We start from the raw sequence: 64,791 nt of genomic DNA, 5'->3' as shown, positions 1-64,791 counted from the left end.
GAGGCATAGTGCTACTTTATGGATATCTTCCAAGCAGGTCTAAAGTTATCTGGATAACCTAGTTGGATATATGCGATATTCAGCTAAGTTAGCTGGATCATTGAACTACTTTCCGGAAATCCCCAGTAATGCCACCTTTATATCCAGACATTTGTGCCATTTAGATAGATAACTTTTGAGATATGTCTAGATGGCTTTGGAATATTGACCCCTAATAACCCTGTATGTAAATAAATGTACTTTCACTTCATGGTGGATGTTACATATCCCCTCCTGGATCTGTCATCTCTGCAGAGAGACCAAGGTGTCCAGCAGCTCATCCACTGTTTTCTGCATGTATCCAAGACTATACCCTTCTCCTGGCAGCCAAGTCAAGGAGAACGTCAGTTGCCTGACATGCGCATCTTCCTCTGGCTCTTGCAACTCATCATTTTAGTGCATGTGGCTACCATTTTTGCTGCCTCACTGGAGATTGGGGTGGCTGCCTTTTTTGTTTTCAGCTGTGCTGAGGTCCTCCCTTCTGCTGCAGGGCAGAGGATTGGAACCTTGTTTGGAACATGAGGCATACCCCACACACTAAACTACTCCCCACTCCATGCCCCCCATTTGGCAGTAGAGAGTGGGGAGGGCATGCCTAGTCCAGTCAGAGCCACAGCTACCTGGTTGATCTTGCAGTAGCATATGCTTCTCTAAAAGATTAAGCCATTCATGTATAAGTATACACTGCCAATACAGTGAAACTGTGGATGGTTTGTAAATCAGTTACAGTTCCTTGGATCACGCCATCTTTGCTTGGATAACTGTGCTAATTCTAGAGCAATACATGCTGATGAACACTGACCTTCTGGCATGCATGCATTTATCAGACCAAAACCAATACAGGCTTGCCCAATTGCTTTGGTGACTCTAGATAACCTTGGGCCTGCTCACATGTCTCAGTGATGGCGATTATATACATTTTGAGATGTCTGCCCTAATCAACATTTGCACACTGGTTACTACTTCTGGACCTACTATGGTGACCACTGGTAAACTGGGGTATCATGTTTTGATTTTGATTACAAAAAGGAAGCCTAAAAAATAGCTACCACAGCCAAAGAGGCAACTGCCATACAAATTATCCACTCCTGACTCGGAAAAAGTGGGGCCCTGTAATTGGAATGACTTTAGCAAGGATTATTAAAGAGCAAGTCTGGTGCGAACGCAGTGGTAATTCCAGCTCCAATAGTATATATTAAAGTGTTGGCGTTAAAAAGCTCATAGTTGGATCTTGGGATCAAGCTGGAGGTCCAGCATAAGACAAGCTATAACCTGTCCCAACCCTGCTTCTCTGTGCCTCCTTGATGCTCTTGACAAAGTATCCGGAGGGTTTGAAGTGTGTTAATATGAAAAAATTAGGGTATTCAAAGCACATCAGTCACCTCAATATTTTAACTAGGAATAATTGAATACGACTCCGGTTCTATTTTGTTGGTTTTTAGAACTAGGGTCATTATTAAGAAGGGGCGGCCGAGAACATTCATACTTTGCTGCTGTTAGGATTTGTGGACCCTTGGCCCAAGGTTGGATTGGCGCTACCTGCGGGGTTGGGCCCCGCAGATCCCACCGTTGGGAGGCGAGTCTGGCCAGAACAGAGGCAAACAGGAACGTTCGCCAGTACCGGCCCTCATTCCCCGCAGGTTGAGCCCTTGGGTGCCGGGGCCGGCTGGTCTTAGGTGCGCACCTGTGTGGGCTGATCCCGGAGAGAGTAGGAGGCTGGAAGAAGAGAGTGTCAGAGAGGTTAGGTTTAGTCCAAGACCGAGGTACTCTCGGATGGAGAGAGAGAGAAAGCCTCAAGGGTGTGAGATGCTACCCGCAGTTCCGAAGACAGTAGAGCAGGACCACGTGGAACTGGCCCTGAGGAGAGGACGTGCAGGAGCAGAGGCTTGTATAGTGGTATGCTGAAGCAGGGCTAGAGCGGGTGATCCGCTGTAGCAGGTTCGAGTAGAGAAGAAGCGCCAGAGGGACTGCCTGAGTGACAGCAGTACAGTAAACAGGATCCTTTAATGTAGAAGCGCTGAGAGATGCCCCGAGGAGTGGGGATGTAGAGACACAGTTTCAGTAATGTTGAAGCCGCTGAGACAGGTCCAGAGCAGAAGTATAGAGTCAGCGTCTTGTGACGTAGATGCTCTGACCCAGACCCTGAGGGGCAGAAGCGTGATGTAGCAGCAGACAATCTACATATGTCTCTCCTATCTATGCTTTAGAAATGTATCCCTGTGAGGTCATATGAAGAAGTATACAGGAGAAAACCCCAAAACACCTTAAAAGACTATCTAGAGATATATCCTGGTCACCTTAACCTAAGACAGCACGGAGACCTAGTCCAGGTGGAGGACCCTGGGAAGGTGTATAACTAGCCAGGCCCAGAAGGGAACAGGAGTCCCAGAGAACAGAAGAAAGTCTAGAGAAAGGAATACTGCTGAACTGTAAGTTGAAATACTACATTTATGTTTAACTGTTACGAGCTGCTTTTGTTTGCTTTTTTGTCACTAATAAAGAAATTTATACAAAATGTCTGCCCAAGTCCAGCCTGAATCTGTACTCTGGTTACCCTAAGACTGCTCATGGTGCCAAAGGTCAATTTGCATTTTTAAAAATTTATTTTTCAGGGATGTGAATCGTATTTCTGACGATTGAAAATATCGTACGATATTTTCAAAGTCGTCAGAAATCGGGGGGCTCCCCGAAACCGATAGGAAAACCCCATGAAATTGTTCGTGGGGTTCTCTTATCATTTTGGGGGAGGGCGGGAAAACGGCACACAAAAATAACCCCTAAACCCAACCCGACCCTTTAAAAAACTAATCCCTTAGCTTCCCCCACCCTCCTGACCCCCCTGTAAACCTTTACAGGTACCTGGTGGTCCAGTGAGGGTCCCGGGAGCGATCTCCCGCTCTCGGGCCGGCGGCTGCCACTAATCAAATGGCGCCGATGACCCTTTGCCCTACCATGTGACAGGGTATCCGTGCCATTGGCAGGCCCCTGTCACTTGGAGGGAGCACTGGATGGCAGGCGCCATCTTTAAAAAATGGCGCCGGCCATTCACATCTCTATTATTTTTAAGTTTTTGCATTTGCTTTAGCATTACAGTCAGGGAACTAACAGTATCACTAATGTGTATACAAATATTGTGCTTTCCATTTGGGCCTTAGATGCTTTTAAAGCAGGTATTAATATATTTGCAACTGGCTTTTGAACGATACCCAATGCATTGACTCAGTGAAGGGGATCTAATCTTTGAAAGCTAGTTAGAAATATATTAAGTTAGTCAAATTCAACTTATTTGTTGACCATTATTTTTATAAAACTTTCTGCAAATTACACATCACAAATCTACAAACACACACTGTTGCACTTGGAGGTGGACCCTTGTCCTGGAGCAGTGGAGAACGGCTCCCTGGTAGGGACCAGGGAGCACCTGCCCCCAGGGGGCGGAGCACAGGAAGAGACAGAGGATGAGATGAGCTTCACCACTGGAAGCCCGAGGTTCCCCCGGGTGGAGCCCATAGGGTCCCTGGCAGCTTGGACTTAGGTGGGCCTCTCAGGATCTCCCAGAGAGGTAGTAGAGCGGCATGCCCACGATCAGCAAGGGAGCACAGTCAAACTTCATGCTGTTGGCCTGGAGAGGCAAGGAAGGCCCAAACAGCATAGGCGTTGACAAGGCAAGGGACAGAGCCAGAATCAGGAGACGTAGTCAATGGTAGCCGAGGTCAGAATCTGAGGATCAATCCAAGGAGTAGTCAACGAGGCAGAGGTCAGGTTCCAGAGGTCAGATGAGGTCACAAGGCAGGCAGGGGTCAGGATGCAGGCAGCAGACAGGAAGGAGAAGGAACAGGCCAATGTCAGTACCAGAGAGACAGTCCGAGGGTACTACCTGGGAAGACGAACAGACAGATGCAGGAACAGGAGGATGCTGGAACAGTAGGACACTAGAACAAGGCTGGAACAGTAGGATCCTGGAACAAGACTGTGAACGTGGAGGCAACCTAGCACACAATACAATGCCAAGGCAAGGAAATGCAGGCAGGGACTTCCTTATATTGTTCCATCAATCAGGGCGCGCCACGGAGCTAGGACCCGCCCCTGGCCCTACAAGAGGCCAGGCGGTCCACGCATGCACGCGCGTAGGGACGTGGCCAACGCCATTGGAGACACCGTTCTCCGGCGTGAGGCCTGGTGCACAGTGGAAGACCCGGCGACCACCGCCACGGGACGCCGAGGCCTAGCGGAGCTCGCGGCTGCTGCTGGGGAGACCGACCCGGGACCTGCAGAGGAGCTAGCAAGGTGAGCAGGCCCATGCGCAGGCCGGACGTGGAAGAGGCGCGCAACACACACATTCACACATACATTGTAGAGTTGATTCATTTTCCTACATACTCTCAATAAATGGCAATTAGATCATAATGTTACCAGTTATATAATTTATTTTTCGGGCAGGCACTGATAAAATTATAATTCTTGGGAATATCTTTCCCTAATTCCATATACAACCCACCCTCGTAAGAACATTACCTTTTCCCAACAGAGTAGGATCCCACTCATTATATCTTTGTCAAAACAATGGTCACAATAAGCAACAAATGAATAAAAGGAGACACCATACTCAAATATAATTAATGTAATATTCTTGTGAGAGGCAACGATAGATTGTCATTGCTTACACCTTGTCTTTTAACTCAAATATAAGATATGTTTAGAGGATGTGCACAGTTAATGAACTGTAATGAAATCCATATGACAGAAAGTACAATATGTTCCCATAATCAATTTAGTAATAAAAATTCACCAAATACTAGGGATGTGAATCGTTTTAGGACGATTAAAATTATCGTCCGATAATTTTAATATCGTCTTAAACCGTTATGGAACACAATACAATAGAGATTCTAACGATTTATCGTTATAAATCGTTAGAATCGTGAGCTGGCACACTAAAACCCGCTAAAACCCATCCCCGACCCTTTAAATTAAATCCCCCACCCTCCCGAACCCCCCCCAAATAACTTAAACATTTCCTTGCCAAATCCTACCTCCTTCAATCCCCCACCCTCCCGAACCCCCCCCCCCCAAATGACTTAAATTACCTGGGGGTCCGGAACGGGCAGCGGTCTGGAACGGGCTCCTGCTACTGAATCTTGTTGTCTTCGGCCGGCGCCATTTTCCAAAATGGCGCCAAAAAATGGCGGCGGCCATAGACCAACAGGATTCTACGGCAGGAGGTCCTTCCGGACCCCCGCTGGAGGCGCCGGAACCCTCGCTGAACGACCTCCTGCAGTCGATCTCCTGCCGGTGCCATTTTCCGTACGGAAAACGATTCGCGGCGGGAAATCGCTCCCTGACCCCCGCTGGACCTCCAGGAACTTTTGGCCAGCTTGGGGGGGCCTCCTGACCCCCACAAGACTTGCCAAAAGTCCAGCGGGGGTCCGGAAGGACCTCCTGCCGTCGAATCCTGTTGGTCTATGGCCGCCGCCATTTTTCGGCGCCATTTTGGAAAATGGCGCCGGCCGAAGACAACAAGATTCAGTAGCAGGAGCCTGTTCCGGATCGCTGCCGTTCCGGACCGCCGCTGGACCACCAGGTAATTTAAGTTATTTGGGGGGGGGGTTCGGGGGGGTGGGGGTTTTAATTTAAGGGGTCGGGGGTGGGTTTTAGGGGGTTTTAACGATTTTAATGATATATCAAGATATTTTACCCCCCCCAAACGGCAACAATACGATTCCCTCCCCCTCCCAGCCGAAATCGATCGTTAAGACGATCGAGGACACGATTCACATCTCTACCAAATACATATATTAATTCAACTTATAACATGGCAGATAGTGAATGTTGGCACATGGAGACCATTGAGATTTGTGCAATTTGAGTAGATGCACATATGAATTCCCACACATAATATAACAACTCCCTCTCCCCACATCTTTTACCTCCTTTCTCAACTCATTTCTCAACTTAACTCTTTCTCCTCCCCAACATAGCAAAATTTGTCACAGTGATGGCCTACACCAACTCTGCTAGTAGCAAATTCCAGGCATAGCCATCTTCATCTTTGCTTACCAGCTAACACCAAGCTCATTGAAGTTTGGGTTTACCCATGGTCCCTCCATGCATGCCCTCAGTCTTCTTGGAGTCTTAATGCGTTTGTACCATTTCTGTTTAGGATTACAACTGCAGCTCTGTGCAGAATACCCCAATGCCTTCTTGAAAGCACAATGCAGTGCCATGCTGTTACTGGACTATAATCATCATTCCATGCAGATTACTAGAATGGTTTCTTGGAAGCACATTGCTGTTGTGGATTGTACCTGCCATACTGTACAGATTGCCCAGTGTTCCATTACAATTTTCTTGCCACCAGGGATCTTCTGGATATATCCCACACTTTTTTTTTAATTCCATTCCCGTGTTTTTTCTCCCCGGTGTGGTCTATCCTGTTCTTCCAATCAGGAAACTCATACAGGAGGAGATGAAGAGCTGATATGGGCCTGTGAGCATCTTCTGACCCACAGTCCTTGTGTACTGAGACAAAGTGCTGCTGCTGTTCCCAGTTACAGCCAGGTTCAGGTTTCCCTTTACAGTTCTGCTACTTTTGGTGGGATGGGAAAGGATGTGTGAGAGAATAATGTGAACCTGCTGAGGGCAAGCTACACTACTCCCTGTCCCTCCCATAGGTTGTCTAATGTCACTGTGACTCCATGGGGCTTCTGATGTTATTGCATGAAATTTTGCTTCCTTCCCAGGGATTTACATGAAGAGGGGTTCCTACCTGACCCCTACAATCTCACCTTGCCTCCAAACTATTCAGTCATCAGCCTCTTTCACCCTTACACGTCTCTTGTAAAAATCCTGTTGTGATTATTTTCTGGGCAGTAATTTCTAATCCATTTTAAATTTTTCCATGTCTCTCTGACTTTTGTTTGTCTGTGACTTGCTTTGCCTTGCATGACATCACACAGCCATCGATCTTGTGTTGCGATCTAAAAGTACTCTCTTTGGTAACCTTTTAAGCTTTGATTGTTTTAGGTTCGCTTTTGATGGGATCTGGATAGCCAGAGCTCCAGATCATGCGGCCATCTTGCTCAAAGGCCACGCCTCCCCCCCCTCCCGAAATATAGAAATAACTGCAGAGAAGGACCAAATGGTCCATCCAGTCTGCGCAGCAAGCTTATGGTAGTATCTGTTGCACCATGCCAGTTACCCCCATGCTTATCAATAACACAAACTCAAGGAAAGAAGCAGTCTTTAATAAGATTGGCCTGTCATTTCTAGCTATACTAGGCAGACCAATATTTATTGCAAGTTTCCTTTCTCCATCCCCTACTCCCCAGTCTCCACATATGATCTCCACCTCTCTCTAAACCATACTTATTCTCCATCATTCCTCACTATAATCCTTTCTCCTGTACCTATTCTCTCAAAATCCAGTCCCATCCCCATACCATTCGAAGCAGCAAAGTTGTGCAGGGAACATTGGACCTGGTACAAGTACTATAAATCAGCATGTGCTCACAGCCCCCATATTCATCATTTCACCTCCTCCTGTACGACTTTCCCGTCTGGAAGAGGAAGGGGGACCACTTTTGGGACTGTGAGCATGTACAGAGACAGAGTACTACTGCTGTTTCTAATACCAACTAGGTCTAGGACTGCCTCACTTTAAAAAAGACTAGCTAAGTAAGGAGGAAATGAGAATACAGAGGGAAGGAGAAAGGGAATGAAGTCAAATAGAAGAGACAAAAGAGAGGGAAAGAGGAAGGGAGAGTGGGCACAGGTGCATCAGGGGAGGTAGCAGTGGTACAGAGTACGGAAGGGAGCAGGAGTAAGGGGGAAAGTATGGAATGTGCATGAAGTGGAAGGGTACAGAAGGATGCAGAGGCACACAGAAGGAGCAGGGCTACAGAGAAAGGGAGTGGTTGAATGGGCACAGAGAAAAGATGTTGTGGGAAAGAGAATAGACCCACATGCAGACAGAATGCATATAGGGCAGTGGTGAGTAGAGGGGGGAGGGGGAAGGGAGCACATTTAGAAAGGAAATGAAGGCACTGGGGGAAGAATAGAGGCACAGGGAAAAGGAGCTAGAGACATTTTATGATTATATATGTTTCCTATGTTCATTGCTCAGGCCTATTTTATGTTGAACAATTTAGAAATCCAATAAATGTAAATGTAAAAGATCTAGGCAGATATATTTTACTGCGCTAGGCAATCTGCCACCCTCGATGGTTACCTGTTCTGTCTGTATGCTAGTGCTGGCTCTATTGCTTACCACACTTGGAACTCTGCCTAGTGTAGTAGAAATGAAAGGCCAGTCCTGCTAAAGTCTGCTTCTTTCCTTGAGTTTGGGAAATTGATAAGCACGGGGGTAACTGGTACGGTGCGACAGATACTACCATCTCTAGAGCAAGTCCACAGGGAAAGGGGGAGGCTAAGAGAAGAGCCAATAGGTAAGTCTTCTTTGTATCACAAACTTTAGAATGTTGATGAGCTGGAAATAAAAAATGAAGAACAACTTCAGAAACATCCAATTTAGATCGTACCATGGTACCAGCTCTACAAAATCAAGCTCAACGTAGCACTGACAGGTGTGTGTTAAGCATGACCTTCAAGAGACTTGTACAATTCCTTGTGAGAATGTGAACAAGCTTTGTATTATGTTATTGTCTTCCTAGCCCAGGGAAGGAGAAGGCCATTTGCCCCAGGACAATGCAGAGGTTTTCAAAGGCAGAAGTTTCTGATTTTCATATTTGATCCAGTGGTCAAGTACAAGATACACCTACCAATATGTTCTTCATTTTTGGTCCCTAAATAGAAGGCATCCGGTAACCTACACAGATCAGCAGTTGCAACCATAAATCTAAAACATGGGAGTAACCTACATGGAACAGCAGTTACAACTGTAAATAGAAAGAAAGTGGATAATGTGAATGGACATGGAGTGGCAGTTACACTCTTAAATAGAATGCATGGGAGAAACATGCAGCTCACACAATCCTGGTTTTGTCCCGTGCAGGCATAGGGTTGTAGCTCTGTCTAAGAAAAATCCATGTGACAATCAGACTACAAATCCATGCATGCAACAGACCAAAACCAGGATTGGATCAGTATGTTCTGTTGACCTGGAGTGAGCTGGGATAAAATAAACTGAGGATTTGAACAAGAAAATAGAATTGAAATTATCCATGCAACATCTATGGAGTTCTTCCTACAAGGTCCAAATACTTTTACAGATAGCTCATTGGAAATCTCTGATTTTGTGGAGAATAATGAGTACTAAACTATTGACTTTAATAAAGTTACCATCCCATGTTTACTTTCCTGGTGTAGATTTCAAAATGAATTCATAAGTAAGTGGACAGTTTTTGATAAAGAGGTTCTCAGCCAATGAATTGCTTCCTGCCATCACCTTTTTCTTACTCTTGTTCATGAAATTCCACATGTGAAAGCCATATGAATTATTAAAGGTGTTCTTGTGGTCCCAGACCTCAAAATATTTTCCCCAATTAGAATAGTGAATTGGACTTAATCGCTGCAGGTGCAAAATAGAAATATTCTTACATGTGCCATCTTTTATATATTTGAAATCTGGAAACTCGCATCGCCTTGCTATAACTCTGGTATGCAGCAGGGGACCTTGTTGTCCCCATATGGCTCCTCTATAGTTCTTCACAAAGTCCTCCATACATTCCCATAGATATTCATGGTGCCTTTGAAAACCAAATGCCGAACTGCTGCAAGTTCGTAGTTCCTCAAATGCCAGGAAATCTACTTCTTGGAGAGGCTTTATGGATATGATATCTGTGTCCATGTAAATCCCACCATACTTCCAAACTACTGCTATCCTGAAGCCATCGGAAATGACGTGTGTCCAGAATTGTTCCTTGTCTGAATTTATCTGTAAATTTAAGATCCAGAGTTATTATTCTTTCATGAGTTTTGTTTCATTATCTACACATAATTGGGGTCAGGTAAACATATACTCCAGTGACTACTCCAAAGTATACCAATTATCAAATGCAGATGTATACCTATGCATTTGCAATTTTTATTGGTGCAATGTGCTCCATCTTTGCACTATATTTTGAAGAGTACTTATATGGTGCTATTTCTATCAATGTATCCTAATTTTGAAATTTAAGTTACAAATGATGTGCGCTGAATTAGAAATTAGTGTTGACTGTAGACTACACTTTAGTTTTCTTCTTATAAGATTTACGTATTACAGAAAATCACATTAAATGTGTGACTGCTGTGTTAGAAAAGGAAAGACAACATTTCATGTTAATTGCAAGCAGCGATTTGTGTTTTCAGATTCATAGTCTGTCATATTTAGAAACACAGAAACATAATGGCAGGCAAAGACGATATGACCTATCTAGATTGCCCATCCACACACTGCTCAGCACTGTTATCTATACCACTCCCTCAGAGATTTCCTTTGCTTGTTCTATGTTTTCTTGAATTCAGATACTGGGAGGCTGGCAAGATCCTATCCACACTGGAAACATTTCTTGATGGTGATGTCTCTATGTGACTGGATGGAATCACTCTGAAACTGGAGGATGTAATAACTCAGATTGACAGGCTAAAGAATAACAAATCATTAGGACTGGATGGTATTCACCCCAGAGTTCTGAAGGAACTCAAATATGAAATTGCAGACCTTTTTCTGGTGATATACAATTTTTCATTTAAAATAGCCACAATACCAGAAAACTGGAGGGGTGGCGAATGTGAGACCAGTGAGTCTGACATTGGTGCCATGCAAAATATTCAAAGCTATTCTTAAAAACAAAATTACTTACCATATAGACATAGTTTGGGTGAGAGTCAAAATGGGTTTTGCAAAGGAAAGTCATGCCTTACCAATAGAGATGTGAATCGGAACCGGAATCAGTTCCAATTCCGGTTCCGATTCACATCGTTAATTTTTTTTTGGGCGGCCCGATCGTGGTTTTGTTTATCGGCTGTGCCCGAGCCGATAAACAAAAAAACCTACCCGACCCTTTAAAACTGTTCCCTTAGCTTTCCCCACCCTCCCGAACCCCCCAAAAACTTTTTACAAGTACCTGGTGGTCCAGTGGAAGTCCCGGGAGCAATCTCCTGCTCTCGGGGCCGTCGGCTGCCACTAATAAAAATGGCGCCGATGGCCCTTTGCCCTTACCATGTGACAGGGTATCCATGCCATTAGCCAGGCCCTGTCACATGGTAGGAGTATTGGACGGCTGGCGCCATCTTTAAAAATGGCGCGTGCCATCCAGTGCTCCTACCATGTGACAGGGGCCAGCCAATGGCATGGATACCCTGTCACATGGTAAGGGCAAAGGGCCATCGGCACCATTTTGATTAGTGGCAGCCGACGGCCCGACAGCGGGAGATGGCTCCCGGGACCTCCACTGGACCACCAGGTACTTGTAAATAGTTTTTGGGGGGTTCAGGAGGGTGGGGGAAACTAAGGGAACAGTTTTAAAGGGTCGGGGTGGGTTTAGGGATTGTTTTAGTGTGCCGTTTTTCCCGCCCTCCCCCAAAATGATAAGAGAACCCCAGGAACAAAATCATGGGGTTCTCTTATCGGGAGCCCCCGATTTCTGACGATTTTGAAAATATCGTCCGATATTTTCAATCGTCCTAAGCCCGATTCACATCCCTACTTACCAATTTACTAGATTTTTTTGGGGGTATAAAAAAAGATGCAGGCAAAAGTGAGCTGGAGTGTATTTAGATTTTCAGAAGGCATGTGACAAAGTCTCTCATGTGACACTCCTCAGGAAATTGGGAGGTCATGAGATCAGAGACAGTGTCCTATTGTGGATTGGTAACAGGATATGACAGGAAACAGAGGTAAGATTAAATGGTCAGTTTTTCCAAATGGAGAAAGGTCATTAGTGGAGTGCCCCAGAGGTCCGTATTGGGATCTGTATTATTTAGCATATTAATAAATGATCTGGAGAAGGGAACAATGATTGATGTGACCGAATTTGCAGATGACACAAAATTGTTTTGAGTCATTACAATGGCAGTAGATTGTGATTAACTGCAGAAAGACCTTGTGAGACTAGGAGTTCTAAATGGCAGATGCAATTTAATATGGGCAAGTGCAAAGTAATGCAGAAAGAGAATAATAATCCCAAATATAAATATATGATGCTGGGTTCTGTGCTAGGATTCACAACCCAGGAAAAAGGACCTCGGAGTACTTGTTCTCAATACCTTGAATCTGGTCAAAAAGGTAAATAGAATGTTAGCAATTATTTGTAAAGGAATAAAAAGCAAAACTGAGACTGTCATAATGGCTTTGGATCCATGGTGCAACTGCCCCTTGAGTATTGTATGCAGTTCTGGTTGCCCATCTCAAAAAAGACATAGCGGACATAGAAAAGAAACAAAGAAGGGTGTCAAAATGATAAAGGGAATGGAAAAGCTCTCTTAAGAAGAAAGGCTAAACAGATTAGTGCTCTTTAGATTGGAAAAGAGATGACTGAAAGGGAATATGATTGAAATTTATATTACCATGAATGGGGTGGAATGGGTAAATAGGGAAGAGTTATTTTCTCTTTCAAACAACACTAGGACTAGTGAACACCCCATGAAAGAAGCAACCCTCAGATTTAAAACAAAATCATAGAAAATATTTTTTCACTCAGTGTACAATCATGATATGGAATGTGTTGCCAGAGGAACATGGTCAAAACAACTAATATATTGGGGTTATAAGGGGGATTGGACAGGTTCCTGAAGAAAAAGTGCATAAACAGTTATTAGCCATGTAGTCTTGGGAAAGCCAGCGCTTACATCTGGGAATATAATAGAACCACTGTTAGAGAGAGATTGCTGGGCTCAGTGGACCTTGGTCTGACTCAGCATGGCATTTATTATGTCCCTATGTTGCTATCACAAACAGCGCAGAGGAATCAAAACTCTCAATGCATAGAATGTGTGTTCAGAAACAGCAAACCCATAAAGGTGTAGCATGTGAGCTGGGTATCACAAACAGTACAGAAGCATCAAAATCTCAGGGCATCATGGTAGATGGCTGAACAGCCAAAAGCAGTGAATATACCAAGAGAGCAGTTAAGGCAACATCAACAGTTGTATGAATTCCCCAAGGCACCACAAAACAGTATAATTTAACTCATAATAGCATCTATTCTCCAAGTCACCATGAGAAAGCCAGGAACAGGCCATAAAGCAATAGTAGCAGACATAAACAGCAAGACATTGAGCCAGATAAGAAGGGGATGGAAGGAGAAATTTCTACTTTTTTTTCTATTTTATTTTGTGGATAAAATACGCCAACATAATCAAGAGAGAAGTAGGGTAGAATAACTAGGCTGGAATCCAAACATCAAACAGGGATGCATACAGTCTTCCAAGGTGTAGAGTCAGGGACATAACTGCTAGGCAGGTTGGCAGCAGTCCCCCTACGATGTAGAATCATGGCCATGGATGCAGCAAAGCAGAGTGACAGTAAAACTTACAAGATGAAGCCTAAGAGGTATAGCAGCAAGGCAGAGAAGCAGCAAGACCTCATAGGTGTAAAATCAGAGTCATGTCAGCTAGACAGAGTGACAGCAAGACCCCCAAGGCATAGCAGAATGTTCATAACAGCAAGGTAGCATGTCAGCAAGATCCAAAAGGAGTAACATAAGAACATAAGAAGTTGCCTTACTGGGTAAGACCAAGGGTCATCAAGCCCAGCTTCCTGTTTCCACAGTGACCAATCCAGGTTACAAGCACCTGGCAAGTACCCAAACATTAAGTAGATCCCATGCTACTAATGCCAGTAATAGTAGTGGCTTTTCCTTAAGTCACCTTGATTAATGGCAGTTAATAGATTTCTCCTCCAAGAACTTATCCAAACCTTTTTTAAACCCAGCTACACTAAATGTACAAACCACATTCTAGCAACAAATTCCAGAGCTTAAATGTACACTGAGTGAAAAAGAATTTTCTCCGATTTGTTTTAAATGTGTTATTTGCTAACTTCCTGGAGTGCTCCCAGTCTTTCTATTATCTGAAAGAATAAATAACCGATTCACGTTTACCCGTTCTAGACCTCTCACGATTTTATAGACCTCTATCATATCCCTACTTAGCCGTCTCTTCTCCAGGCTGAACAGCCCTAATGCCTTTAGCCTTTCCTCATAAGGGAGCTATTCTATCCCATTTATCATTTTTGTCACCCTTCTCTGTACCTTCTTCAGCGCAACTATAACTTTATTGAGATACGGTGACCAGAATTGAAATCAGCTCTCAAGGTGCGATCTCACCATGGAGCAATACATAGGCATTATGACATTTTCCATTTTATTCACCATTCCCTTCCTAATAATTCCTAACTTTGTTTGCTTTTTTGACTGCCACAGCACACTGAGCCGAGGACTTCAATGTATTATCCACTATGATGCCAAAATCTTTTTCCTGGGTGGTAGCTCCTAAAATGGAACCTAACATCGTGTAACTACAGCATGGGTTATTTTCCCTATATGCATCACCTTGCACTTGTCCACATTAAATTTCATCTGCCATTTAGATGCCCAATCTTCCAGACTTGCAAGGTCCTTCTGCAATTTATCACATTCCGCTTATAATTTAAATATTTGAAATAATTTTGTATCATCTGACAATCTGATTACCTCACTCATCATATTCCTTTCCAGTTCATTTATAAATATATTGAAAAGCACCAGTCAAAGTGTGAAGCAGATAGGCAGAGTGACAGCAAAACCCCAATGTGTTGCATCAGGAGCTTGGCAGTTAGTCATGCAGCAACAAGACCTTCAGGAGTAGCATAAGGTGTATAGCAGCAATGAAGTGTGGCATCTAGACTCCAAAGGTGTAGCATAAGGGTATAGCAGCAAGGCAGATTGACACCAAGACCACCAAAGTGTGTCAAGATCATATCAGCTAGGCAAAGCATCAGCAAGATCCCCCAGGTATAGCATCTTGGGGTATGGTAGTTAGACTAAATGGCAACAAACCTCCCAAGGTGTAGAGTCAGGGATATGGAAGCTAAAATGAGTGCCAAGTTATACCTTGGGGGTCTTGCTAAGTAGGGGTGTGCATTCGTTTTGAACGCATATGTAAAACGCAACTTTTTTTTTTTTAACTTAAAAAAGTGATGATGTGCAACGCATCGCGACTTCCAACGTATTCAACATAGCTACGTTGAATACGTTGAACCGCGAGGCGCGCTTTTCTCGCCGCCATTAGCTGCGAGCTCGGAGCCCCGGATTAGCACAAAATGGTGGCGCCCCTGCGCTAACCATGCCAACCTGTCTGACCCTTTCCTGTGAGTCGCAGTGACTCACAGGAAAGGGTCGGACAGGTCGGCATGGATACCGGAATGCAGCAAATCTGCGTTCACGTTTTCAGAGTGGCACTGAATGCAGCGAATCGCGCTGTCATTCAGTGCTCTCTGAGGATTTTACTCACGAGCCAGCACTATATAAGCAGCGGCACGAGGACTCACGCACATTTCCAGCGATTCTGTGGGGAGGTGGTGGGCTGGGTGGCAGGCTCAGGCAGGCAGGCAAGCAGAAATAGAACCAGAAGCAGAACCAGAACCAGATTTGATAGACAACACAGAACAGATTCTGTGTTAGGCTAGGAAAGGAAAGAAAAATATTCCTGGTCTTGCATTAGTGGCAGGGTCAGCTACAGTCACTAGTATTCCTATTCCTCTTTCTTTCAAGCAGTGTAGTGGTCTAGTCAGCTAGCAGTGACCAAGTATTCTATTTACCATTGAGGGTGTTGGGCTGGCTTGGAGAGAGATATTAATATTTTCAATGTCATCCATGTTTCTGGAGTGAAAAAAAATCCTGCTTTATTAAATTCCAATTACTTAGTCTGTCATGCAGTGGGCATTTTAAACAGACTGAACATTGTCCTTGAGTGGGTATGTTCATTTGGGAATTTTAAACAGACTTAACAACATTGTTATTGAGAGTGAGTCTGTTCATCTTGGTATTTTCAAACAAACTCAACGCATTGTCCTTGAGTGGGTCTGTGCTGGGAAGTGCCTGGGCCGCAGTACTCTGCCTCTTATCTGCTTAAAAGGAAGCTATTTCTGTGTGCACTGCACACACACACACACACACACACACACACACATTGAGTGCACTGCCAGTGAGGCAGTGGGCATTTTAAACAGACTGAACATTGTCCTTCAGTGGGTCTGTTCATTTTGGTATTTTTAAACAGACTGAACATTGTTATTGAGTGAGTCTGTTCATTTTGGTATTTTAAACAGACTGAACATTGTTCTTGAGTGGGTCTGTTCATGTTGGTATTTTAAACAGATAGTGAACATTGTTCTTGAGTGGGTCTGTTCATTTTGGTATTTTAAACAGACTGAACATTGTTCTTGAGTGAGTCTGTTCATTTTGGTATTTTTAAACAGACTGAACATTGTTCTTGAGTGAGTCTGTTCATTTTGGTATTTTTAAACAGACTTAAGAACATTGTTATTGAGTGGGTCTGTTCATTTTGGTATTTTAATCAGACTGAACATTGTTCTTGAGTGAGTCTGTTCATTTTGGTATTTTAAACAGACAGTGAACATTGTTCTTGAGTGGGTCTGTTCATTTTGGTATTTTAAACAGACAGTGAACATTGTTCTTGAGTGGGTCTGTTCATTTTGGTATTTTAAACAGACCGAACATTGTTCTTGAGTGAGTCTGTTCATTTTGGTATTTTAAACAGACCTAACATTGTTCTTGAGTGGGTCTGTTCATTTGGGAATTTTAAACAGACTGAACATTGTTCTTGAGTGAGTCTGTTCATTTTAGTATTTTTAAACAGACTTAAGAACATTGTTATTGAGTGAGTCTGTTCATTTAGGTATTTTAAACAGACTTAAGAACATTGTTATTGAGTGAGTCTGTTCATTTGGGAATTTTAAACAGACTGAACATTGTTCTTGAGTGAGTCTGTTCATTTTGGTATTTTTAAACAGACTTAAGAACATTGTTATTGAGTGAGTCTGTTCATTTTGGTATTTTAAACAGATTGAACATTGTTCTTGAGTGGGTCTGTTCATTTGGGAATTTTAAACAGACTGAACATTATTATTGTGGGACAGTGGGCAGTGTTACCACATAAAATCATCCATAATGTCAGGGAAAGAGAGATGCAATCGACTTATTGGGACTGGCAGCGGAGGCACCGCAAAAGACACAAGTGCAACACCACCAGTACAGCTAAAAAGGCAACTGTCACAATCTAAACTCTTTGTAGGGGATGGCAGTTCCATGGCAAAAAAACCGAAATCGGCCCATGATACTTTGCCATCGCCACCACTTGTTTCTGGCCCTGTAGTTTTGGAGGAGAGGGAAGGGGAGGCAGAGTCAAGCCCGACAAAATTTAGACACCCAAGAGCAGCCGGGGGACAGAAGTCTCAAATAAGACTTAGCGGTCACAAGGTAGCGCTGGCACTGTTAGCTTCTGATTCAGAAGAAGAATCTTCTAGGGTGGGATTCTCATTAGAAACTGAAGAAGTAGTAGCTGACGAATCTTCTGTAGAATCAGTTAGTCCTGTCTTAGCCTCCACCTCCAGAACTGTGCAGCAGGTGAGAGATTACAGTGATTTCAAGGAGGAGGAAGAGGTGTCAGAAGGGAGACAGAGGGTGACGACTGGTGCCCCCGCTGGCATTGCTTCTCAGGGTGCACCACCCACTAGTACCTCAACTCCAGTGCCAGCATCCACCCCCAAGGTGGTAAAGAGAGGAGGATCAGAAAAGAAATCTCCGATCTGGAAACATTTTAAAGCGACAGAAGACCCGCGTTATGCTTGGTATAATTACTGTGCCAGGGATATTAGCAGAGGCAAGCAAATGGGACATCTATCAAATTTTGGCATGAACCATCATATTAAGAGGCAACACCCAACAAGATTACTGCCATCTGGGGATGGTGGCAGTTTCAGTCGGGGGACCCCTTTCAAGCAGTGTGCAGTGGTAGGAAAGCAGAGTCAGCCCACTCCCTCATACCCTTCTAGCAGTCAGGCGGCAGGCCAGCAATCCAGTGACATGTGGCAGAAGCGACAATCCACCATGGAGGAAATGGGGTGGAGTGCGGTAACACTATCCCGGGGTAGGAGGCAGGCAGCCTCAAAAGTTGTAACCAGGAGCATTGGGGAAATGATTGCCCTTGATGAACAGCCCTTGCAGTTAGTGGAGAATGTGGGTTTCAAGCGTTTTTTGAAGGTTGTACTTCCAAATTACAAAGTCCCCTCCAGAACCACATTTAGTAGAAAGGTCATCCCCAGCCTGTACAAGCAGTGTCGCAGTCGCTTGCAAGCACTGCTAGCTAAGGCAGACGGAAGAGTGCATTTCACCTGCGATATCTGGACCGCCATGAATGCTGCACACTCTTACCTCTCTCTGATAGCACACTGGTGGGACATGGCAGAGGCAGGGGCAGCCAGCAGCTCTATTACTGAAGAAGCGTCAGGGTGGAGGTGGGCTTTACTGCACACCCACCTGGTGGACCAGGCCCATACCGCTGCCAATATTCTAGCATGCATCAGAAAGATGCTGGAGGGCTGGCAACTGCACCAGCAAGACAGGAAAACGCGGGCAGGGTTTTTTGTCACAGACAACGGTGCAAACATGGTTAAGGCAATAAGCGATGGGCGGTTTAAGAACATCCGATGTTTTGCACACACTCTGCATCTGGTAGTGAAGTGAGCTCTGGGCTTGGAGTCCAATGACAAGGAGAATGAATACCTGCGTAGGTTAATACAGAAGTGCAGGAACATAGCAGCATACTTCCACAGAAGTGTCAAGGCGGGGCAGGTTCTCCGACAAAAGCAGACTGATTTGAATATGCCTCAGAAGCGTCTCATTCAAGACATTGCCACCCGGTGGAATTCCACCTTTATGATGCTAGAGAGGTTACTGGAGCTGCAGACACCCCTTCATGAACTTTCTGGTAGAATGGACATAGGTGTGCAGAATCCCCTAGGGCATCGCGATTGGTTAGTCATGAGTCAGCTGGTAAAAATCCTGCAGCCCTTCAAGGATGTCACGGAGGAGCTGAGTTCCAGAAGTGCCACCTTGGCTGACATCATCCCTATAGTTAAATTCCTGGATGACCATTTGGAGGCCTTTAAACAGCAAGAGGGAATGACTGCTGAGGTGCTGCAGTGTCTGGATTTTTTGCAGCAGCAGGTGAAAGACAGATTAAGGCCTTTAACAGAGGACAGCACATACATCCTCGCCTCTGTCTGTGATCCCCGTGTGAAAGGTAAACTCGCTCTACAGACCAATTGTCTGTCATATGTGAAGGATCTGCTGTTAGGTAAGGTCCGTGAACAGGAGTGCTATAGGCAGAAACAGAGTCAGATTAGGCTTGAAGCAGAGGTGGAAACAGCCGGCATGTCACAGAGTTGTGCTGCTAGCCCAGGCAGGAGTAGCCCTGTGTCAGTGACAGGTAGTACCTCCTCCTCCACGTCAGAATGCCCAAGGCATGTTGCCCATAAAGATTCATCAGTTGTGCAACGGGCGAGAGAGAAAGTAGCTGGATTGAGTGACTCTGAGGCCTCCCAAGCACAGGAGGAGACAGCAGCACAGCTGTCAGTGACACGGTATCTCTCAGAGCCGATAGAGAACATGCAGACAGATCCGCTGGCATATTGGGCACACAAGTCCACTGTCTGGCCACACCTAGCCAAAGTGGCTGAACGATATCTGTCATGTCCACCAACCAGTGTGCCCAGTGAACGTGTCTTTTCAATGACAGGGGATATCATGAGCCCTCACCGCTCAAGGCTGGCACCAGAGTTGATGGAAATGCTAGTGTTTTTGAAAGTAAACCTGCCTTTGCTTGGCTTTCCAAATTTTCCCTGTGAATGGCAAGACGAATGAAAGCTATTCAAAGCCTTGCAGCAGCTCTAATTGCCTCCTATGCTCCAGATAATAAACTGCAGCACATGTTCCTGACATGAATCGCTGTGCCTGACCATCTACTGTGCAGGCCTTGTGTTCCTACCGGTGTTTGACCTCCATTGCTGCGCCTGTTCATCCAGGCCTTGTGTTCCCACAAGTGTTTTAACTCAATTGCTGTGCCTGTTCATCCAGGCCTTGTGTCCCTAGCTGGGATTGACCTCTGTCCTCGAATGATGTGCCTGTTCATCCAGGCCTTGTGTTCCCACAAGTGTTTTAACTCAATTGCTGTGCCTGTTCATCCAGGCCTTGTGTCCCTAGCTGGGATTGACCTCTGTCCTCGAATGATGTGCCTGTTCATCCAGGCCTTGTGTTCCCACAAGTGTTTTAACTCAATTGCTGTGCCTGTTCATCCAGGCCTTGTGTTCCTCTGGGGATAGGGAAATACCTACAGTACCTGAGTGTAATCAAGTATGAAGTGCTAGAAACGTTTTAAAATAAGAATATAAATACATTAAAAAAAAAAATTACTATCCGACTATCCGTGTTCATCCAGGCCTTGTGTTCCCACAAGTGTTTTAACTCAATTGCTGTGCCTGTTCATCCAGGCCTTGTGTCCCTAGCTGGGATTGACCTCTGTCCTCGAATGATGTGCCTGTTCATCCAGGCCTTGTGTTCCCACAAGTGTTTTAACTCAATTGCTGTGCCTGTTCATCCAGGCCTTGTGTCCCTAGGTGGGATTGACCTCTGTCCTCGACTGCTGTGCCTGTTCATCCAGGCCTTGTGTCCCTAGCTGGGATTGACCTCTGTCCTCGACTGCTGTGCCTGTTCATCCAGGCCTTGTGTTCCCACAAGTGTTTTAACTCAATTGCTGTGCCTGTTCATCCAGGCCTTGTGTCCCTAGCTGGGATTGACCTCTGTCCTCGAATGATGTGCCTGTTCCATCCAGGCCTTGTGTTCCCACAAGTGTTTTAACTCAATTGCTGTGCCTGTTCATCCAGGCCTTGTGTCCCTAGCTGGGATTTACCTCTGTCCTCGAATCATGTGCCTGTTCATCCAGGCCTTGTGTTCCTCCGACTGGTGTTTTAACTCCATTGCTGTGCCTGTTCATCCAGGCCTTGTGTCCCTAGCTGGGATTGACCTCTGTCCTCGAATGATGTGCCTGTTCATCCAGGCCTTGTGTTCCCACAAGTGTTTTAACTCAATTGCTGTGCCTGTTCATCCAGGCCTTGTGTCCCTAGGTGGGATTGACCTCTGTTCTCGACTGCTGTGCCTGTTCATCCAGGCCTTGTGTTCCCACAAGTGTTTTAACTCAATTGCTGTGCCTGTTCATCCAGGCCTTGTGTCCCTAGCTGGGATTGACCTCTGTCCTTGACTGCTGTGCCTGTTCATCCAGGCCTTGTGTTCCCACAAGTGTTTTAACTCAGATGCTGTGCCTGTTCATACAAGCCTTGTGTTCCTCTGGGGATAGGGAAATACCTACAGTACCTGAGTGTAATCAAGTATGAAGTGCTAGAAACGTTTTAAAATAAGAATATAAATACATTAAAAAAAAAAATTACTATCCGAGTATCCGTGTTTATCCAGGCCTTGTGTTCCCACAAGTGGTTTAACTCAATTGCTGTGCCTGTTCATCCAGGCCTTGTGTCCCTAGCTGAGATTTACCTCTGTCCTCGAATCATGTGCCTGTTCATCCAGGCCTTGTGTTCCTCCGACTGGTGTTTTAACTCCATTGCTGTGCCTGTTCATCCAGGCCTTGTGTCCCTAGCTGGGATTGACCTCTGTCCTCGAATGATGTGCCTGTTCATCCAGGCCTTGTGTTCCCACAAGTGTTTTAACTCAGTTGCTGTGCCTGTTCATCCAGGCCTTGTGTTCCTCTGGGGATAGGGAAATACCTACAGTACCTGAGTGTAATCAAGTATGAAGTGCTAGAAACGTTTTAAAATAAGAATATAAATACATTAAAAAAAAAAATTACTATCCGAGTATCCGTGTTTATCCAGGCCTTGTGTTCCCACAAATGGTTTAACTCAATTGCTGTGCCTGTTCATCCAGGCCTTGTGTCCCTAGCTGGGATTTACCTCTGTCCTCGAATGATGTGCCTGTTCTTCCAGGCCTTCTGTTCCCACAAGTGTTTTAACTCAATTGCTGTGCCTGTTCATCCAGGCCTTGTGTTCCCACAAGTGTTTTAACTCAATTGCTGTGCCTGTTCATCCAGGCCTTGTGTCCCTAGCTGGGATTTACCTCTGTCCTCGAATGATGTGCCTGTTCTTCCAGGCCTTGTGTTCCTCCAACTGGTGTTTTAACTCCATTGCTGTGCCTGTTCATCCAGGCCTTGTGTCCCTAGCTGGGATTGACCTCTGTCCTCGAATGATGTGCCTCTTCATCCAGGCCTTGTGTTCCCACAAGTGTTTTAACTCAATTGCTGTGCCTGTTCATCCAGGCCTTGTGTTCCTCTGGGGATAGGGAAATACCTACAGTACCTGAGTGTAATCAAGTATGAAGTGCTAGAAACGTTTTTTTTTTGTATTATATGTTTTTATTGGGTTTTTAGAAAGCCAGCCAATACACAACATGACATAAATCCAATACAATATTTCTGACAGTAAATAGAGAAAATACAGGCGGAACATTACGGGAAGATGATATGAACATGCAACAGATGATGTCGTCCTTTGAATAAAAGAAAAAACAACAGAAGAACTTAATTGTCACATTGTCCGTATATGTCAAATATACTTTTTTCTCCCAATTTCTTCCCTAACTAACCCCTCCCTCCCACCCCCCACCCTCTTTCGAACTAACTAACTAACATCGACTTCTTCTTATTCTCTCAAACGTGTCTTTGGTGGTAACTAGTTTAATACCGTAAGAATGATACCTTAATAATGATAAAATGGAACAATAGAGTACAACATTAAAGCTTTGAGGCAGTAGCACATGAAACCAGTAAAGCAATAGCAATGGAGCAGTGGTATGATAATCTATTAATGCAGTTGCACATGGGGGAACAAGTAATCTTTCAGTGTCCACATTGGAAGTGAAGAAGGATAACTCCAGGCAGTGGGTATAAAGCCGTTAAAAACCATGCCCTTCTAAACCTGAGTCCGGATCCACTCTGGGAATATGTTGGACCAATTGTACAGGTTGATTTTGCAGGTAAGTTTGCCACACAGCAACAGTGTGCCGTTGTTTCAAGATGCTCGAGGTTTTGGCCGTCATATGTTCAAACGTAGCAATTTGTAAAAGTTTCCTATGCCAATGGACAATAGTAGGTGGATCTGAGGATATCCAATGGTGAACAATCACATGTTTAGCAATAAGACCAGCCTTACGAATGAAGAGTTTCTGTGTTAAAGTCAGCTGAGATTGAGTATCAGTAAACAAGCCGAACATCCATAACAGTGGGTCAAGAGGTAATAAACAGTCACATATCTGAGAACAATATTTTTGAACCTCTAGCCACAACTGCTTAATTTTGGAGCATTCCCAGAAGCTATGCAGGTAGTGCCCCTCCCCATCCTTACACTTCAGACAGAGAGGAGAAGATGCTATCCCTAATTGAAAAGCTACGGAACTTGTACAATATAATTGCCATATAAATTTAAAGTGTAACTCTCTCAAATTTGCATTTTCCGTGACCTTACCACATTGTAAAAAATAGTGCTTGATTGTACTAAGTGTTAATGAAATAGTTGGGTATTTAGCCCATTTACTCAATATCCTGTCATACGCATTGATGTTCAAATGTGCATGTAACATTGTAGAAAACATTGAACAGGAATATTTAATCTGTGGCCTAATACAAAACATGGCTACTAAGCAACTCCTCTGACCTATAGAAATGTTAGGCCATTGTACTTGAGAGACATAGTGTCGCACCTGAAGATACGCATAAAAGTCTTCTTTGGGAATATAGAATTGATCTTGGAGTTCAGAAAAACTATACATCGTGTCATTTGTAGGCGAAAACAGTTGTGCTATCCGTACCAACCCTTTCTGTGCCCAATTATGAAATACCGTTTGTCCTATACCTGGTGGAAACTGGGGGTTATCACATATTTCCATAAGGAGAGAAAGAGGACTCAGTGAGATCCCCAATTTTTTACAATAGTAGATCCAGGCTTGTCTACTGGATTGAAGTATCAGGTAACCCCTACAAGCGTATGGAAGTTGGCTCCACTTTAGCTGTAAAAGGGATGCTAAAGAATAATTATTGAGCCAACTACGAATAAAGGTAGACGGCGAAAAAAAAGAAGTACCTAGTATCCAATCCCGAATATGTCTCATCATACTGACTAAATTATAATCTCTAAAATTTGGACATGACATTCCCCCATTTCCTGCTCTGATTTGTAAATAGCTCAGGGCCAATCTGGACCTCTTTCCCCGCCACAAAAATTGTCTCAAAAATTTATATATGGAACACAAATCCTTATGTTTTAACCAGATTGGAAGCATTTGAAAGAGGTATAACCATTTGGGTAGTTCCATCATCTTAAATAAATGAATCCGTCCCGTTAGAGACAAAGGTAATGAGGTCCAATTAGCCATTCGTTTTTCCATTTTTTGTAATAAGGGCTGCACGTTAACGTCATAAACTGTTGTAATTAAACTGGGTATGAAGACTCCCAAATACTTAATCTGTTTATGAGCCCATTTAAGGGGGAACGACGGACCCCATGTAGTTCTCAAATCGCCATAGATTTCCAAAGCCTCCGATTTGTCCACATTAACTTTTAGGCCAGAGAACATCCCATACCATTTTTGTAATTCAAGAACTCTCGTTAAGGACCGTTGCGGATCTGTCAGATATATGAGAATATCGTCCGCAAACGCTGCCACCTTAAATGTCAAACCACTATGTGTAAGCCCACTAATGGAGCTATCATCATAAATATGACGTAACAAAGGGTCTATAGCCATGATATATAATAGAGGGGACAGCGGGCACCCCTGTCGCACACCTCGTTTAGGTTCAAAGGCCAAAGAGGCATGTCCATTTGCCAGAATGTGAGATGATGGGGATTGATATAAAAGGGTAATATATGAATAAAAACTTCCGTTCAACCCATATCTCCCTAATACTGAAAACATATAATCCCAGGAAACGCGGTCAAAAGCTTTCTCAGAGTCAAAGCTCACTGCCATAGATGGTATCTTGTGTTTTTGACTATAAGAAATAGCAGTAACCAATTTGCAATGTATGAACTAGCCGATCTTCCCTTCACAAAGCCCACCTGATGCGGTGAAATCAGGGAGGGAAGTATCGCATTCAGTCTCTTTGCCAGCACATTTGCGAGTATTTTGAGATCACAATTCAACAATGAAATTGGTCTATATGACGCTGGTTGGGTAAGATCTTTTCCCAGTTTAGGTAAGATGGTAATATATGCTTGATTGAACCGGGAAGGAAATTGTTTTTTATCTAAAGCTCCTCGATAGAATAAGCTAAGATTCTCAGTAATTTTTTCCCCCAGGATTTTGTAATAGTCATATGTAAAGCCATCCGGCCCTGGCGCTTTTCCGGGTTTACAAGCTTTAATAGCCGTCTGAATTTCCAGTTCCGAAATAGGAGAGTTAAGGGAATCCAATTGTATTGAGGTTATTTGGGGGAGATGGAGAGACTGAAAAAAAAAGTTTTCCTCTACACTCCCTCCCTGCCGATCTTCCGTATACAAATTCTCGTAAAAACCCTTTAAAACCTCACATATGTCATTCCCTTTAACCGCCCAAGTCCCCTGAGACGTCTTTAACTTATCTATGTAAGTTTTACTTTGTCTGAGTTTCACCAATTTGGCCAACAGCCTAACCGATTTGTTCCCAAACCGGAAATATGTATGTTCCTTATAATGAAATGCTTTTAAGGATTTCTGATGTAAATAGGATTGTAAAGAACTCAATGTAGCAGAATATTGGGCAAAATTGGCCGGGGTAGGATTACGTATTATTTCAGTTTTGGCCCTTTTGAGTTCCCCTTCCAGAGAGATAATTTTCTCATGAATGAGTTTATTCCTGCTGCGCACATACGATATTATTTCGCCCCTCATGACCATCTTCCCAGTTTCCCAAAATAAATTCATATCTGACGTATGTTGTGCATTAGTGATTTGGAATTGTTCCCATTTAGTGCGCAAGAATTGTTGAAAAGGTATATCTTCTTTCAGGTAGGCTGGAAACCTCCACCAAGAATGTGGCGGTAACTGATTGTCCAATTGGAAATCTACCCAAATGAGCGCATGGTCAGAGACTCCCATAGAACCTATCTCTGCAGCTGAAATCCGATGAAAGATATGTGCAGAACCCAAAATGTAATCTATCCTTGAAAGAGTGCCATGTGCTTTGGAAACATGTGTGTAATCACGCGCATCACTATTAAGAGTTCTCCAATAATCTAAGAGCCGTAAATCTTGACAAAGCTGACTAATGCTCGTTTTTTGGAGTTTCTGAGCTATTTTGATTGGAGGGACAGAACGGTCCAATACCGGATCATGGACACTATTAAAATCTCCCATTATGAATACACCTCCTTTTCCATGAGTAATGAGCATATTTGTAAGGGAGGGAAAAAACTTTTTGTCAGGTGTATTTGGTCCATAAACGTTACAAATGGTGATCTCCTTTCCATTTATTTTACCTATAAGAATAATGTATCTGCCCTCAGGATCCGATATCTCAGAGAGTATTTGAAACGAAACATTCCTATGCACAAGCACCGCTACACCCGCTTTTTTCCCTACAGCAGGTGAGTAGAAGGTAGCTCCCACCCAATCTTTTTGTAATTTCCTACTTTCGGAGGCTGTGAGATGAGTTTCCTGTAAACAGACAATATGTACTTTAGCTCTTTTTAGAAAGGAGAGCACCTTCGATCGCTTTATGGGACTGCCCAGGCCATTGACATTTAAACTTGCTAATCTCAAAGAATTATGAGATTTGGCCAAGTTTTACTTAGCTGTGCCCAATCATTGGAAATGAAGACCTGCAGGCTCCCCAGCCTAAGTCTGCAGATTCGTGACGTGTAGTATAACTAGTACCTGTAGAAAAAGAACGTCCCACCCGATATGTGCTATCAGACTGACAAGTGGTAGCACGCTTCACTCCACTGTACCCTGCAAGAGAGAATAAGAGAAATACCCCACAGATTATCCCTTGAGTCCCCAACCCCCCCTCCCTCATTAAAGTTAACAACATTTCCCTCTACTCGAGGAAGATATGAGAGCACGCTAATGATGCGATGTGCTCCCCCCTCCCAAATCAGCAACAAATTTCAACAATAACAACTGTATAGACAAAACAGTCCCGTGCTTTCCCCAAACCTCTCAAACATGGAAAGATTTTAAAGCTTGGCGTGGCTATCCATCTCCTGCGTAGGTCAGCGATCCCAGACAGATCATTCAGGCAAACATGGTAAGGCAAACCTTATAGCCCCGAGAGGTTCCTTTTAGAGAAAAATTAAATATGTCTGTAACCAAAGGTAGGTTCATAAATTACCAAATAAAGATTATGGTCAGTAACACATAAAAGACATATCCCTTGCAACATCTGGAAGATAAATAAAATGCTTACAATCCAGCCAGTCTGACTGTTAAAAAACAAAAAAAAGGAAAAGACCCTAGGAGCAAAAAACCCACGACAGGACTTGTGCTTGAGAAACGAAGAAGAACAGAAAGAAAATGTCCAGGCATGACAACAAAAATATTCTTTGCTGAGACCGTGCGCAGTTGGAGGGCAGTAAAACCACGTGAGGCTCCGCAAAGGCTAAAAGAAACTGAAGTCCAGCCATTCCTCTCAAATCCAGTGTTGGCAATACTTTAGAACCCGTTTCAGGAATAAGTTGCCCATCATAAACTGGGATATGACCCGTTAACCTACGATCCAATTTTCACGCCACTAGTCCAATGTTGGGGCACATAGAGACCATCCTGCATAATGTCCCTTCCGAGGATCAACCAGGACAAAAAGAAAGCAAAACAGATCAATCTTTAGATAGGCCCACCATAAATTGTTTGGCCAGTTCCACTTCCGTAAATTGGTGATCTTTCCCCTCATATCGGATTTTCAGTATAGCCGGGTATAGTAATTGAAATCTCACGTTAGTTTTATAGAGTTCAGTGCATAGTGGGCTGAAGAGTTTCCGTTTCTGTACTAGCTGAGCTGAGAAGTCTTGAAAATATTTTTATCTCAGTGTTTTGGTACAGAACTTTTTGCTTCTTCCTGTAAGCCTGCATTATTTTTTGTTTATGCGCCCAGCTCATGATTTTAGCAATTATTAAGCGGGGTCTGGGGTCCCCATTTCTTTTCCGCCCTAAACGATGGGCCCGCTCAATGTGCAAAGGCTCAGGCAAATCTTGCAATTCCAGCGTATCGAGGAGCCATTTTGTCAAAAACGGTTCAAGATCTTGTTCACTCACAGTTTCGGGGAAACCCGCTAGTCTGATATTATTCCGTCTCGCTCTGTTTTCCAGATCGTCTAATTTCTCTGCTTGAGTTCCTGTCAGTTTCTCCAGGTGCAATATTTTAGTGGTAAGCTCGGCACGCTCATCTTCTAGTGTGGAGACCCGGTTTTCCACGTGGTCCAGCCTCGGATGTAATTCGGTGAGCGCCGCCTTAACTTCTTGAAATTGGGACGCTAATTCTGTGAACCGGGAGTCTAACGCCAAGACGACAGCGTTGGTAACACTGATAGTTAAGTCCTCCTTTGAATTTATAGTCGCGTTCGCCGCCTGGGGACTCGTGTGAGCGGCCGCGTCCACCATTTTAGAGCTCGTACCGCCCGTTTTTTCTTTGTCTTTTTTTGTTCCCTTGACGGGCATTGCACCGGGCGATCTCAGCATGAATTTGTCTATGGACATGAGACGAATGATACCTGAAGGTTTGGAAGGTTTTGTGATCCTCGGGTACCCACTTTTGTTGCCGACTCGGGAGATCAGAGCACAGAGCCTCTGCAGACACGTCTGCTTAGCTGCACCGCATCACGTGACCCCCGCTAGAAACGTTTTAAAATAAGAATATAAATACATTAAAAAAAAAAAATTACTATCCGAGTATCCGTGTTTATCCAGGCCTTGTGTTCCCACAAGTGTTTTAACTCAATTGCTGTGCCTGTTCATCCAGGCCTTGTGTCCCTAGCTGGGATTGACCTCTGTCCTCGAATGATGTGCCTGTTCCATCCAGGCCTTGTGTTCCCACAAGTGTTTTAACTCAATTGCTGTGCCTGTTCATCCAGGCCTTGTGTTCCCACAAGTGTTTTAACTCAATTGCTGTGCCTGTTCATCCAGGCCTTGTGTCCCTAGCTGGGATTGACCTCTGTCCTCGAATGATGTGCCTGTTCATCCAGGCCTTGTGTTCCTACTGGTGTTTTAACTCAATTGCTGTGCCTGTTCATCCAGGCCTTGTGTCCCTAGCTGGGATTGACCTCTGTCCTCGAATGATGTGGCTGTTCATCCAGGCCTGGATGACTGGAGTAGCAGTATTCTTATTTCTGAGAGATCTTCTTCAATTTCCTTTGTCATCAGCTGAAGTGTGTAAGTACAGTCGGAATTCACTAGAAGCCAACGGAATTCACTAGACGCCAACGATATTCACTGGAAGACAATATAAACACCAGGTACACCCAACTCTAGGGGTGGACCCGTTCCAGGGAGTCCTTCCCTGCACAAAGGAAAGGGAACTCTCTCCTGGGCCAGCCTGTCTTTCCCCTATCAAAACCACAGGGACCAGACCAGACTACCTCCACTCTGCCAGCCTGTCTTGCCCCTATCAGCTTTCTGCCACTCTGCTTTGCTGCCATACACCAGATGACTCACTTAACTCCTTGTGGTGTTCTTGCCACTCTCATGGTTCCTCAGTGTGTTGGTGCTAGTCTATCTTCTTGCTATGTTCCCCCTTCTTTGTGCTGTTGGATGTCAATGCCACTTGTCTTGCCGCTTTGCCTGTGGTGCTGCCTTTGATGGTTCATGCATCTGCTATCGGTGCTCTGTTTTGAAGCTGTGGTGTGTTTTTTTACATTCTCACTGCTGCTTTGTGCCTCTGTTAAAGCACTCTTGCCACTTCTGGTACCCCTTTGCACCTTTCCAGTGCCTTAGGCTATTCATGCCACTTAGGTGCCACTTTGCCACAGTCTAAGTACCTTGGAGCTCTTTTGTTGTTGTGATGATTGCTCCCCAGAAGTTTCATGACAATTGATAAGAAAACCCCAATTCGGCAGCCAAAAATAGGCTGGAAATCCTTCCCCCATTGACTTTAATGGGAACCGGTCAACTTATGGACAGACCTTCAACTTATGGAATTCTCCATATGTCCATATTGAACGAAATCGACCCTCAATTTCAACTTATCAACTTATCAACGAAAACTTTTTGTCTGCACATCCCTATTAGGGGTGTGCATTCGTTTTGAACTTATATGTAAAATGCAACTTTTTTTTTTTTTTTTAACTTAAAAGAGTGATGAGGCGAAAACGATCGGATTTCCAACTTATTCAACATAGCTATGTTGAATACGTTGGAAATTGTGATTGTTGATCCTAAATAGAAATTTAAACCCCTCACCCTCCTTAATCCCCCCCCCCAAGACTTACCAAAACTCCCTGGTGATCCAGCGGGGAGTCAGGACGCCATTTCTGTACTCCTTTGCGAGGAGCATGTGACGTTGGCGTCACGTCAGAGTGACGCCGACGTCACGTGATTCCCCGCGCGTTCGCTCCGGGACCCTCGTTGGACCCAAAAGGAACTTTTGGCCAGCTTGGGGGGGCCTCCTTCTGTTCCAGTTCTGTTCCTGCTTCCTAGTACTCCAGCGTCCTTCTGTTCCTGTTCATCTGTTCGTCTACCCAGGTAGTACCTCCGGACTGTCTTACTGGTACTGACCTTGGCTTGTTCCTTGACCTGCCTGCCTGCTGCCTGCCTTCTGACTCCAGTCTGCTCCTCGACCTGCTTGCCTGCTGCCTGCCTTCTGACCTCGGCCTGCCTGTAACCTAGTCTGACCTCCGGAACCTGACCTCTACTTTGCTGACTACTCCTCGGACTGATTCCCGGACTTTGACCTCTGCCTGTTTGACCACGTCTCTAGATTCTGGCTCTGTTCCTAGCCTTGTCATCACCTACGCTCTTCTGGTCCTCCTTGTTAACATCTGACCTCCAGTCTTGAACCTGTCCATGCTCCCCTTCTGTCTGTGGGCACGCCGGACTCAGGAGACCCTGCGAGGCCCACCTAAGTCCAAGCGGCCCGGGTCCCTACGGACTCCTCCCGGGAGGACCTCGGGCTTCCAGTGGTAAAGCTTTTCCTAGCTTCTGTCTCCTCCAGGGCTCCACTCCCTGGGGGCAGTTGCTTCCTGGTCCCTACCAGGAGGCAGTTCTCACTGCCTCAGGTCAAGGGTCCACCCCCGAACACAATTTGGCATCAGTAAATCTTAGTTTTGACCCCTAAAGTTAGAAGTTTATTATTTAATGCTTAAAGAGTGAAAATAGGTTCTTATTGCTTTTACATTTCTGATTTTTTAAGATTGGATGATTGATATAAAGTAGAGACAATTGAATTAATAAACCATGGACTACCTGGTCACCACAGTCAATGGTTTTTGTTCGATAGTTGGGAAGGGGAAAGTGGTGTTAGAGGATGGGAATTGAACTATTATTGTTCTTCATTTGATAAAGTGTTTTTAAAAAAAGACCAAAATTGATATCTAGTCTGCCCAGCAAGTTTTTATTAGGGTAGTAGCAACTGCCACTCTGTGCAGGCTACTCCCAAGCCTTCTGTCAATGGCCACTCTATGCACTCTACCTTCAAGTCCTCTGTTAAGGATAGTTGCAACTGCTGTTTCCACGTAGACTAACCCCAAGCTTTCTGTTAAAGGTAATATAATCTGTTGCTCCATGCAGACTACTCCCAAGCCCTCTATTAAGGGTAGTTGCAATTGCTACTCCATGCAGACTACCTCCAAGCCCTCTGTTAAGTATAGTAGCAACTGTCACTCCATGCTATCTACCCTTAAGTCCTCTGATAAGGGTAATAGCAACTGCTACTCCATGCAGTCTTCCCTCAAATCCTCCGTTAAGGGTAGTTGCAACTGCCGCAACCTGCAAGCTACCTGTAAACCATCTGTTAAGTATAGTAGCAACTGCCATTCTATGCAGACTATCCCATGTCTTCTGTTAAGGGTAAAAGTAACTGCCACTCCATGCAAACTACCCTGACTTCTGTTAAGGGTAGCAGCAGCTTCCACTCAATGCAGGCTAGCCACCAGCCGGCGCTACCTTTGCCCTCACTATGTCACAAGGGCTGACCGTCGGCCGACCGTCAGCCCCTATGACATAGTGAGGGCAAAGGTAGCGCCGGCGCCATTTTGAATACTGGCAATACAGCCTGAGTGCAGGTGGTCGCTCCTGGATTCCCGCTGGACTTTTGGCAAGTCTTGTGGGGGTCAGGAGGCCCCCCCAAGCTGGCCAAAAGTCCCTGGAGGTCCAGCGGGGGTCCGGGAACGATCTCCTGCACTCAGGCCGTATTGCCAATATTCAAAATGGCACTGGCACTACCTTTGCCCTGTCAGATGGTAAGGGCAAAGGGCCATCGGCGCCATTTTTATTAACGCAGCCAATGGCCTGAGAGCGGGAGATCGCTCTCCGCGCTCCCGCTGGACCACCAGGTAATTTTAAAACCTTTTTTGGGGGTTTGGGAGGGGGTTTGGTTTATTTGGGGGGTTTGGGGGTTTGATTATCGGATCGGGCGCAGCCGATAATCAGAACCCAAATTGGGCCGGGCGATAAAAATTTTAAGATTTGGATCGGAACCGGAACCGATCAGATTCCGGTTCCGATTCACATCTCTAGTGGCAGGAGTTCTCCAAAGCACCATAAGAGGAGCAAATAAGGAGCAAGAATAAAAAGAACACACTTGCTGGTGAATTTTCAAAGGAGTTTTGCATGTAAATGTAACATAGTGTAGCGTTTTTCAAAAGCTATTTACCCACATTAAATGTACTTATTATGGGTAAAACCTATTGGCAATTCAATGGCATATATTGTAGTAATTTTCAAAAGCCCACTTACCACCAGTAAAATGTATTTATACAGTTTATGTATTTGAAGGCTTTTGAAAATCAGGCCTTTTGGCTTCAAAAGAGAGCACCAACAACATTGGCATGAATGTTTTCCACTTAAAAATACATTTTACTGGTGGTAAGTGGGCTTTTGAAAATTACTATTTTATTTATTTTATTTTATAAATAAAATAAAATAAATAAAATAGTAATTTTCAAAAGCCCACTTACCACCAGTAAAATGTATTTATACAGTTTATGTATTTGAAGGCTTTTGAAAATCAGGCCTTTTGGCTTCAAAAGAGAGCACCAACAACATTGGCATGAACTCTGGAAGGCAGACTGAGAGGCAAAATGCCACCAAAAATGTCATCAATATCCTAAGGCACTAAAAAGGGGGAATGAAGCAGTAAAGGTGGCAGGAAAAACCTGAAGGCAACAATAAAGGGCAAAGCAGAAAGAAGAGTGGAATCAACACATTAAGGCAAAATGAGAAGTGCAATCAGCCCCCACAGTGGCAAGAACAATGCAAGGTGTAGAGTCTGGAATATGACAGCAAATCAGAATGACAGCAAGACATTCAAGGTGCAAAGTCTGGTGACAGCAATGCTAAGTGGAAAAATACCCCCTAAGTTGTAGGATAAGAGGCATAGCAGCAAGGCAGAGTGGCACGGGAGTTGTCTGTCTTCCTGTTGAAGCACTTGCCAATCGACAGATTAAGAACAAAACATTTATTTATTTATGTATTTATTTATTTATTTATTTAAAGCCTTTTCTATACCATCGCTAACTTATATACCATTGCAACGTTTTACATGTAGGCACATAAGTAAGTTTGGAGTAAGCGTACTAAAGTACATTGTAACAGGTGCCATTAAGTTTCGGTTACATTAAATCATAAAAATACATACAAATGTTTAGTGAAGTGGGTTCTGGCTAGGTGTACCTAGAAGGTACTTTTACAGGTTAAAAAAATCACATTTACTATGTTATATTATTACATTTATTGAATATTGTAATGCACATTTATGAGAATAGTGCTGTGTGCCGGTGCTCTTCTGTTTATTCAAGTGTATTTTCTATTCTCTGGTCTCTATATAAAAGGCTTGTTTAAAAAGCCATGTCTTTAGACTTCTCTTGAATGTTTTGGGGTCTCTCTGTAATCTGATCTCCAAAGGCATTGTGTTCCAGAGTGTGGGTCCTGCTAAAGACAATGCCCTTTCTCTTACCTGGGTTAGTCTCGCTGTCTTGACTGAGGGAATGGTTAAGAGAGCTTGTTTGCTGAACAAAGGTTCCTGTGTGGTATGTGTACCCGTAGTGGCAGTGTTTAGCCAATCCGCTTTTTCATCATGTATTACTTTATGTATGATCTGTCATCAATAACATTCCCTACTTGAAATTGATCTTGTTATAGGCTGACATTTGGGTTACTATTGAAATTTGTTTCCAATTGAAACTTTTGTCACAGTCAGAACATGACAATGGTCTTATTAGCATGGCTTTCCTGGTAATTTGTAGTGTTTGCTTTAATTAAAAAGCTTTTCCCATGTTCTGAAGCTGAACACATTTTCTTCCCTTTGTTGATTTTCGAGTGTTACATTTATTCTCTCTTCCTACTGAAACCTTTCCCATATCCAGAACATGCAAAAGTTTTCTCCTGTGCAAGTTTTCTGTTGCCCTTTCATTTCTTCCTTCTAACTGTGGGTTTTGCTATAGTCTGCATATGTATATTGTCTGCTTGAGTATCAGATCTCTCAAGGGCTTGTGTCCTACTGATGAGGCCATATTTTAGCATAGAACACGGTCATGCCCCCAAAGATCCAGTTTAGTCCTCAGGAGGTTTAAAAAGGGTTGCTGGGAAAGGTCCAGGCATCTAGATGCCTGAGAGTTAGAGAGGGTAAAGGAAGATCCCCAAGGTGGTACATCTGAAGCATGGCAGGTATGCAGAATGGCAGCCAGACCCCCAAGGTGGTATATCTGAGGCATGGCAGCTAGGAAGAATAGCAGCTATAGTTACTAATTAGACCCTTCCTGTATCCTGTTGTTTGCTCAGCAGGAGCTCTAGACTTGAACGGACCATAGATTTGAATGGCAAAAAGAAAAGAATGAGCAAACATTTTTGTATTTAAATGGTTCATAAAAGAAACTAAATGGACTCATTTGATGCATTTTACCCATTCATTTCAAATGAATGCCCATCACTAGAAGGATCAGCTTTCAGCACTCCCTCTGGTGAAGCTGAAGGAGATTAAACAAATCAGACTAGCGAAAATTTGAATGGAAGCAAAGATCACCAAGGAGGAAAGGTGACATGACAAAGCATTTTCAGATTTGTTAGAGAAAAAAGGAAGGCCAGAGGTGGCATTGTACAACTGAAAGAAGACAAGAGCAAGGTGTACAGAAAGATGAGGAAACAGCAGAAATATTAAACAAATACTACAGTTCTGTGTTCACTAAAGAAGACCTTGGAGAAGGACCACTGCTGGTTGGCAAGAGTAGAGATGGGAATGGGGTAGATATGGCCCCATTTATAGAAGAGAGAGTTTGAGTGAAACTTGTCAAAACTGAAAGTTGACAAGGCAGTGGTTCCAGATGAGATACATCCCAAGATTCTAATGGAGCTCAGAGAAGTTCTAGTGAGTCCACTGAAGAACCTGTTTAATAGATCCTTGGAGTCTGGAGTGGTACTGCAAGTTTGAGAAAGGTAGGTGTAGGTCTCACTTCACAAAAGTGGTAGCAGGGAGGAGGCTGGAAATTAAAGGCCAGTTAGCCATTACCTTGATGGTATGAAAATTAATGGAGGTTCTGCTGAAGGAAATTTAATGAACAATCTACAATCCAATGGGTTGCTGGATCTGAGGCAACATGGTTATACCAGAGGAAGATCCTGTTAAACAAATCTGATTGATTTTTTTTAGGTGACTAGAGAATTAGATCAAGGAAGAGCACTCAATATGTTTTACTTGCATTTCATCAAGGATTTTGATATGGTCCCATATAGGAGGCTCATGAATAAAATGAGAAAATGTAGAGTGGATTCCAAGGTGGTGGAATGGATTACAAATTGGCTGACTGCCAATCATTAGTGATAAATGGAACCTATACTGAAGAGAGAAGAGTGATAAGTGAAGTTCCTCAAGAATTGGTTCTGGGCCTGCTTCTGTTCAATATCTTTGTAAGTGAAGTGATACTGCAAAAGGATTCAAAAGTAAAATTTGTTTTTCTTGAAGACACTATGATCTGTAACAAGGCAGACACACCTGAAAGAGGTGAGAAAATGAGAAGTAATCTAAGAAAGCTTAAGGAGTGTTTGAAAATTAGGTAGCTGGGATTCAATGCCAAGAAGTGTATGTGATGAGGAATGAAAGACTGATGTGTACTGACTGGGAAAGACAGCTCAGGCTGATAGTGTCCAGGGATCTGAAGGTAGCAAAGCAATGTGACCAGGTGATGGCTAAGGCCAGAAGGTTACCAGGCTGCATAGAGAAAGGCATAACCAATAGGAAAAAAGAGGTGCGAGGTCTTGCCTGGAGTATTGTGTTCAGTTCTGGAGGCCATATCTCAAAAAAGATAAGGACAGAATGGAAGCAGTCCAGAGAAATGCAACCAAAATGGTGTGGGGTCTGCACTAGAAGACTTATGAAAAGAGATCGGAGGAACAAGAGATCGAAGTGAACAAGAAAATGATATATATACCCTGGAATGAAGGAGGACAGGGGTGTTATGATACAGATTTTCAAATACCTGAGAAGGAATTAATAGTTCTCGATAATCAGATTGATCGGAGAAAATTCTTTTTCACTCAACGCACAATAAAGCTCTGGAATTTGTTGCCAGAGGATGTTGTTAGTGCAGTTAGTGTAGCTGGGTTCAAATAAGGTTTGGATAAGTTCTTGGAGGAGAAGTCCATTAACGGCTATTAATCAAGTTTACTTAGGGAATAGCCACTGCTATTAATTGCATCAGTAGCATGGGATATTCTTAGTATTTGGTAATTGCCAGGTTCTTGTGGCCTGGTTTGGCCTCTGTTGGATGGACCCTTGGTCTGACCCAGCTTGGCAATTTCTTATGTTCTTATGATGGAAAGTAAGTTGTAAAACTAGGGGTCATGATATGAAACTCCAAGGAAAAATGTTGGGAAATATTTGCTCATGGAAAGGGTGGTGGATGCATGAAAAGCCCTCCTGGAAGAGGTGGTAAGGAAAAGAACAGTAATGGAATTCAAAAGGGTGTGGAACAATCACTGAGGTTCTGTAGTGGCTAAAGAATGGAAGAAATAGGGTAACCTCGGTTACACCTACAGTTAACGTTTCAGCATCGGTGTATCTACACAGAACAGCGGTTACTACCCTTAACCTGCGCAGAGTAGCAGTTATTACCCTAAGAAATTTGCTGTCAGACTGGATGGACCATTTTTGTCTTTATCTGCCATCATTAACAATATTGCCATTGGTTATTGAATAGACAAAGATACAAAATAACCTATATGATGCATTTTCCATCTATTTGTTCTAATAATATGTTAATCTTCTCATTGCACATAATGCCAAATACCAAAACATCTGAAATATCCTCATATCTAGGACAGGAATTGTATACATCTTTCAATAAACACTAGTATTTATCTGTCTAAACTTATTAGGCCTGATTCAAACTAAATATCTGAGTTGTGTATCAGCTGGGATGGGAAATTTGCACACTAGAAATACCAGAATTTGCTAAATGACCAGTCAAAAAGTGCTATGAATTAGGAGTTAAATATAAATTAAGAGCTGTGAGGGATTATGTACTGACGGAAAGATGGCATTACAATTATGAGATATTACAGGTGACCATCTTTATTTTTAAAGCAAATTATAAATAGACAAAAATAAAAAGGCTGGAAAGAAAGTAAACAAAACCTTAGAGGAATTTAAAATAAAATAAACATCAAATAAATAAGAAAAACATGCTTCAGATTTTCATTATTCTATTATTTTAAATTAAATATGACAAAATTTCAGTTACCTTTTGGTACCATGGAAGGAGAGGAGTGTCTTTAAAAAGTTCTTCAAAATTTAAGGGAAGGATGTGGACATTTTTTAAAGATGACAGCAGTGAAATACCCTTGTAGGAGGGATTGTTGGAGATTGTCATGTCTTTGGTTAATCCTTTCATAAACAAATAAACAGATCGATCAGGATAGTTATGAGATGCTGATTCTATAGCACATACTGCTAAGGTGGAGGGTTCCAACTTCTCGGTGGTCTCAGCAAAAAAGATACCAAGATTAGGTTCAATATTAACAACTTCCACTGGTGACTGGTGGTATATGTATTTGTAGAATGGCAATGAATACTTCTTCTTCATCCAGTAGACAGTAGAACAAGTGAACATGAAAATGAGAAAAAGTGAAAATTGTATCCATTTTTTCATGATTGCTTCTTGGAGTGAGTATTGTAGAACCTGTTCAAGTAATAAAAATACCAATTAAAAACCTGCTGTATTCACATTTGCCTTTGAAAAAAAGCTGTCATTAATTGATATAGACTATTATGAGAAAGAAGAGTATTACCTCCTTCAAGGTAATTTCTCATAAAGGATGAGCTGGAAAAGATTTCACCTTGCGATAACTTTACAGAGCAGATATGTGTTGTTTGTGTCATATAGAATATATTTTATGCAGAATATAAATTAAAGTAGTAGCTCTGTATCTGATCTCATAAATGTGCTCATAAAGTTGCCTGATCCTTTAGGGATACAGCTGAAGAAGAAAGGCTAGGATGAAAGCTTCTGAGAATAGAAAACACCCATACAAATCTTTGACAGTACAATCATCTGCATTTTGCTTTAATGGAACAATAATTCATTGCTAGATGCCAAATATTTGAAATAACAATTTAAATAAAAAAAACATATAAATAACATATTTTTTAAATGACTTAAAAAGAACATTCCATTGAGATATTAGTAACAAAGATATTTTCTTCTGGATTCCAAATGTATCATTAGTTTCATTATACTGTTTAGGATGGGTTCCCTTTCTATTGACATTTATACAGGGTAATAACCTATGCATCATCCCTACTTGTGTCAGCCGCAAATGGGGGCATTTCCAACAGTTTTGCTTTATTTCACAGTTCATAGTCATACATGGATAATTCCATGAATATTGGGTAATTTTCATCCCAATAACCAAGTCACTGCAAGAAACCCTTCATTATTGGAATTCATGCTTCACTTCCATATCCAATCTCCTTGCGGATCTCTGCCTAATTCTCAATGCCAACAAAACTGAATTCCTCCTCATCACCCAAGATGGCAACTACCAACTCTCTAACTCTCATCCTGTGGCAACACCTGCTCTATCTCCCCTGGTCAAAAACCTAGGAGTTATCATGGACAACCAACTGAACTTCAAAAGCTTTATTAGCAACACCGTGAAAGAATGTTTCTAAAAACTCCAAGTCTTAAAAAGACTTAGACCATTACTCCACCCCCATGACTTCAGATCAGTTTTGCAAGCAATCATATTCTCAAAAATTGATTACTGCAATTCTCTTTTACTTGATCTCCCAGCTATTTCCCTAAAACTTCTACAAATGCTACAAAATGCCACTGCCAGGATTCTAACTAAAGCAAAAAAAAGGGACCACATTACTCCAATCTTAAAGAATCTCCATTGGCTCCCTATAAAACATAGAATCCTCTTCAAATCCCTCTCAACCATCCACAAATCTATCTACAAAACCTCACACCTAGATCTCAAGATCCCATTTTAGCTGCATTCATCCTCTCGTCCACGAAGATCTGCACAAAAAGGCTCTCTAAAAGCACCTCCATTAAAGACATCTTCAAACAAAAGAGCATTCTCCTCAGCAGGCCCTAACCAATGGAACTCTCTCCCTGCAAACCTTAGGCTCGAACAATGCCCAATAAACTTCAAAAAAGACTCAAGACCTGGCTTTTCTCCCAAGCCTTCGTTTGAGTGGAACTGTAATATCACTATCATTACATGATCATCTCATCATATGTCCCACTGCCTAATTAATCCAGAATTCATATACACTTCGCCTCCCGCCTCCCGCCAACGACTGTTCACCTATTACATGACTGTTACTTGATTGATCAAAATCGCTAGTTATGTTAGACTGTTACTTGATTGATCAAAATCACTAGTTATGTTAGATTCATTATTTAAAATGTTATATCGCATAATGTGTTATGTATCTTAACTATATCCCAGTTCATACTTCCTGTTCTCTGTAAGACACACATATGTTATGTCATCCCAAAGTTACTTGTAAACCGAAGTGATTAGTAACATTGTTACCAGAACTGCGGTATATAAAAAAATGTTAAATAAATAAATAAATAAATAAATATCTTACATCACATTACATATTATTAGATGATCTAAATATTTCTTTCATTGTGCCAGTTAATTTGTGTTGGGCGCCCCATCCACGCTCAGCCCGCGCACGGGTCTGATCACCTCTCCAACTCCTCTGCAGGTCCCAGGTCAGCCTCCCCAGCTGCAGCTGCAAGCTCCTCCAGGCCTTGGCGTCCCATGGCAGCTGTCACCGGGCCTTCCTCAGAGCATCAGGCCTCATGGCGGTGCTCGGCGTCCTCCGTGGCATCGGACCCACCCCTAGGCACGCGCGCGGACCGCCCGATCCCTTAAAGGGCCAGGGGCGGATCCTAGCTCCGTGGCACGCCCAGATTGAACGCTGTACAAGAGGAAGTGCCTGCCTGCACTTCCTTGCCTTGGTAATCGGGTCGACACCGTTTGTGTGCTAGTTTGCCACCATGTCTCATCGCTTGTTCCAGTCTTGTTCCAGTCCTCTTCCAGCGTCCTTCTGTTCCAGCGTCCATCTGTTCCTACGTTCCCTCAGGTAGTACCTCTTGGACTGACTCTCTGGTACTGACCTCTACCTGTTTGTGACTACGCTGACTGCTGCCCGGATACTGACCCCTGCCTGTCTACTCGACCACATCTAACCTCTGGAACTTGACCTCTGCTTTGGCTGACTACTCTCAGAATGACCTTTGGAACTTGATCTCTGCTACTACTGACTTTGCTTCCTTGATTCTGGCCTTAACCCTAGCCTTGTCATCTCAGACACTGTTCTGGCCTTCTCTGGTCCCTTGGACCCCTAGCCTTGATGTCGACTGTGCACCCTTGATCCTGGTGGGCACACCACTGAACTTCCTTTCTGGGAGAACCTGTGAGGCCCGCCTAAGTCCATTCGGCACGCGTCCCCAAGGGCTCAACCCGGGGGGACCGCGGGCTTCCAGTGGTGAAGTTCCAGCTAGCCTCTGTCTCCTCCTGTGCTCTGCCTACTGGTGGCAGGCGCTTCCTGGGCCCGACCAGGGAGCCTACCAACCCTGTTCCAGAACTAGGATCCACCTCCAGGTGCAACAGGTTGCCATGGACTCGGCACCATCTAGGATGGACGTGATGCGGAGAGACAACCCCACCTCCCGGGCCCTACCAGGTCTGACCACAACTATCCAAGAGCATCGACGAGCCTTGGAATCATTGGCTTCTTCGGTTGAAGAGCTCCGTTCCCAGTTGCGAGATACAGCACTGGCCAATCCAATGGGCCTATCAGTTACCCTGCTACCCAGAGCGTCACTGGCTCTTCCAGCGCCTCCTCAATTCCATGGGGATCCACGCCTCTGTCACGGCTTCCTCAACTAGTGCTTCATGCAATTTGCACTGCAACCCTCCTTATTCCTGAAGGAGACCACGAAAGTGACTTTCATCCTTTCTCGCTTAGAGGGAAAGGCTCTAGCATGGGCTTCTCTGTTATTGGAATGCTCCGACCCCATGCTCTCCCAGCTGTCACAGTTCATCACTGTATTCAAGTGGACCTTCGGAGACCCGGGCTGTCAAGCAGTAACCAGCCATAACCTTCTCCACCTCCATCAAGGGTCGAAAACCCTCTCCGAGTACACGGTGGAATTCAGGACCCTGGTTACTGAGCTTGGGTGGCAAGAAGATTGTCTGCAAGCCATCTTCCTAGATGGTCTCTCCAGCACTCTCAAAGATGAACTCGCAGTCCGTGAGACTCCCACGTCTCTAGAGGACATGATCTCCCTAACCGGGAAGATCGATCACCAACTCCGGCAACGGTGCCTAGTCGTAAAGGCCTCTCAATCTCCTTCTCCACGCCCAACATGTGCTGAAAGTCCTCCATCTAAGACTTTATCGGCACCACCGCCTCCTGCTGAAGAACCAATGCAGGTCAACTGTGGGCTACTATCTCTGACTGAACGCCTTCGGCAGAGAAACGAGGGTCTCTGCCTTTACCTGTGGTGCCTCCGGACATCTTCAGCAGTCCTGCCCAGTTTGGCCAGGAAACTGCAATGCCTGAGCCTGGCGGGGGTCCCGATCTTGGGCGCTACTGTCACCAGCCCCCAACTTCTACTTCCAGTCTCCCTTGTTATCGAGTCTCGTTCCTTCACCACCACTGCCCTTGTCAACACTGAGGTAAGTGGCAGCTTCATCATGAATGACATCGTCAAGCTCCTGAACATTCCTCTACAGCCCCTAGAGGTGTCTCTCCGCATCACGTCCATCCAAGGAGAACATCTCCCAGGACTCATCACCCACCAAACAGCGGCCGTCCGCCTCACCATGGAAACCCTCCACGAGGAAGAAATATCCTTCTACGTTCTGAAGCTTTCCACACAGCCAGTCATCCTGGGGCTACCCTGGCTCCAGGCACACAGACCTCAATTCGATTGACATTCCCTGCAGTTGGTGCAATGGGGTCCCAAGTGCCAAAAGACCTGTTTAAGGCAAGTGTCTCCAGTGGTAACCGCCCTAACGTCCACCACCCTCACCGGGTTATCAACTCAATATGCTGAGTTTGAGGACGTTTTCTCGAAGCAAATGGCAGACACGTTACCTCCACTTCACAAACTGAATTGGCCTATAGAGCTCCTGCCTGGCACGATGCCTTCCAAGGGCAGAACCTATCCGTTGTCACATCCAGAAACCTTAGCCATATCTGAGTATATTAAAGAAAACCTAGAAAAAGGGTTCATTAGACCCTCTGACTCTCTTGCAGGGGAGGGGTTCTTCTTCATTAAGAAAAAGGACGGAGTATTGCGCCCCTGCATTGATTACAGAGGGCTTTATGCCATAACCCAAAAAATCGCTACCCATTGCCCTCATCAGCGAGCTGTTTGACCGCCTCCAAGGGGCTCAGATCTACATGAAGTTGGATCTATGGGGAGCGTACAATCTTGTGCGCATCCAACCAGAAGATATTTGGAAGACCGTGTTCAACCGTAGAGATGGTTACTACGAATACATCGTGATCCCTTTCAGCCTCTGTAACACCCCCGCAGTCTTTCAACGTCTTATGAATGAAATTCTCCAAGATCTCCTATACTCCTTTGTGGTCGTATACCTGGACACCATCCTGATTTTCTCAGAGGATCTAGAGTCACATCCTGCTCATGTCAAGACCATACTTCAATGCCTGAGAGAGAACCACCTCTACATCAAACTGGAAAAATGCATCTTTGAGCAAAACCGCCTGCCCTTCCTAGGGTATATCATCTCCGATCGAGGATTTTCTATGGATCCAGAAAAGCTTCAAGGCATTCGTGATTGGCCCTAGCCAGTTGGCCTCCGTGCCTTGCAAAGATTCCTCAGCTTCATGAACTATTATAGAAGCTTTATCACCAATTATTCTACCTTAGCTGCTCCACTCACTGCCATGACAAAAAAAGGGGCTAACACCCGTGTTTGGACTCCCAAAGCGCAAGCCGCCTTTCTTGCACTGAAAGAGGCCTTCTGCTCCAGTCCATGCCTGCGACATCCAGTCCCAAAACATCCATTCATCGTGGAAGTCAATGCGTCCGCTATCGGAGCTGGAGTGGTACTAAGCCAATTTTCTCCCAAGGGTAAATTGATACCATGCTAATTTTATTCGTAAAAATTCTCGCCTGCAGAACAGAACTATACAAATGGAGATCGGGAAGTCCTGGCTGTCAAGTTGGTCCTCCAAGAGTGGCGCCCATGGCTGGAAGGGGCGCAACACAAATTTACCATTTTCACTGATCATAAAAATCTTGAACATTTAAAAGAAGCACAACTCTTGAATCCGAGGCAAGCCCGATGGGCACTGTTCATCGAACGATTTAATTTTGAACTTTGCTACCAACCAGCCTCAAAAAACCTCCGTGCAGATGTACTTTCCAGGTCCTTTGAACCAGAAGACATCCCGGATGTGCCAAGACACATTATTGATCCAGCCTGTGTAGCTCTCGTGGTGACCACCATGGTACCCGCTGGAAAGACCGTTGTCCCACGCCGATTACGTGAGTGTGTACTCCGCTGGGCCCATTATTCAAAGTTGGCAAGACATCCTGGCCGTACGAGAACCCTTGAGATGTTGCGGAGGTTTTACTGGTGGCCCAGTATGGTGAAGGACTCCCGCAACTATGTTGATTCATGCCCCATCTGTGCCCAACAGAAACCAACGGGGCGACCATGGAGTCTCCTCCAACCACTTCCAGCTACCACCAAACCCTGGACAAGTATATCGATGGACTTCATCCCGGACCTACCACCATCTCAAAACACCGTGATCTGGGTCACCATTGACCGCTTTTCTAAAATGGATCATTTCATCCCTCTGCGAAGCCTTCCATCGGCCCCAGAACTGGCCAAATTATTCCTGAAGCATGTCTTTCGCCTCCATAGCCTCCCAAAAGAAATTATATCAGACCAAGGACCACAGTTCATCACAAGATACTGGAGCTCTTTATGTAAGAAATTCGACATCACACTGAATTTCACATTGGCCTATCACCCCTCGGCCAACAGCCAAGCAGAAAGAACCAATCAGATCCTGAAGACTTTCCTCCGTTCATATGTGAATGATCAAGAGAACAATTGGTCTGACCTGCTGCCCTGGGCCGAGTTGTCGCATAATATCCACATCTCTGCTGCCACCGAAGTATATCCATTCTCTGTGGTGTTTGGCTGACAACTACGTTTACCGCTGCCAGTAAAACTCTCTGTTCCATCACCAGCTGCTCAATTCATGGCTCACAGCATTTGTCGTGTGTGGAACCAAGTGAAAGAACGGCTCAATCAGGTGGCCGAACATTCCAAGCACATTTCAGATGCCCACAGACGTCCCGCTCCACTCTTCCAACCTGGCCAGAAAGTGTGGCTAAGCACACAACATATAAGGCTGCGAATCTCTTCGCATCATCTTAGGTATTCACAATACCTTCCATGTCTCCCTGCTGAAGCCATTAGTCCTCTCCTGGCCCTCTTGCAGAATCCCAAACAACAATTCTTTGAAGGGGATAATAAGGCGGGGCGCCTTTCAGCTAGACAATTAAGAGCGGTTCTCACCTTGAACAATATTGTGAAAATTGAATATGCTAGTGGATCTATTATTACTTCTTCGGAAGGCATTCAGCAATGCTTTACTGATTTTTATGCAACACTTTACAGGACGGATGAAAATATCCGAGAGGTGGAGATAGACGCCTATTTGGAATCTACACCACTAAATACACTAACACCTGAGCAACAGATCCTTCTTGACAGTCCTATCCGGGAGTCAGAAATGTTATACGCCATAAAATTATTAAAGTCTGGCAAGTCCCCAGGACTGGACGGCCTCTCAGGTGTTTACTACAAAAAGCTATCTAATATTCTAGCTGTCCCATTAACAGCTATGTTTAACTCTCTACGGGAATGAAGCTCCTTAGTGACACACATTAACGTAGCAGGAATTACAATAATAGCAAAACCAGGAAGGGACCCTATTAATTGTGGATCACATAGACCTTTCTCTCTGATAAACTTAGATCTCAAAATCCTGGTGAGGGATGCCCAATTTAGTTAATAATGATCAAGTGGGCTTTATACCATCTCGTATGGTGGGTGATAACATCTGAAAAGTAGTTGATCTCTTGGATTGGGTTAAATATCAACAAATTCCCTCTGCTCTGCTATCCATTGACGCTGAAAAAGCCTTTGATCTTGTGCACTGTCCTTTGAGTTTTGCAGAAAATGTGATTTGAGATGTTTTTTTCAGAAATGGATAGCAAAGCTTTATGAATCTCCCAAAGCGAGGGTAAAATTGTATGGTAGATATGGATCCAGCTTTAATATCCAGCGAGGTACTAGGCAAGGATGCCCATTATCACCTATGATCTTTTCCCTTTTCCTTGAGCCCTTTGCAATGACGGTTCACTTATCAGAACATATCTCTGGAGTGGTGAATCAGGGTCTGCATTTCAAGTTATCGTTATTCTATTCACACTCATGGATCCCAATAAGTCCTTCACAGATGTGATGAGTGAGCTAGATCACTTTTATAAAGTAGCTGGCTTTAAAGTGATTTATGACAAATATGAGCTCTTGAATATCAATCTACCAGGAGGGGATGTAGCCACCATAACACAGAAATTCCCCTTCCGTTGGGCAAAAAAGTAGATGAAATATCTGAGCGTGCAAATTGGATCCTGTAACTCAGACCTATTGGAGTAGGGAACACTTTTCCTAGCTAGGCCGCATAGCGGTTATCAGGATGAATGTTTTGCCTCCCCTTCTGTGATTGTTTGGAATATTCACCTTAAATTTAAAAAAATTAAAAAAAAGAATTAGGATTTCCTGGACTTTGAATTCAGTGCCTGATTCAGATATTGCATCTGTTGGACCTGGAGAATGGTCTGAAGGCCATGATGAAAGCAAGCGTTTCAAAAGAGGTATGTGAAAAACTTTATGGATTTTTAGCATGGGTGAAAGCTTTAGCTGATAAGCTACTTGTTTTTTTTACTTTTTGATCTTTTTGTGTCTCTTTCTACAACTCCCTTGCACAACCAATATTAACAGTGGAATTTAAGGACTGGATTTACCCGACTCCACCAAGGACCCGGTAAGTTAAGCTTCCACTCCCCTCTCACCCACCTGCTGGATGAACCTTGCAAAAGTAGCTCCCCAGATAAAGTGGAACAATCAAATGGGGGTCCTGCTATACTGGTAAGGTGTAACCTTTCCAGGTGGACGTTGGAAGTCCTACTCTAACTGCTGGTATAGGTTTAGTATGGTTTTCTTGTAGAACCTGAACCTTTGCAAGACTTGCTTCTTAGACAGACCCAGAAACTGTGTCCCCCTGGTCCTGTATACTCTTATTAAGGAATACCTCCTCCCACTTTTCCTCCTACTACTACTCCTCATTTTCTCTCTCTCTATCTCTTCTGAAATGTTGACCTATGGTATTATAAAATTAAAATACTCAAGCTGAACGTTAATCCACCCCTAACTCACCATCCCTAGTCTGCCTCAATGACACACACTGCCCCCATCATCATACAGACACACACCCTCTCAGAAATGCAGTGCCATTCTCTGAAAGAATGGACAAATCCCTCAAAATAAACTTTACAGGCAAACACACTTCAGGCAAAGATTATGATTTCTTAATTGGCCTGCCCCCACTTCCTCCTCTCCTCCAAGTCAGCTGCTGTTTACACTCACTGGAGATGCCAGCATGCCAAATGCCAGGTCCAGAAAAACAAAGCAAGTTACATAGCAGATGTAAAAGCATTCACACATTCTTGATGATGTTCATATTTACGTTCTTTATAAAATAGCAAAATATGCATGAACTTAAAAACATGCCCCAACACACTGCAAACACAGCCACTTTTTTGTGCATATGTTTTCATATGAATGCACAATATGTGCATAATCAACCTGTTTTGAAATCTTATGTGTTCATGTATGCTGCACATATGTGCATACAAGCCATTTTCCACTTGGAACCCCATTGAAAATGTATTCATGAGCCTTTAACCTAGCGCCTCCAATGACATCACTGAGGAGCATGGTTTGTAGCATCTCAGATCTCAGGTGCATGATTAGTCAGATGAACAGGGAAGGCATACCAGCAAGCAGTTATTGCCAGATCCTCACTGAGGTGCCACATCTCACAGCAGGAAAACAGGAATCCTCACTCTCCACAGGTAAGCCTTTAATCTGGTGTCTCTGATGATTTTGTTGGGGAGGGCGCTGCTAGTACTATTTCAGTTCTCAGATGAACAAATAATAATTATTATTATAAAATCTTTTATTCTGCGAGATCCATTTTGTTCACCACAGATTACAAATTAACATCATAAAATCAATACACATAACTAAAAATAATTTATAAAACAACAATAAAAAATAAAAAAATGTATCTTACACCTTCTAATATTTCTCTTCAGAATTCAATCTACTTCCCCATTATATGCCTTTTTAAATAATCAGCTTTTAATAGATTTCTGAATGGTAAGTAATCTTGCTCTTGACACCAGCCATAATAGTAACCTATTCCACATAATTAGGGGCCTTGATTTGATAAGCCCTCATTCTTGTTCTGGCTAACTGATAATCCTGCATAGAAGATAGCCAGATCAACAGATCAGGCATATCAGCAAACAGTCACTGCCAGATCTCATTTGCTAGTTAGTTACTAGTGAAAGGATAGGAAACAAAGGGTATGACTAAATGGACAGTTTTCCCAATGAAGAGAGATAATGAACTGCTCTAGGGATTTCACCTAGGAGAAGTAGAGTTTAATGTATTTACTAATGATCTGCATCAGGTCCTGACTTGAATATGTTATCTTCCTGGTTGTTTTTGTTGTTGTTTACTGCATTTTCTGTGGTTTTTAAAATGTAACAAAATAAGAAAATTTGAGCACAAAAAAATGATCTGCAACAGGAATCAATGAGGTGATCAAATTTTCAGAAAATGAAAAAAGGATTCAAACAAGAGGAGGCTCTGAATTGCAAAGTACATAAAAGGGACATAGATGTGCTGATTTCAAAATAGAAAAAAACACAGTTGGGCCTGTAGAAGAAGCAGACACTCATTTAGTACCAGCCCCACACATTAAACCCCTAAAAGATACAAACAAGGCACACAAAAAGCCTAGAAGCCCAAGATCTAATACATAATTCCCTGGGATTACATTTTCCAATTTCCCTAGTTCCAACTGGGAACTCTGGGCTCCTGAGCAGGAAGAGAGGGAGGGACCAACCCAGCGCACATTGCACCAGCCCAGATAAGATAAATTGGATGGGACTCAATTGTAAATGTGGGAGAGAAGGTGAGAACTGGCAGTTTCCTGAGCCCAAGGAACTGGAACAAGCGGCAGGGCCAGAGGCAAACTAGAAACCCACGGACACCTCAGGATAAAAAGTAAAAGCCAATGTAGGCCTTGATTACTGATCATTTTGAACATATACTATCTGGGTTCTAGTGGGAAGAATGGGAGGTAGAACCTAAGGAAGGCTACCCTGCAATTGATATTGCTGAGGCACATTGACATTGGAGTTTGGCATTTCAACTCTGCTGCAAGAAAAGTTAATTGATATCAGTACATATTTATTTATTCATAAGGTTTTATATACCGTCATTTAGAGCAGTGGTCCCCAACCTTTTTTGCACCAGGGACCGGCTTCAAGCAAGACCATTTTTCCATGGCCCGGCAGGGCGGGGCAGGGGCGGGGCTTTGGTCATATGAGGGCGGGGTTATGGAGGGGGTTGGATTTTAGTGCACACTTATCATTTAATTATGACATTTATAATGTGAATGTGACTCAACTCACCATAGGTTCTCATATGCATGGCACACTGACCCATGATCGTCATGGGGCTAGATGTAAAAGTACAGTTTGTATCCACGGGAACCCCCCTGACCCACAATAATGGATGTAAAGCAGAATTATGACATTCCCCATACAACTCACCCTACAAAAAAGATATTCTGGTTTTGGTGACATCTCAGTAACAGTAACTCAAACTCCTTCTACTTCCAGGCTCAATAGCCCTACTTATGAAAAGACAGCAGTTTACCACCAATGCATGTCCTCTGAGAAAACACAACAAATAAGACCGATACAAACGCTTACATGCTAGCAAAATATTTCATCTCGGTAACAGACACAGAACCGACCTAACATACTCCCAGGATCTGTAGTAATGCACATAAACTAATCTGCACTCAGTTACACCTGTATTATGGAATACACTCAAACAGGAGCAACCCTATCTATGAAAAGGCAACACTACAAATATTAAATCAGGCCCTACAAACCAATACACCTCTTATTAGGAAAACAGAACTAGCAAGCAGCTATAGATCCCCACACAGAAATAATTGTAAAACTATACTAATAAGCAGAATAAATGTTTCAAAACAGCTATGAACAGAATAACATCCAACAATTAAAAACTCATAAAAACTATTAAACATTCTCCAAACACCAATAAAATATTTCAAAAAAGCAGACATCACACAATTAAAATGGCAGTCAAGAAAAATAAACTTAAAAAGCCACTTTTACTTACCCCCCTCCAGCAGCTCTCCTACTCCCCTTCCCTGCAGTCCGTGGCACACACCAGAAGCAGCAGTAGAAGCTAAGCTCTATACTTATGGTCCTCTTCCTTTAGTGCCCATGACTCACACACACACACCATACCAGTCATGCCCCCATGACCAGTTTCTGTCTCTCACACACCAATCATCTCTCAAACAGTCTTTGGCACACACACACCAGTCACCTTCCTGAACAGTTTCTCTCATGCCATACACACACACACACACAGGCTTCCCACTCCCGTGTTCTTCTTACATATATGGGCTTCTCACTCTCATAATCACTGTCTCTCTCTCTCTCACACTCACACACCCCCACACACACTCACTCACCAGTCTCTCACTCCCATGCTTGTTCTCTCCACATGCACAGGCTTCTCATTCCCATAATCATTTTCTTTCTCTCTCACACACACACATTCACCAGTCTCTCAGTCCCATGTTCTCTTTCAGATATACAGGCTTCTCCCTCCCATGATGTCACACACACACCCAGGTTTCTCACTCCCATGCTCACTCTCTTCACATGCACAGGCTTCTCATTCCCATAATCACATTCTCTCTGTTACACACACACACACACACATACACCAGTCTCTCTCTCATTTCCATGCTCGCTCTCCAGGTGCACAGGCTTCTCATTCCCTGAATCACATTCTCTCACATTCACACACACCAGTCTTTTTCTCTCACACACACCGTCACCTTACCAAGCAGTCTCTCTCTCTCATGCATGCACACTCACCCAGGCTTCTCACTACCATGCTTTCTTTCACCCCCACAACACCAGGCTTCTTACTCCCATGCTTTCCCACATACCCAGATTTCTCTCTTCCATGCTTTTTCTCTCTCACACACACACATCAGTCATCTCCCTGACTAATGTCTCACACTCTCACACACACATCAGTCACCTCCCTGACTAATGTCTCACACTCTCACACACACATCAGTCATCTCGTTGAGCTGTCACTTTCATTGTCTCTCACACACACACACATCAGTTCTCTGACCAGTCAATCACACACAGGCTGGCCGGCTGCTTCTCTCTCTTTCTCTCACTCACTTCCTCCCCCCCCCCCCCCCAGCACAAACGGTAGATGCACCACCTCCTCCTCCAGCCCCCGCAGGCCAAGAAGGAAGACTCCCATCGGCCGCGGGAGGCTCACGCTGCTCTCTCCTTTCCCTATTATCAGCTGCTTCGATTGCTCGGGGGCCGATGCTGCTGCTGCCGCCGCTGCTATTTTGTCATGCAGCACGGCTCTTTCTCCTTCCCGCGCACCGCGATTCACTTCCTGTTCTGGGTCAGAGGAACAGGGGGGGGGGGGGCGGGAAGAAGAAAAGGGCAGCCGCGGATGCCACAGCTTTTTTTTTTTTTTTTTTTGCACCGCTGCCGTTCCCGCTGGGCTTGAACGTGCTGATAGCCCAGCGGGAACGTCAGCAGGGAAGAAAGAGCAGCGGGAGAGACCGGGAGCGGCGCTGCGGACCGGCAAAAAACTCCCACAGCCCGGTCCCGGTCCGCAGACCAGTGGTTGGGGACCCATGATTTAGAGGATACCATCACACTAGTTTACATGAATACATAGAACATTAACTGTTAGCAGTAGCACTGCTGTTTCACAATTTACTCAGCATTAAAAAGGGAAGGTTATGAACAATAGTAACATATGTTATTAACTGACTTGGTTTATAACCTACCTTTTTAATGCTGAGTAAATAGTGGTCAGATTGCTGGGATATACTGTTGGCTAAATCAGCGGCTAAATCAGTTTAAATTAGCTTTTAGTCAATGCCTGTTTCCTATGTATTGTTACTTATTTTAAGGTTCATCATTTATACTGGTGTAATCCCCCCCTGAAAATTGTGGGCTTAGTAGAGGATATATACTTATGTGATTTTTTTCTTTCTTGATTTGTGTTTCATTTATATTGCTTTTTTTTTCTTTTTTAATTTTTATTAGTATGTCATATAACAAAGCACAAAACTTTGTATGAAACAAGAACAAATATGCATTGCAATACTGAAAATAAATAATAACAGAAGAAAAGAAAATAATTGCTTATCCATTCACTAATAAGTAATAAGGAAAAGTGGGCATAAGAGATGAGGAGAATCAGAAGAAATAATTACAAAGAAACACCTTAAGCTTGAACATAAAAAAGCTCCAATAACATAGAGTGGATTCAGATGGATACAGGAGAAGATGTTGTTACTCTTCTGCCATCTATAAATGCCCTAAGTTGGTCCAGACAGAAGAAGGGCATAATAATTATTTTGATATTTCACAAAGCATTTGCAAGGCTAGCATAATAGAAACGACTCTCCCAAGGCTATTGTATCTTGTCGGAGAGCAAGAAAAGCTCTTCTCTCTTGTGTTATTTTACCCAAATCAGGGTATGCTTTTACAGTTTGGCCATGAAAGGAAACATTCATATTTTTTAAATATACAGACATAGCCCTGACCAAATTAGATTCAGAGAAAAAAGAAACCAGTAAAGTCACCTGCTCAATTACTTCAACCTCAGAAGTTTCCAAAAATTGAGTCAAATTCATTGCTAAAGCAGCAGAAGCAACCTGTACATTATAGGAAGCAATAGAGATGAGAAGAAAATCTTATAACAGGGGAGATAACATCCTGAGTCATATGAAGGTGGTATGATAGATATCTTTAAAATTAACAAGTGGTATTTCTTCCCAAATTCTAGGAGAATTCAGGAATTGAAGATTAAGACGCCTTGAAGTATTCTCCAGAGCTTCAACTCTGCAAGATAGAATTGTTTGATCCTGAATCAAATTTGTCTGAATATACCATAAATCTTCTCTGTCTTGCTTGATGGAAACAATTTTTGAATCATGCTCCAAAATTTTAGAATCAAGATTGGAGACTTGAGGCTGAAATTTATCAATAAGAGAGTCAAGTTTAAGTGAAGAGGCAACAAGAGCTTGTCCAAACTTTCTCATTAAATCCCAAAGAAAATTCAATGTTTTGACCGTCAGCTTACTGAAAAGTTGGGAAACCTCTTCTGGATTTTGTCCTCCTGAAATAGTGGAAATCTGACTATCTTCAGCTGAAGCTTGCCCTGAACTAACATCAACAGCAAAAATTTGCCAAAAAACATCCACCATCCATGGGGTTTCTACAAGCATGCCGGTAGTAAGAAAGGAAAGAACTAATCTTTCCTGGGCCTCCTCCAATGAATCGGCAGAAATACAGACTTCATTCTGCTACTTCAGGGCCCCCTGGAAGGAATCATACTTCGATGACAGGTGCTCAGAGAGGTCTCATCCTCTTGCGAGTCCAGCACTCCTCCACTAGGATTCACAACAAGGATTTCACCACCCAACAAAAGTGGAGTCGGAGAAGCAAAGCTGGTAATCGAGAACTGTCCAGTGAGTTGAGGAGTCTAGGAGGTGAAAACCCTCACTCTCCCTTTCTGTTTCAGCTGCATGATTTGCAGCAAATTTCAGAGGTAACGAGACAGCTTACTCAAGGAGTCTTGTAATTATCATTCTATTTTCTGTCAAGATTTTGCTTATGAGTTTGTATCAAAATTTCTTCAAATAAACAGTTAAAGGGAAGTTTACTGAATTGCTGAAGTTTATAAATTTGGCTATTGGGCATTTATCCTTGCTGCAGAAACATTAATCAATAGCTGTACACTGCACATCTAATTACTAGCTTTGTTCTTGCACTTTTTGCCAAACATTTAACAGGAAACATTTGTTGCTTATATTGCTGGGAAAGTGAGATTTAATCTCTGCTGCAGGAGGAGGTAGTAGAGAGCAGCATGTTAAATATTTAGGGGTAGATTTTAAAAGGTGCGAGTGCGTATCCATGTATCCGCAGTTCCTGGCGCATGCACCTGGAAGCGTGGATTTTATAACATGCACACGCCGGCAGGCACCTGTTATAAAATCCATGGGCCGTGCGCACCAGATTTTATAATCTGTGCGCGCATGTATGGGTAGCGCGCGCAAGGGGGGGAATTTTGCCTAATTACATGCGATGATGCAATTGGGCCTCCCCCAGTTCCCTACATATCTGCTCCAATTAAGAAGTGGACTGGGAGGGAATTTCCCTACCTCCTGCCTATCCTTCCAACCCTTTTCCTTTTTCACCCTAACCTCTATCCCCTACCTAAGTAAAAGACATTTTTAAATTTTTTTACTTACTGCTTCGTTGGAGCAGAAGCAACTTGCCGGCATGTGCTTCCTCGGGACAGTGGCTCATAGCACTTAACACGCATGGATGGTCCCTTTTTGAAAATGCGTGTAGCACGTGCTGGGCTATGCCACGCACTTAAGTGCCGATATTTGAACGTGTGGCCGTTTTAAAATTCGGCCGCAAAGTACCAGCCTTACTCGTTCACTGTACAGTAAGCACTTAAAGAAAAGAGAGCTACCAACCCTACTAAAGGACTGGGAGTCTGAGCCATGAGATTCAAAACTCTATACTGATTGAAGTACACACAGATTCTATATTCATATTGTCCTCGCATAAAACCAACCTATTTGTCAAACCCTAGGAGTGTGACCCGTGTCTTTTTAATATATTTTTGTTTTTTACATGGCTGCGAATAATTAGTAAGAAATTACATAGTGGTCTCGCTGACTGGCAGGATAGGACTCTGCACCATGGACATACAAGAGCAGGTGCTGCTACCAGACCACAACATCCAACCCAAACCCCATGGTAAGCTTCACACATTAGTAATAGTTATGGAGAAAATGCCTCACCAGTGGCTTAACTTTGATCCCACAAATACCCACTCCAAGCCTAAGCACCAACCCATGGAGGAGGAATAAGCACTCATTTATTTACCCACATAAAAACGTTTTGAAATGTGACTTTTATGTGTACATAATATTAGAGGTTACCTTGGAATCATCATGGACAGTGCATTAAGGCTTGGGGGTAAAATGTAAGTTTGTTAACTAGGGAGGTTAGGAAGTCCTATCCTTTAACTGGGTGAACTGGGAACTGACTGGAGAAACTTGTAATTGTGTCAGTGCAGATATCTACCAAAATCCCCCCCCCCCCCCTCTTGCATGGTAAAGGCAGCATTTGCGTGCACATAGGCACATCCATATAAAATTGTGAACATATGTATGCTCGTACAGCCTATTTTATACCATACGCGCATAAACGCTGTTATGTTATAAAATAGCCGTATCCATTAGTGCGAGCCAGAATACGTGCATAAATGTGTGCCAGTGCACTGGTATGAAAGTTATTCTCTCTGTGCATTAGCATTTATTTAAGGCCTTTGAGCTGAGCACCATCACAATCCATTTTCATCAAGTCCATATAAATAAATAAATAAATAAGTCCACTCTTCTCTCTGCCCAGATTCTAAACTTTCAGGCTGCTTTCAGGGGCTGTGAGATTCTTGCTCTTGATGATATCGCTGCGTAAAAATATCCTGAGGGCTAATCAGTAGAGATGTGAATCGTGTGCCAGATCGTCTTAACGATCAGAGTCGGCTGGGGGGGGGGGGGGCTCGAATCTGATCGTTAAGATATGTGAATTGGAATCGTTTCCGATTCCAATTCACATTACTAAGGGAGGCCCGCGCCGCTAAAAAAAAACCACAAAAAAAACACCCGACCCTTTAAATCGACCGCCCTAAAACCTTTTAAAGTTACCTGCTCGTCCAGGGGGGCCTCGGGGAGAGATCCAGGGGGGCCTCGGGGAGAGGAGAGATCCAGGGGGGCCTCAGGGAAAGATTTCCATTCCAGGCATCAGCTGTTCTAAAAATAAAATGGCGCCGATGCCCCTTTGCCCTTACCATGTGACAGGGTATCCGTGCCATTGGCCGGCCCCTGTCACATGGTAGGAGCACTGGATGGCCAGCGCCATCTTTAAAGGGGCTGATGAGTAAAGATGGCGCCAGCCGGCCATCCAGTGCTCTTGGTCAGATCACGCACTCTTGTGGATTGATGTACAATTTACCTTACAAAACCCTAGGAACGCTTTTGGTGATTAAACGAAACACTCCTAAAAGATACGTCATTTATGACCCATCTAGGAGAGTGTTTAACTGAGTATTTTCAGCTCCACTCCAACTCAACATTACCTCCTCCATCAATTTGGGAGTGCTCTAAAGCAGTTGCAAGGGGAGTACTTATTTCCCGGGTGACATTCTGCAAAAAGCAGAAGGAGAAATGTCAAGTCTCACTTTCAGCAGATATAGCTCAACTAACACATATATTCTCAACTCTCGTAAACCCTATGCCATTTGAATGAAGCTAGGACAGAGCTCCAGATTCTAGATATCGAGGCCATCACCTTCTCACTGGAGATAACCAAACAGCAATTCTTTGAAGGGGATAATAAGGCGGGGCGCCTTTCAGCTAGACAATTAAGAGCGGTTCTCACCTTGAACAATATTGCGAAAATTGAATATGCTAGTGGATCTATTATTACTTCTTCGGAAGGCATTCAGCAATGCTTTACTGATTTTTATGCAACACTTTACAGGACGGAAGAAAATATCCGAGAGGTGGAGATAGACGCCTATTTGGAATATACACCACTAAATGCACTAACACCTGAGCAACAGATCCTTCTTGACAGTCCTATCCGGGAGTCAGAGATGTTATACGCCATAAAATTATTAAAGTCTGGCAAGTCCCCGGACTGGACGGCCTCTCAGGTGTTTACTACAAAAAGCTATCTAATATTCTAGCTGTCCCATTAACAGCTATGTTTAACTCTCTACGGGAATGAAGCTCCTTAGTGACACACATTAACGTAGCAGGAATTACAATAATAGCAAAACCAGGAAGGGACCCTATTAATTGTGGATCACATAGACCTTTCTCTCTGATAAACTTAGATCTCAAAATCCTGGTGAGGGATGCCCAATTTAGTTAATAATGATCAAGTGGGCTTTATACCATCTCGTATGGTGGGTGATAACATCTGAAAATTAGTTGATCTCTTGGATTGGGTTAAATATCAACAAATTCCCTCTGCTCTGCTATCCATTGACGCTGAAAAAGCCTTTGATCTTGTGCACTGGCCTTTGGGTTTTGCAGAAAATGTGATTTGGGATGGTTTTTTCAGAAATGGATAGCAAAGCTTTATGAATCTCCCAAAGCGAGGGTAAAATTGTATGGTAGATATGGACCCAGGTTTAATATCCAGCGAGGTACTAGGCAAGGATGCCCATTATCACCTATGATGTTTTCCCTTTTCCTTGAGCCCTTTGCAATGACGGTTCACTTATCAGAACATATCTCTGGAGTGGTGAATCAGGGTCTGCATTTCTCTCCTACGCCAATCCTTATCACCACCTTATCCTACGCCAATCCTTATCACCACCTTCACCATGATTAACCATCTCCTCTATTGTTTACATGTTTAAATTAATTATTTAACCTGTCCTTTCTCTTCTTTCTCCGCCAAGTTCTAATCACCCTGTTATATGTAACTGCCTTTTCTGCACCATTGTTTTAGTTGATGTTTACGATACACCCCTGTTTTATGTGAACCAGCATGATGGGACTGCGTTCTCGAATGCCGGTATATAAAAATCCTGAAATAAATAAATAAATAAATAAGTTATCGTTATTCTATTCACACGCATGGATCCCAATAAGTCCTTCACAGATGTGATGAGTGAGCTAGATCACTTTTATAAAGTAGCTGGCTTTAAAGTGATTTATGACAAATATGAGCTCTTGAATATCAATCTACCAGGCGAGGATGTAGCCACCATAACACAGAAATTCCCCTTCCGTTGGGCAAAAAAGTAGATGAAATATCTGAGCGTGCAAATTGGATCCTATAACTCAGACCTATTGGAGTAGGGAACACTTTTCCTAGCTAGGCCGCATAGCGGTTATCAGGATGAATGTTTTGCCTCCCCTTCTGTGATTGTTTGGAATATTCACCTTAAATTTAAAAAAATTAAAAAAAAGAATTAGGATTTCCTGGACTTTGAATTCAGTGCCTGATTCAGATATTGCATCTGTTGGACCTGGAGAATGGTCTGAAGGCCATGATGAAAGCAAGGGTTTCAAAAGAGGTATGTGAAAAACTTTATGGATTTTTAGCATGGGTGAAAGCTTTAGCTGATAAGCTACTTGTTTTTTTACTTTTTTGATCTTTTTGTGTCTCTTTCTGCAACTCCCTTGCACAACCAATATTAACAGTGGAATTTAAGGACTGGATTTACCCGACTCCACCAAGGACCCGGTAAGTTAAGCTTCCCCTCCCCTCTCACCCACCTGCTGGATGAACCTTGCAAAAGTAGCTCCCCAGATAAAGTGGAACAATCAAATGGGGGTCCTGCTATACTGGTAAGGTGTAACCTTTCCAGGTGGAAGTTAGAAGTCCTACTCTAACTGCTGGTATAGGTATAGTATGGTTTTCTTGTAGAACCTGAACCTTTGCAAGACTTGCTTCTTAGACAGACCCAGAAACTGTGTCCCCCTGGTCCTGTATACTCTTATTAAGGAATACCTCCTCCCACTTTTCCTCCTCCTACTACTCCTCATTTTTCTCTCTCTCTCTTCTGAAATGTTGACCTATGGTATTATAAAATTAAAATACTCAAGCTGAACGTTAATCCACCCCTAACTCACCATCCCTAGTCTGCCTCAATGACACACACTGCCCCCATCATCATACAGACACACACCCTCTCAGAAATGCAGTGCCATTCTCTGAAAGAATGGACAAATCCCTCAAAATAAACTTTACAGGCAAACACACTTCAGGCAAAGATTATGATTTCTTAATTGGCCTCCTCTCCTCCAAGTCAGCTGCTGTTTACACTCACTGGGAGATGCCAGCATGCCAAATGCCAGGTCCAGAAAAACAAAGCAAGTTACATAGCAGATGTAAAAGCATTCACACATTCTTGATGATGTTCATATTTACGTTCTTTATAAAATAGCAAAATATGCATGAACTTAAAAACATGCTCCAACACACTGCAAACACAGCCACTGTTTTGTGCATATGTTTTCATATGAATGCACAATATGTGCATAATCAACCTGTTTTGAAAATCTTATGTGTTCATGTATGCTGCACATATGTGCATACAAGCCATTTTCCACTTGGAACCCCATTGAAAATGTATTCATGAGCCTTTAACCTAGCGCCTCCAATGACATCACTGAGGAGCATGGTTTGTAGCATCTCAGATCTCAGGTGCATGATTAGTCAGATGAACAGGGAAGGCATACCAGCAAGCAGATATTGCCAGATCTCACTGAGGCTGCACATCTCACAGCAGGAAAACAGGAATCCTCACTCTCCACAGGTAAGCCTTTAATCTGGTGTCTCTGATGATTTCGCTGGGGAGGGCGCTGCTAGTACTATTTCAGTTCTCAGATGAACAAATAATAATAATTATTATAACATCTTTTATTCTGCGAGATCCATTTTGTTCACCACAGATTACAAATTAACATTCATAAAATCAATACACATAACTAAAAATAATTATAAAACAACAATAAAAAATAAAAAATGTATCTTATACCTTCTAATATTTCTCTTCAGAATTCAATCTACTTCCCCATTATATGCCTTTTTAAATAATTCAGCTTTTAATAGATTTCTGAATGGTAAGTAATCTTGCTCTTGACACAGCCATAATAGTAACCTATTCCACATAATTAGGGGCCTTGATTTGATAAGCCCTCATTCTTGTTCTGGCTAACTGATAATCCTGCATAGAAGATAGCCAGATCAACAGATCAGGCATATCAGCAAACAGTCACTGCCAGATCTCATTTGCTAGTTAGTTACTAGTGAAAGGATAGGAAACAAAGGGTATGACTAAATGGACAGTTTTCCCAATGAAGAGAGATAATGAACTGCTCTAGGGATTTCACCTAGGAGAAGTAGAGTTTAATGTATTCACTAATGATCTGCATCAGGTCCTGACTTGAATATGTTATCTTCCTGGTTGTTTTTGTTGTTATTTACTGCATTTTCTGTGGTTTTTAAAATGTAACAAAATAAGAAAATTTGAGCACAAAAAATGATCTGCAACAGGAATCAATGTGATCAAATTTTCAGAAAATGAAAAAAGGATTCAAACAAGAGGAGGCTCTGAAGTGCAAAGTACATAAAAGGGACATAGATGTGCTGATTTCAAAATTAAAAAAAAAACACCGTTGGGCCTGTAGAAGAAGCAGACACTCATTTAGTACCAGCCCCACACATTAAACCCCTAAAAGATACAAACAAGGCACACAAAAAGCCTAGAAGCCCAAGATCTAGTACATAATTCCCTGGGATTACATTTTCCAATTTCCCTAGTTCCAACTGGGAACTCTGGGGCCCTGAGCAGGAAGAGAGGGAGGGACCAACCCAGCGCACATTGCACCAGCCCAGATAAGATAAATTGGGTGGGACTCAATTGTAAATGTGGGAGAGAAGGTGAGAACTGGCAGTTTCCTGAGCCCAAGGAACTGGAACAAGCGGCAGGGACAGAGGCAAACTAGAAACCCAGGGACACCTCAGGATAAAAAGTAAAAGCCAATGTAGGCCTTGATTACTGATCATCTTGAACATATACTATCTGGGTTCTAGTGGGAGGTAGAACTTAAGGAAGGCTACCCTGCAAGTGATATTGCTGAGGCACATTGACATTGGAGTTTGGCATTTGAATTCTGCTGCAAGAAAAGTTCATTGATATCAGTACATATTTATTTATTCATAAGGTTTTATATACCGTCATTTAGAGGATACCATCACACTAGTTTACACATGAATACATAGAACATTAACTGTTAGCACTGCTGTTTCACAATTTACTCAGTATTAAAAAGGGAAGGTTATGAACAATAGTAACATATGTTACTAACTGACTTGGTTTATAACCTACCTTTTTAATGCTGAGTAAATAGTGGTCAGATTGCTGGGATATGCTGTTGGCAAAATCAGCAGCTAAATCAGTTTATATTAGCTTTTAGTCAATGCCTGTTTCCTATGTATTCTTACTTATTTTAAGGTTCATCTTTTATACTGGTGTAATCCCCCTCTGAAAATTGTGGGCTTAGTAGAGGATATATACTTATGTAATTTTTTTCTTTCTTGATTTGTGTTTCATTTATATTGCTTCTTTTTTCTTTTTTTAATTTTTATTAGTATGTCATATAACAAAGCACAACACTTTGTATGAAACAAGAGCAAATATGCATTGCAATACTACAAATAAATAATAACAGAAGAAAAGAAAAAAAGTGCTTATCCATTCACTAATAAGTAATAAGGAAAAGTGGGCATAAGAGATGAGGAGAATCAGAAGAAATAATTACTAGGGATGTGAATCGTTTTTGAACGATTAAAATTATCGTCAGATAATTTTAAAATCATTCTAAATAGTTAGAGTGCACGATACAATACAAATGCCCCCGATTTATCATCAGGGGCATTTGTATTGTATCGTTAAATAGGGCACGGGAATTATTTGGGGGAGGACGGGAAAACCGGCACACCAAAACAACCCCTAAACCCACCCCGACCCTTTAAAACCAATTCCTTACCCTCCCCCACCCTCCCGAACCCCCCCAAAATGTTAAGTTGCCTGGTGGTCCAGTGGGGGGGGGGGGGGGTGTCCCAGCGCGATCTCCCGCTCTCGGGCCATCAGCGCCATTTTGGCTGCCACTAATTAAAATGGCGCTGATGGCCCGATAAAAACAAAACAAAAAAAAAAAAAAACCCCACCCGACCCTTTAAATCGACCCCCCCCCTTAGCCTCCCCCACCCTCCTGACCCTTTTTTTTTTAGGGAGGCCCGCGCCGCTAAAAAAAAACAACCCACCCGACCCTTTAAATTGACCCCCCCTCCCGACCTCCCCAAAACCTTTTAAAATTACCTGTGGTCCAGGGGGGCCTCGGGGAGAGATCCAGGGGGGCCTCGGGGAGAGGAGAGATCCAGGGGGGCCTCGGGGAGAGATTTCCCGTTCCCAGGCATCAGCTGTTCTAAAAAAAAAATGGCGCCGATGCCCCTTTGCCCTTACCATGTGACAGGAGGGGCTGATGAGTAAAGATGGCCGGCACCATCTTTAAAAATGGCACGGGCCGTCCAGTGCTCCTACCATGTGACAGGGGCCGGCCAATGGCACAGTTACCCTGTCACATGGTAAGGGCAAAGGGCCATCGGCGCCATTTTTATTAGTGGCAGTCGACGGCCCGAGAGTGGGAGAACGCTCCCGGGGCCCACTGGACCACCAGGTAATTTTAAAACTTTTTTTGGGGGGGGGGGGGGGTTCAGGAGGGTGGTGGAGGCTAAGGGAGCGGTTTTAAAGGGTCGGGGTGGGTTTTTTGTTTATCGGCCGACAGCCCGAGCGCGAGAGAATGCTCCCGGGACCCCCGCTGGACCACCAGGTAATTTTAAAACGTCGGGAGGGTGGTGGAGGCTAAGGGAGCGGTTTTAAAGGGTCGGGGTGGGTTTTTAGGTTGTGTCCTAACTCCCGTTAGTGTGCACTAACCTGATTAACGATTTTTTCACGATAAATCGGTGGAATTTCTATTGTATCGCACTCTTTAACGATTAATGACGATTTAAAAAATATCGGACGATATTTTAAATCGTCAAAGAACGATTCACATACCTAGTCTTTACCATATTTGTGCCACACTCTGTCGCAAGGAAATCTGCCTGAAGACTCTTGCCTCTCAGGTCTAGTTGCAAATCCTCCAGCATCCTTCTTATGGCTGAGGTATGGAGACTATGCATAATCTGCAAAGACTACCTGCACCTCTCTTGCTCCATCCCTGCTAAGAGCTACTGCTAGCCCCTTTCTCAGCTAGGCTGTGCCATCAGGAAGAGATAAGAGTGAATAGCATTTGTGCTATTCCACATATCACTGATGAAAAGCATGCTATTTCCCTCTGCCTTAACCAACTGCTCTTGCCTGCAACTACAGCATTGGTTGTACAGGGTAGGGATGACCTTTCTACTTAATGTAGTAATGGAGGAAACTTGGCAACTGGGGGCTAACACATGCAGCGAACTCTTAAAGCCCATGTTCTCCACTATCTACAGCAGCTGGTTATCAAGAGCAATCATGTCCCTGATGCTCTTTGTTACTATTTTATATGCTGCCTGCCTCTTGCCCCAGGAAGGTGTGCTATAGTGGGTTGCCTCTTTATTTATTTATTTATTTATTTATTGTTTTTGTTATTCCGAGTTTCATGACAGGCATCACATCAACCCGGTTTACAATTAACAAAGTGTGAAAGGCATAACGTAGCGTAATAAACAATTTTCTCAATAAAAACCTTGAACTTTAAATACAGGGAATCAGAAAAAGGATGTGAGAAAGTTACAAAAAACAGGGAAAATTAACTTGGAACTGGAAGAGGGGAGATAAAGGAACAGAGCAATATTTACATTTCAGCCAATTAATGTAAAAGAGTAACAAGATGAGTAAATAAGACTATGCGAATAAATGTGGCGGTATTAAATGTGCGGTCTTTAGACGCATGGCTGGGTACTGCTGATCTGCCACCTAACTGATGGAAAGGGCCATTTGATCAGCTAAGGCAGAAGTCTCCCACCTTTCCTCTGGCTTTTACTTGAAATGGCAGAGGGGAGTTCCCAGGCTACTACTGCCACCCTCCACTAATGCTAATACTAATGGGTGTTGCTTCTGCAGATGATGCAGCATACTGGCGTTTGTGAGATATTTCACTTGCTTCCCTCAACTAATATCCTTCCTACAATAAATACACTGAGGAAAACACAGGTCCTCCCTCACTTTAAAGTGCCTCAAGATCAAGAATTTATTATGTATTCCCTTTTGTAAATCTATGGGGACTGATTCTAGAACTGAGGAAAGAGGGTGGACCCTGCGTAAAAACGCCAAAGGCATCGCTTATGATGTTTACCTGTACTGCCTGCTCTTGCTGTAGATTGCTCATATCACCATCTTCATCATCATCTCTCATGCTCATCACTGAAGTGGAGGCTAAGATACTACTGACTAATCTTCCCAAATTTTCTTTAGCTACTAGTTCTTCAAGTTCTGATTCAGGGAAACCTAGATTAGATTCTTCCATAAAATCAGTTGTTGAAAATACTGCATCCATTGCCTCAGCAGTAATTAGAGGAATGTACAGCTGGTTTATTTATTGCACTTTTCTGCCTCTGTCCATGTCCCTGCTCTGGTACTATATCTGCCTTGGATGACTTCCCTCTGCTCCAAAACAGGAGGGAGAGGAACAGCCAGTAGTAGCACATTCTCTATAAGTTTCATGTTTGTTTTTTTCTGAATTGAGATTCCTCTGTAGTCATGATGGGCCCAGAAGTCTTCTTCCATCTAGCTGGTACATGAACTCTGTACAGAGGCCTGGCCATGCTTGCTTCCAGAAGTCTTGTAAGTTGGGTATCTATAGCACCACCATTGCAGCTTCATGGTTCTTTTCTACTGTGTGGCTTTCTAGTGGGGGGCAGCACGTCTTTGGGGTC

The 64,791-nt window shown here is 43.4% G+C and overlaps 1 protein-coding gene across 1 annotated transcript; it reads right to left on the bottom strand.

Annotated features, from left to right (window-relative positions):
• Positions 1 to 7,264: 7,264 nt before the first annotated feature.
• LOC115099485 (alpha-1,4-N-acetylglucosaminyltransferase-like) lies at positions 7,265 to 38,384 on the bottom strand. Its single transcript, XM_029617165.1, has 2 exons — positions 37,963 to 38,384; positions 7,265 to 9,931 (listed from the first exon to the last, which is right to left on the bottom strand). The coding sequence occupies exons 1-2, from the start codon at positions 38,368 to 38,370 to the stop codon at positions 9,347 to 9,349; spliced, it is 993 nt and encodes a 330-aa protein (XP_029473025.1). The 5' UTR covers positions 38,371 to 38,384; the 3' UTR covers positions 7,265 to 9,346.
• Between the last annotated feature and the right edge of the window lie 26,407 nt (positions 38,385 to 64,791).

This window comes from Rhinatrema bivittatum, chromosome 9, assembly GCF_901001135.1.
Source record: "Rhinatrema bivittatum chromosome 9, aRhiBiv1.1, whole genome shotgun sequence".
Taxonomy (NCBI): Eukaryota; Metazoa; Chordata; class Amphibia; order Gymnophiona; family Rhinatrematidae; genus Rhinatrema; species Rhinatrema bivittatum.
The sequence above is the reverse complement of the archived record's forward strand: the minus strand, read 5'-3'. Positions and strand labels throughout refer to the sequence as shown.

Bases quoted from the DNA above. Each gene is read 5' to 3' on its own strand.
- LOC115099485 (XM_029617165.1), bottom strand. From the start codon at position 38,370: ATGAAAAAATGGATACAATTTTCACTTTTTCTCATTTTCATGTTCACT. The intron at 9,932-37,962 runs GTAACTGAAATT...TTAAATTTACAG, and splicing joins TCCTTCCATGGTACCAAAAG to ATAAATTCAGACAAGGAACA.